The sequence below is a fragment of the Chanodichthys erythropterus genome, chromosome 14 (genome assembly GCF_024489055.1).
Source record: "Chanodichthys erythropterus isolate Z2021 chromosome 14, ASM2448905v1, whole genome shotgun sequence".
NCBI classification, from domain to species: Eukaryota; Metazoa; Chordata; class Actinopteri; order Cypriniformes; family Xenocyprididae; genus Chanodichthys; species Chanodichthys erythropterus.
Window position 1 is genome coordinate 3142270 of NC_090234.1, and position 72089 is coordinate 3214358.

General features: G+C 39.3%; 4 protein-coding genes and 1 pseudogene across 5 annotated transcripts in view; 3 read left to right on the forward strand and 2 right to left on the reverse strand.

Moving 5' to 3' along the window:
• The first annotated feature begins 4492 nt into the window (after positions 1-4492).
• On the forward strand, positions 4493-10686 carry LOC137035620 (THAP domain-containing protein 6-like; annotated as a pseudogene).
• A 547-nt stretch (positions 10687-11233) lies between these two features.
• kif5aa (kinesin family member 5A, a) lies at positions 11234-34898 on the reverse strand. Its single transcript, XM_067408886.1, has 29 exons — positions 34545-34898; positions 33917-34004; positions 33742-33815; positions 32814-32918; positions 32683-32731; positions 32543-32598; positions 32378-32465; positions 32161-32285; positions 28488-28592; positions 28258-28406; positions 26416-26594; positions 23862-24076; positions 23627-23695; positions 22299-22505; positions 22076-22222; positions 21240-21428; positions 20996-21113; positions 17767-17825; positions 17438-17544; positions 17217-17318; positions 16559-16619; positions 15815-15886; positions 15626-15730; positions 14271-14487; positions 14022-14160; positions 13878-13942; positions 11567-11594; positions 11392-11479; positions 11234-11298 (listed from the first exon to the last, which is right to left on the reverse strand). The coding sequence occupies exons 1-28, from the start codon at positions 34671-34673 to the stop codon at positions 11401-11403; spliced, it is 3126 nt and encodes a 1041-aa protein (XP_067264987.1). The 5' UTR covers positions 34674-34898; the 3' UTR covers positions 11234-11298; positions 11392-11400.
• A 3138-nt stretch (positions 34899-38036) lies between these two features.
• LOC137035538 (galactose-specific lectin nattectin-like) lies at positions 38037-40002 on the forward strand. Its single transcript, XM_067408934.1, has 6 exons — positions 38037-38127; positions 38479-38543; positions 38762-38847; positions 39146-39268; positions 39547-39652; positions 39767-40002. Coding segments are annotated over exons 1-6 (453 nt in total). The 5' UTR covers positions 38037-38125; the 3' UTR covers positions 39838-40002.
• Positions 40003-56452: 16450 nt separating this feature from the next.
• Positions 56453-57559, forward strand: LOC137035537 (uncharacterized). The gene is made up of 2 exons (XM_067408933.1): positions 56453-56619; positions 56802-57559. Exons 1-2 carry the CDS (start codon positions 56482-56484, stop codon positions 57276-57278), a joined length of 615 nt encoding a protein of 204 aa, XP_067265034.1. The 5' UTR covers positions 56453-56481; the 3' UTR covers positions 57279-57559.
• A 3354-nt stretch (positions 57560-60913) lies between these two features.
• LOC137035532 (zinc finger protein OZF-like) overlaps positions 60914-72089 on the reverse strand; it is a 14528-nt gene continuing 3352 nt past the window's right edge. For both annotated transcript variants that reach the window (XM_067408920.1, XM_067408921.1), the window contains exon 3: positions 60914-64401. In XM_067408920.1, the coding sequence (XP_067265021.1) occupies positions 63461-64401 (941 nt within the window). In that variant the 3' untranslated portion in view covers positions 60914-63460. The remainder of the gene's footprint in view (positions 64402-72089) is intronic.

Sequence of the window (72089 nt, forward strand, 5' to 3'; positions counted from 1 at the left end):
ATCTTGCAGAACTTTTCAAACAGAGTAGGTCTAGATCATACTCTTTATTATATTATTAACAAAGACCCAACAATACCCACCATGAGCAAGCACTGGGTGACAGAGGCAAGGAAAAACTTCCTTTTAAGAGGCAGAAACCTCAAGCAGAACCATGGCTCAGGGTGGGCGGCCAACCGCCTCGAGCGGATGGGGTGAAGAGACAAAGAGATGCAATGGCCCAGCACTATACAAGAACTCACGTGTAGGCCTGTATTATTCTTTAGTTAACTTATTTTCCTCACTTTGCATAGAGCCAAATGGTCTGCTGAAACACAACCACTGGTTATGTCACATACTTATTTCAAATGAGATCTCCTCAGCAGCTTTCAAAATGGCTTCCAATTGGTTCCTTCCTTAAAAGAAAGGCTTCTTGAAGGTAAGGCTGCTGGGCAGTAAGCGACTGTTATGTTCACCAAAGACTGGTAGAGCCTTCCAGTTCCTCCGGCCTCCTCTGAAAGACACAAGCACACTCATGCATGCACACGCTACACAATGTTACACAGCTGGACAATTGTGACTCTCCCGTCTAGTTGATAGCCAGTGTACAGGCTGCAAATAGTCATTTTGGTAAGGTGTCATAACCTAATGGTTGATGGATAATAATGCCATGGATTCATGAAGGTATATTAGGTTATTAAGATAAGCAGTTTCTTTACATCAGTCTTAAATGTATTTGAACATATGCTTACTATATTTTTGGTTGAACAGATCTTGCACTTTTCCTACAGCACACTGACTTGATCTTTGGTACTGGGTGTAGCGGCTGAGGAGCTGGCTACAGATGTAACAACAGACAACAATTCATTTCATAAAACTGTATTATGTATATTTGAGCTATTACAGGCTTGAGTCCATTTCTGTGGACTTTCACATGTGGACATGTTCACATGTCTTTGCTGTACAGAGGGGGAGGAGAGGGGCAGAAAAAAAGCTATATGAGTGCAATAAAAGTTTAATCGTGCCTGTCATTGTTTTTGCAGTTTAAGGTTAAAGTAAATACCCAATTAAGTATGATTATCTAAAGCATAATATTAGAAAGAACGATAAAATAAATAAATATTCTAATGAAAAACATTTGTACGGAATGTTACTTTGAAAATCTGGATGTTTACCAGCACTTCTTCATGCGCCTTTTCCCAGGGGGTTTAGAGATGGACTTCTGCCGCACAGCGCTGTCATCCATTTCCTGACACTATAAACTCATAAAAACATTAGAGCTGCTTATATGAAGACAGAGACTCCTATCTAAATATAATGCCATAGATCTAAATGTAATGCAACACTTTTCATGATTAGTAAACCTTGAGAGCTGTAATAGTAAAAACGCGCTAAAAGAGAGAGAGTAGTACTTCTGAGCTATTTCAAATGGAAATATGTCAGCCAATCACAGCAGAGGGTGTTTACACTGAAGTCTCACAGCAGACACGCCCCTTAAAACAGAGCGTTCAAACCAGAGGATAAAATCAGGGTAGGAAAAATGCCTTTTATTTATAAATTTTGACAATTTTGGATGTAAAAAGCATACTACCATTATAAGTGCACCCCAGGAAACCTTATAAAACAATGCAGTTCATGACCCCTTTAAATAGGTAGGCTATTTCTATACAAATCACAGATGGCTGCAATGTAACGATGCTGAGATTTTTCACGTCCTTTTCGAGCATATAATGCTTCCCCATATTTACATATCCTCTGATCACTTCGGACTTGAGCAGTGACCCTATCTTGCTGCATCTTATGAATGATATTTTGGACTCCTTGTGATGATTTTTCAATTGGAAGAAGTGTGGAAAATACTGTTTGGAGCCTTTGTCTTTGTGTTCCCACATCAGATTCCTCCTTTTTGTCTCTACAAGTTCTGTTATTCAACCTTACTTTGTAGGCTTCTTTTATAGTGGGAACGGATGTCACCCTGTGCCATTTGCAATGCCTTACAATACATGCCTCATACAACAAAAATAAATAGGAAAATACAATACTGCCCACCTCTGTATCCTGCCTCTCTACAGGCCTCTTTACAGGCGTGGATTCCTGCAACTCATACTGCAATTCAGAATAGAAAGTACTGGAATAAATATTATATTATATTATATTATATTATATTATATTATATTATATTATATTATATTATATTATATTATATTATATTAGATGCACATGCTTCAGCACACACTTGCATGGGAACAAGTAAAAGTGTTGGTGTATTGTGTGAAACTGCAGAATAGGGCAAAAACAATGTCATTATAATGAAGTACACAGTAAAAAAAAAAAAAAATTATGACAACACTTCCACCTGAAACAGGTTTAGCAGTTCATTTGATATTAATGCAGTTCATCACTACTCAACATTTAACATAGTTGAAACAGACCGTTTTTTTGTGTGTGTGTGTGTATTTTTGTGCATTTTTCTTGGTGGCTGTTATAACCTGACAACACATTATTTCAATAGTCTCTTTTTGAAAGAGACCAAAAACAGTAGTAAAGTAGTAAAGATTACATTTTGTAGAATGTTTTTGTATTTTACTTGTTCCCATGTTCTAGTGGGTCCTGTGTTGGCTCCAGAAGTGGGGGACTCGAGTCACATGACTTGACTTGACTCGAGTCTGACTTAAGTCGCACATTTTAGGACTTGAGACTTGCTTGAGAAATATTAACAAAAGACTTGACTTTGACTTGAGATTCATGACTTGAGACTTGACTCGGACTTCAGCTAAATGACTCAAAATAACTTGTCTTTTGTTTAATAAATATCTGTTTTTGAATGCGCGGCAACCTAACCACATGACACAGCAGGCAAGGAGGGAGAGCTATCGTGAGCTCAAATGGACAGACCACACAGGCTGCGTCCGAAACCGCCTACTTACCTACTTTATAATAGGGGTAAAGCAGTAGGCGAGCAATTAAGTATGTCAGAAACCGCAGTAATCATAAATGAGTAGTCGAGAAGTTCCCGGATGGCCTACTGCTTCCGCTCAGATTCTGAAGTGTTCCTCGCTGGATACTTTTCTATTCCAGGAGGCCACGGGAGAGGATACGTCATAATCGAACACGGAGGAGAAAAGCGCCGCGGATGCTGTCAAATGAGGGACATGATGGATGAAGGTGTTCATCAGCTGCTTTATAAGAATAAAGCTGCAGAATTGGCACAGCTGTGTTGAGATGACAGCAGAGCTGTAAATACGTGATTGTTAGAACAATACATTTGAATAAAGCTTTGTGTTGTTGACTTTTATATGCATTTATTTGTCATTATTACTTTTATTAATTATTTTACTTTTTTATTATGCTATTATTATCAGTAAATGTATATAATTTATTAAGCAATAAATTCATGCATGAAATGTAAATGGAGATGTATTCACCTTGGCTGTATTTGTTGTGTATTCATGCACAGCTGTGTCATGACAAAACATTACATTTTGCTTGTTTTACTAAAGAAGTAAAATGAAAAGTAATATAATTCATTTTCAATATTATTGTGTGTAAGTGTTGAGGTGGGCTAGCAAAGCAATTCATTCTGGAGTAATCTTAATTTTAAGTAGTTTATACATTTTTTGAGTATAAAATCAGTCTTTTCCAAAGGCGAGATCTTCGAGCAGCTGCTCATGTCTTCTTTGGCTTCAGACATCGCTAACACTGAGGAAAACTGCTCTAGGTAGGGTTGAGTTACTGGTGCTGTGAGGTGTTAATGCACCTGTCACTCATATCTTTATTTTTATTGCAGGATCTACAATTACATATAAGATCAGTGAAAATACCATAGTTTATCTTTAACAATGAACAATAATAATGACAAAAAACAAACAAATATGGGTTTGTATACATCATAGTTTGAGATTATATACACAGACATAAAGCATGTTGACAAGGTTAAATATTTGTAATACATCATAAATAATGCATAAAAGTATTTATTTGTTTATTATTTATAAGCCTGAGGGATGAAACTAGAGTTAATTCAACAAGAAAAAAGAGGAAAACAAATGAGATTTATGCAACTTTTGTTTGTGGATGGACATTTTGCATATAAAATAAAGAAATTAACAACATATTCACGCGAATTTGGGTTTTCGTAACAAAAAATAAACTCACATGAGTAGTTAAAAATATAAGAAATAAATTAACCCAAATATATATTAGTTGTACTAGAATTACAAAATTACTGGCAGCTGTTTCTTCAACAAGACCACCAAATAAAAAAGTTTGATCAATATCAAGATATTTACAGATAGATGAAATAAACCTGTTGCGCTTGTGATAACGTCGTAGGTCACATGATAACGTCAACATGGCGGATTATTTAACGACATTTGGCTGTTAAGTACATAGACATATATACGTAAACGCCTCATGACGTGCTGGAGCGTGATCCAGCGTCGCCGCCATATTGGTTGGGTCTCTCCACTCAACGCTAGCACCAGAGTCAATCGGAGTCAACGGAGAGCGAGCAATTATGCCCGTATTTTGTGCAGCTTACGGTTGCAATAACCGACGCAGTATTGATACCAGATCGCATGGAATTACATTTCACAAGTAAGATTGAACAATGATTTAGGTTATTTTACCATTTATAAAATTGTCATCTCTTGACGTTTTTTTTCTCTTCACACTTTGAAGGTTTCCCAGTGATACAGGCTTGAGGAGGCAATGGGAAGTTGCTATAAGACAGGAGGGTTTTGTTGTGACTGAGTCGTCAAAGCTCTGTAGTGAGCACTTCAAGCCTGATGATTTTGACAGGACGGGTCAGATTGTCAGGCTTAGAGATGGTGCGACCCCATCTGTCTTCAACTTCCCATGTCATCTCCAAAGAGTATATTTTTTCTCTACATGCTAACAGAGATGTCTATGATTCATATGTAAAACAAAAACAGTAAAACCGTTAGATATTTCTGCATGTATAGGAATTAGTGATGTATTGTGTTCAGGGCCTGAAATAAGACAGCCACTCCCACTAGTCACTTTGGCGGGTTGAATATAATTTCAGTTTACAGCCAAATGATCGTCGAAGATCGTCGTAGCACAAAATTACAATCCAATCACACAATTCGTTATTTATGTGCAGTTAGTGAAGGAGGGATAGGCGGAATTGCGCTGAATGACACACAACAGAAGCGCTCTGTCGCGCGCGATCAGTTCTCCTCGCGCCTGAATAGTCAAATACACATGCACACAGATGTCTAAATTTCTATCGTGTGGAGTATCTCGACTGAATACAGTCGATTATGGCTTAAGTGGACGTAAACAGGTGGGTAATAACTGGATATGCGTCAGTTATGTCCATGCATTCAGCAGCCCAGTTAAATAGGCTTACCTGCTTGTCATTAATGTTAATCAAACAACAAAAGATGTTAAATAAATGTAGGCTATATGTTAAATAAACCTAGTGTATCTGAAAAAAAATATTATTTTTAATTTACTATTGCTTTTGTAATTAACTTCTTTGTTCTTTTATATAGCCTAACACAAATAACTTATAAAATTTCTCATATTAGCCCATGCTCATATTGTCCACTTCTTGCCCACCTGTACATACCAGCTGATATACAATGCAGTCTTGATTTGGGTGGTCAATCTGCATTTAAAAGTTTGAAAGGGATTTAAATTTTCTAAATCAAGTAAAATGACTCGAAATAAAGTAATTTAAGCATAACAAAGTCAACTTTAATCATATAAAATGTAATTTACCAACGTCAAAATTGTGGCCAGTGAAAATGCTCAGTGGCTAGTAACTTTGGAAAACCACTAGCCACAGTGGCTGGTGAGCAAAAAAGTTAATGTCAAGCCCTGATTGTGTATTAAAATACACTGTGGGATACTAAAACCTTTTCAAGTGTTTTTAAAGAAGTTGTTTTTAAGTATTATGTTTATTATATTTTATTATATGTTTATTATATTTATTATATTTTTATTTATATTTTATTAACACAAAAACTTAAAGGAAAGCTGAAGAGAGCCTACCAGTGGACCTTTCTCAGCATTTTCCTGAAAATAAGCCTCAGCCCAATGATGTGAGTATTTGTAGGCTATTTGATATGTCCCATACAGCTGTGAGCATCATGGCTATGGTCATATCAAAATCTCTCCCTTGCTTTCTGCAACTCTTTTCAGAAATACTCATACACTTATATGTATATGTTATAAATAAATACACACCTTCTTTCACTGAAATTCTCTCATACACGCACCCTTTCTCTCTTTCCCATACTCATGGTGCTGGCAGTGATATTACGGGTAAGAAATTAAGAATGTGTGCCTGCACATATGCAGTGCTATGCACCAAACAACTGTGAGTGCTATGATATAAACATCACTGAAAATATTTTCATCCTTCTTTCTACTATGACCACTCCTATGCATTGCCCAATTCTCCTACTCGTCTAAAGGCCAGACTCAGTGAAGCTTTGGCGAGAGTGTAGAGTCTAGAGCGGGAGAAGCAAAATGCAAAGACCCGGGAACGGAGAGCAAAGAAAACCGTAAAGAGTCTTCTGGAAGATCTGAAGGAAAAGAACCTTATAAATGAAGAGTTGAACGAAAGGCTTGGCTTCCACTCTGGTAAAAATAAATTGATAATACAACCTTGAATTGTATGTTGTTTACACTCTTTGTCAGACTTTATAAAGGTATTATTTCAAGGGAACTTTCTAACTAGTTTGTCTAACTAGTTTAACTGAATTTCAGATCTTCAGGTAGACCTCTTTTCAAAGCGGGGCCATGAATACACCAAGGACCAGAGAGAGTTTGCCCTCACATTGCACCTCCATGGTCCGAAAGCCTACAGTTACCTGAGGGATTCTCTGCATCTTCCCCTGCCACATCCACATACATTGCAACGGTGTATAAATATCGATATGAATCGCCGTCGATAATGAACACGATATTGCGTGGCTTGTCAGTGAACTACGGCTCTGTATTAAATGCCGCTTCATTTGAAAGCAGGTGATGGCAATTTAACGGTAATCAGGGAACCGGCTTTACTGACGAAATGCGCGTGACAAAAGCATTCGATATATCGCCCAGCCCTACTGCCTATTCTGCATGAAAGCCATCTCTGTTTATACTTACCTGTAGAGGGAAATCCAAGCAGAGCTGTGTACTAAATAAAAGATTATAATTTGATTTCCATGATGCAATACTACTGTTATGGGTGATATATCAGTTAACAGAGCCTTATGCTTTTTTTTAAGATGATTGACAGGTTGTTTGACCTGAACAGCCGCAATCCCCGTGCCAAGGGATACAAAGCTCCTCTGGGTGCTTTGAATTGGACAGAGAGAGTAGAGCTCTTGTTGAGAGGTAGGGAATACTTGCTCAGTTTGGTGATGAAAGATGGCACACCCCTCCACCAAACAAAGAGTTTTTTTTTTTTAAATATCGAATGGTTTCCACGAAACGTTCACAACATCATAAGTTAATATGATGCTCTGTTCTCTTGTTACGCATCGAGTTCATAAGATGCTCTTTCTCTGGATCGTTTTGCTGTCTGCAGTTTTGTTTCTGTTGACTCTTCTGTTCAGTATTTTTCAGGTCATACAGGACAGGTGTCAAATATGGTATGTATGTTCATATGATGTTGCTGTTTGCAAAACCAGAGGCAGGAGGTGATGTGAGCAAATCTTGTATTGCACTTTTTCTTCTTGTTTATGATGTTTGTCTCTGCATTTTAGAATCTTCTTGTGTTCAGTGTTTTTCAGGTTATAGAGGTGTCAAATGGTATGCATGACATGTTCTTGTTTTTAATCTATCCTTGTTCAGTTTTAATATAGTTCCTAGTTGTTTCTGACACTGACTTATACTCTCAAGAAGCACCCAGTAATTTTGCACCCAGTACATTTGTACTGCACTTAAATCATTTACCATTCAGGGACTTTATTGGAGCAAAACATGTATTGCTGCCGCTATCTCTGTCACCATGTGTTGAGTTACATGTTATGAATATTTGTAGAAAAGTCAATTAATGTCTTTCAATAACTGCAATTACTAGGTGCTCTTGAGGTGTCTTGTTTTGCCATGATCTTATTGATGAAATGTTTTCTTTTGAAGGTATCTGTCAGGTATCTTTGTCATCAACATGGACACATTGTTGATGATGATTCCTGACCTGCTCCAAGTTCAGCGTTATGCCTGCACATACCGCTTCAGTCAGGATCACTTGGAGCTTTTGTTCAATTCTGTCAGGGCATCAGGTATAATTTTCATATTTATAATTCGTTTTTTTAGTCCATGGGCCAGACCGGATATTGGTACCTTCTGGGTGGGCAAATTATAGTATAAGTTTTTATATATATATATATATATATATAATATATACAGTACCTATACATCCCTAGTTTACAGTATGTTTTGATGTGATAGACCTCTCAGACTGGTCACTTATTGGTGGCTATCACTTCATGAAGTAATCCACTCCCTAAAGTAAACGGCACATCAGACACCAGTGTGTATCTTTTTTATTGCATGGTTATACAGTTATTACCTTACTTACCTTTTATAGCCTACCTGTGGGGAAAAAAATGTTATACAGTTTCCTTACTTAACCTCAGAAGATACATATATCTGACTGTCCTCATTAAACATCTCTGTAATCTAAGTGTGTAAAGGTTTTTTTTTTTTTTTTAGGAGGCTGGAATAACAATCCAACTGCAGACACTCACAGACATTAGTTTTTATTATAATATATGGACAGACAGAGCATGACTGAACATGGAAGGCGCTATGCCAAGAATAATTAAGTAAAAACAAAAACATTTTGGACATGTTAAGAGTTGACTTTGAATTGGTTTTGTGTTCATTAAACAGAACACTGGGTTAAAATCAGTGCTGTCAACGTTTTCTAGTTTAACGTCAAAAATATTTAACGCAAACGCAGCATCCGTTTTTTCTGTCATCCTTTGGCTAGCATTACGAATATGATCACGCTCTTATTTATGCTTTTATACCATTTAAGCGCGCCAAAGGAAAAAAAGAGGACGCGCTGTCTGTGAATGTCCTGTCACACACAACGTCAATTTTGCACATACAATTAAGAGTTATACTCCATTTTAATCTGTGAAATATATTATTTTATTTATCTACACTCAGAGTAAAAACAAAAAGTTAGTTCTCTTTATTTTGCTTTTTGCAAAAATACAAACATGTACATGTTCCTCACATATTATTGTAGCCTAGTTTGTGCTGAATACAGTGTACTGACACTTTTTTCATTAATATGTTTATGAACAACTGAAAAAAGCACAAATGTCAGGCCATGTCAAAACTTCTCCAGGCCCCAAAAAATCCTCAGATCCCAGAGGATTTAGGTTAATTTCAGTGATCTCCAACTGACGAAGTCAAAACATCATTTGTGTCGACATGAATAATAATCTTAGAGAATTTACGGTTAGCATTAGCCAGCACTTTTAAATTTGCTTTGATGTCAGGAGCTCTGGCTCCCAGCAAACATGTGACTATGGTGGCTGGTGTCTCTATTTTCACGTTCCGTGTAATAGAATCGCCAATAACTAGGGCACTTTCAGCAGGATTCTCAGTGGGTGTGTCTCTGAGTGGGGAGAACCTGTTTGATGTTCTAATCCGAATGGAAGAGTGGTGTTTAGTTCCTGGATTTGAGACTTCCTGGGAAAACTAGGTAGCTGTTGGAAGAGGTGTTAGTGAGGCCAGCAGGGGGTGCTCACCCTGTGGTCTGTGTGGGTCCTAACGCCCCAGTATAGTGACGGGGACACTGTACTGTAATAAGCACCGTCCTTCAGATGAGACGTTAAACCGAGTTCCTGACTCTCTGTGGTCATTAAAAATACCATTGCACTTCTCGTAAAGAGTAGAGGTATAACCCAGGTGTCCTGGCTAAATTCCCTCCATAGGCCCTTACCACTCATGGCCTCCTAATAATCCCCATCCACTGAATCGGCTCTATCTCTCTCTCTCCTCTCCACCTTCAGCTGGTGTGTGCTGAGCGCACTGGCACTGTTGTACTGTGGCTGCCGTCGCATCATCCAAGTGGATGCTGCACACTGGTGGTGGATGAGGAGAGACCCCTGATATGAGTGTAAAGCGCTTCGGGTGTACAGTTGTACATATGAAAGCGCTATATAAATGCCACATTTATTCACTGTTTTGTGTTGTTGACAAATGCCCTATATAAAGAGACAAGATTTTTCTCACCTCTTCAAGATGGGGGAAAAAAAATGAAGAATCAGATTTCTTTGAATGACATTTATTTCTCGAATCAGCTTCCAGCAAACTAGCACACTGTACATATATATCACATAAAACAACCTTCAATAAGGATATCTCGAGTAAATCAGATGAGCTATTGCACAAACTCTCTTCATCTGTTTTTGAAGTATTTACTCTTCTTAATGGTGACGACAGAGGTTTGACTTGGGGAAGAAGTCAGAGAAGCAAGCATTTCAGTGTCAACTAAATCTGATTAAACCTATATCATAATACAGTTTCTGCGGCCTCAGGCATCCATTGTCTTGCTAATTATACGAGTGAATCAGTCTAAACACATCCTGAAAGAGATTTATAAGAAAAGTGAAAGGAATGTAATCACGCATTCATCTGACAGAGAAACCTTACGAGATCCTGCAGGGAAACATCACACAGATACAGGCCACAGACACTCTTCATTCTGTCATCCTGATTGGCTGATCAGGATTTTGCGAGAGAAATCAGAGCTATGATTGGTCAGAATATCTGGCAGAATAACTGACACATTTGGAGTGTTTCAGAACTGCAGCATCTGTAAATCTCTATGATATGTTCCCTTGACATACAGCAATTTTCATCCCAATCATATCAAATCCAATGCAAATCAAATATTACTGAAAAGGTTTTGTTTTTTTCCCACAATTGGAGGTAGTCAGTACTTGAATATAATATTATCAAAATCTACACAATGAAACACACACACACTGTTATATGTGAATCTTCACAATATTGAACCGTCTGTCTTTAAGGCTCAGCAAGACTAAAGGGAAATATTTCTAGTTCTCTCCTGTATTATAATGCAAGCAATACAGATGTGTGTATTCAAATATCTACTGTGTGTGAGGGTTCATTTACAACCTATGAGCTGTTTTCTTACTAAACAGACAAACATGCAACAGTGAGATACGTGAGACAGGATACATGATGTGACTCTGCATGAACGATAGGGATATTCCATACAATATAAGACAGTGCAGAGCCAAGAAGTCTAGGAATTAAAGTTCTGGAGGAGATGGCGAAGGCTGAACGGCTGCATGCAGACAACTGGAATATCTGGAGAAAGTGGGACCAAAGGAGATTTTACAGAATACACTGATGAAATCATTGGTTTCTTAGCTATTTATGTGCGTGTTTGTGTTTGCTTACATTAAATGATTAACTGGCGGCAGTCTCCTGTTGCATGATGTAGATTCGTGAAGCATCGTCTACCATGCTGCCACAGTGAACATCATTCCTGAAACACAGAAGCAGCCCGTGAAAAGCTCAAACATTTCAACATAACAACATAAACAAGCTAATTGGAACTAATCCAATCACTTACCTGTTATCATTAATGTCTGTGCTATTTCCTGAAAAGCATAAAGGAACAGAATAAAAGGATACAACTGTTATTAGCAAAAACATACAGTGTCTATGAAAAGCTGCTTCTGGCCTTTTAAACCTGCTTGTCTAACATCAGAAGCCTGAGGTGAAGATTTTACAATAACAGGATCTCTGGGTAAACTGACACAAAACAAATCTCCACTCTACAGATACACTATATTTCAATGGTCCACTTTAGATATTCAACTAACTATAAGTAACTACATGTCAACTAGCAGTCATTAGAGTATTAGTAGACTGTCTGCTTCATATCTGTGTAACAAGGTTTGTTGATATGAGGAGGAGGAGGCAGGAACCGGCAAATGTTAATCATAACTTTAATAATAAAATAAACAAAGAACAAAATGAAAGTAAAGCGACAGGCCCTCACGGACGACTGCCACATAAACTAAAACAAAACCACAACATAAAGTCCCAGGCCTGGTTCTCTCTCGTCCTTCACTGTCGTCACTCCTCCTTTTATCCTTCCAGAGCTCTTCCGTGGGGCTCGCTCCGCTCCCACAGCTCTCGGCCCCGCCCTGCTCGCCTGCTTTTGATGCTCCCCAACAGACATAAGACTATAAGTAACTTCGCAACTACATGTTAACTTATTCTACAAACCTGAACCCTAACAGTCTGCTAATGACTACTAGTTGACATGTAGTTGCAAAGTTACTTATAGTCAGTAGAATGTCTAAAGTGGACTATCAAAATAAAGTGTAACCCACTCTTAAAAATAAAGGTTCTTTATTGGCATCGATAGTTCCATGAAGAGCTATTTTGGGGGACATATAATAAAAATCTGGCTTTTTCTATGTTTAAGTGCTATAATCAGGTCCCTGGAACACCTACCAACCCAGAAAACATGAAAAACGACACCCCAGTAACTCAGATGTTTCGCTCCCCTTGTGACGTAGGAAGGGGATTTTATTATAACATTACCGCCCCTGCATATTTAAACCCACTGTGTAGCCATTTTGTTTTTTGCAAATGTACCAGTTCTAACGCCATGGCCAAAGTTGGAGCAAAGCATGCTAACTGTTCTGTCGTTGGCTGCACAGATGAGCACTGAACACTATTTAGAGTCTCATTAGAGCCTGCAAGTTGACCCTGGCAAGCTCGATTGCTAAAAAAGGAGAGTTTCAGTATGAGCAGTATTTTTGGAAAAAAAAAGGACCATTTACAGCATTTGATAGCGATCATAAACGTTAGCCTGGTGTGTATGGCTCTGTTTGGCAAACAGGTACGCTGTGTGTAGTGGGCGTCCATACGGGTTTTGCACAAAAGATTTGAATCAACTCCACAACAACTACATCAATTTATCCACTAACCATTCAGAAACGTCTAAAAGTTGTAACTTCTTCCTGAGTCTCTCCATCAGTGTCGACTCCGGTTTGAACAATGTAAGGCTGAACACTTTCCTCATTTTGGCTGCATGAGATTCTCCAGCTTTGTTGTTGTTGAGCTGTTGAAGCTCCGCCCTCTTCTGGAAAGGGGGCGGGAGCAGCAGCTCATTTGCATTTAAAGGGACACACACAAAAACGGCGTGTTTTCGCTCACGTCCAAATAGGGGCAAATTTGACAAGCTATAATAAATGATCTGTGGGGGATTTTGAGCTGAAACTTCAGACACATTCTGGGGACACCAGAGACTTTTATTACATCTGGTAAAAGGGGCATAATTTCCATTGCATGAAAGATTCTTTATAGTGGAAAAAAGTTCTTTAGACTATTCAAATGTTCTTCACACTAACGAAACAATGGTTCTTTTAGGAACTGTTCACTGAAAGATTCTTAAAACAGTTCTTCTATGGCAGGAAACCACCTTAAGGAACCTTTATTTTCAAGAGTGTAGATCTCTCCCATGATATGGGAACTATGGCACTTTCACATGAGAAATAGAGAGATGGACGTATTTTATTTTGATCAGGGTTCCTCGTTCCTGGAGAGTCGCTTTCCTGCAGAATTCAGCTCCAGTCGTTCTCCAAGAGAAAAGAAGCTGTTGCAATCAATGTTGGAGATTTTCAACTGGAGCAAATTCAAAACGGCACTTCATGACAAAAGGTTGCCGATCCCTGTTCTACATCTACACACGCATTTAGTTGACAGACATCTGTTTCATCTGTAACTTTATTTTCCCAGTTCATCTAGAATAAAATAAGTTTATTTCCAAATATCAAATTGATACTTGTGAATTACAAGTACGAGCACCAACAACATTTCCAGTGGAAAACTGTTGTTTTTGGTGCCGTCAAAGCACTCACACTTACCGTTCTCCACGTCGAGCGGACAGGAGCTCGGTATGTCTGTGGATCTCACAGTGCTGTATCCAACACTGAAATGAACAAAGGGCAGATGAGAGGAGGAGAAGACGAGAGACAGACAGGACCAGGACAGCGAGGACTGACACTCACGTGTTGGTTTTCTGAAGCGCAGTTTTCTCCTCCTGCAGGAAGAGGGCATTGCTGTAGGATGTGGCGGGTTTGCTGGCGCGTGTGGAGAAGCTGGTGGGGGATGTGGCTGCGACATGGTGTCCAGGTCTCACTGGCTTAGCTGTCAGAGGTTAAAACAAACACATCATGAACTAAAACATGAGAAGCACCTTTTTATTTTTTAAAATGTTTTACATGTCAATGCACTGTGCACATCATATTGAGACGTACCGATCTGAGCAGCGTTGGGACGCCGCAAAGGATAGCGCAGGCGCATGGCGTCACGGATGCGTTCCACCTCCTGCTGGTAGCGTCGGCGGTCGTTCATGGCGCCCTGCTTAGCGTCCTTCAGTGCTGTCTCCAGCGCCCGAACCCGCTCAGCCGTAGAACGAAGACGCTTCTCCAGCTTCGGAAGCTCACACCGCAGATCTGCATTATCACGTACCAGCTGCACAAACATTTTCATCAGAAATTAGTATTATCATACATTATACATAAAGGGACACAACATTATGAAATGCAGGAGCTTGTACTCTGTTCCTGGTCAAAGCTGAAAAACAGTGTAAATCTGCGTATGTTGTGAGCAATCATTTCTCTTCAGAAAACTTGGATTAAACCGATCAATTCATACGGATTACTTTTACAACCTCTTTAGGAGTTTTTTGAAACTTGGGACATATAATTTTTGTCCCACCATTGAAACTTCACGCACTCAAAATATTACAATAATCTTCATTCATGTTCTGAATATGAATGAAAGTCTAATGGTTTTGAAAGTCTTATGAGTAAATGATGAAAGTATTTTTAATTTTCGGGTGAACTAACCCTTTTAATTACATGGTTTGTTGGGTATGCACTACTTGTATACATTATTTGTTATATTTAGAGTAGCAAATATATATGTATCTTTTTATTTTAGAATTTAAGCCTAGAAATATCAAACAATACATGAATCACATCTGGAAAGGTGTAGTTGTTAATGTTTTAATACTGTGATTCATACAAATACAACAGTTCTCATTTATGAAACACAAGAAGGAAATAAGGTAAATCGATTCTTATGAAAACTGTCACTTTTAACTGAATGCAACAATTTATGTTAAGGCCATGATATACTTAAAGCGAAATCGTTTAAATAAACATGACGTGACTGGAGAGCGGAATTGACCCTTTGCAGGGAGTTTGATTGACAAGCGATCTAACCAATCAGAACGCCGAATCCGCCATTTTTTTGTCCGACAAAGCAGTCAGGAGTTAGAAGATTAACCTTGGTGGACTTAAACTTGAAAAATGGTGTGTACTGACGTCCGCGGGTCTTTGCGAAGGGTCAATTGCAGAGCGGGTGCAAACATCCACATCACTATGATCAGATGCTTTCTGAACTGCTGTTTTCTACACAACAGATAGATTTACATATTTATGTAAATGTGGGTGGCGTTGAGATGTTTGCTAACAGTATAATCACTGTAGTGGTATTGCAAACTTCTTTTTACCCCTAAGTGAATAACAAAAAAGAATTTGCCGGGAGCATATCGGGGCCTTAAGAATTCATTTACATAAAATATATTCTGAAAGTGCGTCCTGACCTGTTTATGAACCTTTGTAAGCTGATCCAGGTTGTTTTCAAGAAAGGAAATCTTCTGTTTCTGAGTGTTAGACCCCCCACTATCATCAGGTCCAATTTCTGTACTCTGTGTAAGGAAAACATGTCAGAAAGTCACACAACAGTGGATCATTTGTGAAGCAAAATATCCATGTTCACATGTGGAACTGACTTTTTTAACCCGAGTCGTGAGGTCTTGAACGAACAGCTTGCGCAGGTTGTGGAGGGTCTGGAGTTCCCGAGCCTGAGACAGAGAGAGAAGCAGCCACATGAGACCACAAACAACTAGATGAAAGTGAAATATCCGTATTGGTTATTAACACATTCGTTATCAGGACATGGCCCTAAAGATGACTGACTTCTGAAGAAGATGAGATGATTTCTGAGTATCGCCACTCATGTTAATATGCCTAAAGTTTATAAAGTTTTTTTTAAAGTTTTTTTATAAAGTTAAAAATTTCTTTTATTTTCCACTAAATTATGTGATCTGAGGAGGTGTGAGTGTTTCACTGTTACTGTTATCCTTTCAGCCAGAGCAGCAGAGGGAGCTCACGGACAGTTATCATGTCATTTATGACATATGTGGATGTAGTACCAAATATGGAAGTCTGGTATCAACAGGAACACAGTGAAGAGACAGACGTATTGACAGATGAAATATGAAACTAAAAAAATACTTCATTTTGACAATAAGTGATTTGGCTGTTCTCCAAGCACTTCTGTTATTTCAGTAATGTGTATTTATGGTTCCAATGGTTAACGTGTAGGCTCACGTACAAACCTATAAATAATATATTTCTGCCTGTGATAAAGTGATCAGCTTTCAGCAAACACTCTAAAATTACATCATCATGGTGCACAAATTCAGATGAGAATGATGTAAAAAAAAAAAAAGGAGTTTGTATGAGAAACGTACAACAGTCTCCTCAAGGCCCTTGAGATCCTGTTTGGACTGCTCGTGTCTCTCCTGCTGAAACCTGAAGAGAAAACTCAAACTTTAACACGCATTAAGCATTCATTGCACACTGTAGCATCCATTAAAGAGGACCTATTATGCCCTTTTACAAAGTCTTGATGTTGTTTTTGGGCTCTACTAGAACAGGTTTTCCTGCTCGAATGTTCATAGTTTTCCTCATATTCTCCATTGTTGCAGCTCCTCTCTTCCCAGTCTGTCAGTAACGCTCTGTTTAGTTCCGGTCTCTATGAAGCCCCTCCTTCTGAAATCACAATGTGCTCTGAATGGTCGGCTGGAGCAGTGTGTTGTAATTGGTGTTTGGGAAATGTCCCGCCCCTTACCATAACCGCCAGTTTCAACACACTACTAACTAACTCAACCAGGCCCCGCCCCTTTATTATGCATATTAAATATTTAAATGCGGAATGTTGTGAATAAAACTCAAGACTACAATGGAGGCGTTTCAGGGAGTTCAGAAACACTGACACTGATATAGAGAAGAACTCCCGCTGGAGGGACTTTAAAACTTTACACAATAGGTCCTCTTTAACACTCTCAACATGATCAAACAAACAGTTGCTATACAATCAATGTATTTGTGCAATAGTAAAAAACGTACGACAGCTGCTCCAGACAGGCGCTCTTGGTGTCGTCCTGCATTTTCAGGTTACTGAAACTGGACCGCACATGAGCCAGCTCCAGCTCTAGAGCCTGATTCTTACTGTAAGACACATTGTGACCTCATTTACAACATTTAGTGATTATAATGCATTGTGTAATGCTATCAGAAGGCACTCATGCTCATATATACAGGAATAGTGTTATAGAAATGAGACTGACTCGGTAAGGTCGTCAATGAGTCGCTGTTTCTCATTAATCTCATCCCGCAGGTGGCTGAGCTGCTTCTGACGAGACTCTGCATGGAGAACTGGACGACCAGCGGACTTCTACAAAAACACACACAAATAAACACAACTCATGTGACAAAAGTCCAATACTATTTCACACACCTTCCTAGTGTCCATGTGCTTGAATGCTGCTAGTGACTTATTTTGAATAATAACCACATCATGTGCAACATCTCTCTTATCATAACATGTATGTGTTCCGTACACTAGTCACAGGACTGTTCATGTATTAAATACTAGACCCATGTATGTCCGACTTACTTTCCCATCAGCCTCTCTGTCAGCCTTCTCTCCTCCATCCAGATCTGCCACATGGCTCTCTGATATAAACATATATATAGAACCATTAATGTAGCAGTTCAGTGAACAGCAGCAGTACAGAAGTGCGCTGAATCTGAAACGAATGCCTTTGGGCATGATTTATAGCATGCTAAGACAGCACAGATCTTCAGACAGTTCTGAATTTGGTAGATAAAAAAGTTAATCAAAGATTAAAGTTAATTAAAATCAGCCGAAGTCTTAGAAGAGGAATAAAAAAGGTTTGTCAAGAGCCCCTTTCACACAGTGCGTTGATCCAAGAAAATTGCCAGAGTGCCTTCTGTGTGAATTCAAACACATCCCGGGATTGATTCTGGGATCGATCCTGGGATGGGGACCTAGTAATGTCGCCAGGATCAAATCCCGGGACACATTATCCACGTATTTTCTCCATGTGAAAGCAGTCTTAAGGTTTTAAAAGCTTGAATTTTTCTTTCACAGTCAGCCAGAAAATTTGACAGAACGACCATAAGACAAATCATCCTTGTTTTCTTTTTTGGTGGCCCGTCCCTGGCTGGAGTTTCTGGTTTTTACAGCAAAGGGAAATAACACCTAATGTGGGAAATTAAAGCAAGGCCCAATCCTGTGCTTTTTGTTTTGACCAACAGGTAAGTTGTGTTATCATTTATCATCTACTAATAACTTGATTGTGCAAGTTTTTCTCTGAAAACTGACCATAACCAACAATAAACAACCACAAAAGAAACATGTAATCGTTATTATCTTTAGTAGATGCCGTCTATGAAGAGGGCTCCCGGATTCCCTCTTCCAGGCAGGATAGCGGATGTATTGGGTCACACTTTGTCTGGCTTCTCATCTGGGACCAATTTGACTAGGAAAAACTTACCAAGAGTTAAATGTCCAGCAAATCCTCTCCCAGGGTCACTGAGACACTCAAACCCCTCCACTGTGTTAAGGTGATTCGGGTAAAGGCTGATTTATACTTCTGCGTCGAGTGTATGGCGTGATTGGTCTGCTAGAACCTCTCCCTCTGGTCAAAAAAACTGGCGCGGTGCAATAGAAGAAGAGCGAGCGCTTTCAACTTCCATAGGAATGAAAAACGATCTGTTTCAGGCGACACATGAATTCAAACCTCAACAAAAGTCGTTACCTATTTGCCGCTTCTATTTGTAAGATTCTCTGACAACGTACATGACAAGCTGCTTCTTCTTCAGCTTTTGCCTTGATACTCAACATGACCGCGGACAATGCCTACTAGTGGTCTGCATGCACATCGACGCGGACAACGACACAGAAGTATAAATGAAAACAGACACATAGCTTACGGCGCAGAGGCTCCGACTGACGCAGAAGTATAAATCAGCCTTAAGGAGTAAGTTGCTGCCCCATATGGAGGAGTTCAAATATCTTGTGTTTGTTCACGAGTGGGTGCCGGTCGATCATGAGATTGACAGGTTGATCGGTGCTGTGAAGACAGCAATGCAGTTGTTGTACTGGACTGTTGTGGTGAAGCAGGAGCAGTGCCTGTAGGTGAAGCTCTCGATTTACCAGTTGATCTATGTTCTGACCTTCACCTATGGTCTGAAATTATTTTCTTTTCGGGGTGTGTGGGCTGATCCCGAGAGACAGTTGTGATGTCCGGAAGAGACATGGATTAGAGCCGCTGTTCCTCTTCATCGAAAGGTGGCAGTTGAGGTGGTTTGCGCATCTGGTCAGGATGCCTCCCGATGGAGGTGCTCCGGACATGTCCAACTGAGATCTAACATATTGCACCAGAATGCCCATCACACACCAGCTTATTGATGGAGAGGAGACAGATGAAGCCAATCTGTATATTGGGATGATTAGGAGGCCATGATGATGGGCAGAGGCCAGTGGGCAAATTTGGCCAAGATCCCAGGGTTAGACCCCTATACTTTTTCGAAGGACATCCTGGGATTTTTAATGACCACAGAGAGTCAGGACCTTGAGTTTATGTCCCATCCAGAGGATGATGCTTTTTTTGACAGTATAGTGTCCTCATCACTATACTGGGGCGTTAGGACCCACACAGATCACAGGGTGAGGGCCCCCTGCTGGCCTCACTAACACCTCTTCCAGCAGCATCCTAGTTTTCCCAGGGGGTCTCCCATCCAGGTCTCAACCTTGCTTAGCTTCAGTGGGCAACCAGTCTTGGGCTACAGTGTGATAGCTGCCGGCAGGTATGCCTTGGGATCCGCCAGGAGGAGTTGCGGTAAGTTGCAGATGATAAGTATGTACCAAACGACGCTATTTGCTTCACTGAAATAAACAAATCTGATTGCACGGTACGGTTTGGAGTTGACTCGAGGTGCGACGGAGGGCGGACTGACCAGACTGATATATCTTGTAGAAGATATATCATTCTGGACTTGCCAGGCAAGCCCTACTTAGCCTGCTGCCACCAGGACATGGTCCCGGACAAGCACCAGGATAATGAATGGATAAAAGACATGTGGAACACTAATGAATACAGAACTTTTGATTTATTACCAACGACAAGTGTCCTTTGTGCATTATATTGCATTGAACCCCGCTCGGGTGAAATCAAAATGTAATTTAGAGTAGTATGACTATGCTACTGGACTATATATTAGCTGTTTGGCTCCAGCATTCCTGCGACCCTACAGAGGACATGTGATTTGGAGAATGAATGGATGGATGGATATTGGCCACTGGAATACAAAAGACTCCTTGTGTAGTCTTGTCAGCCCTGGTGTTGTAATTCTAAGCATTGCCACTGGTTTGTCTTCTTGTGTCTAAACCTTTTGCCTTCCTATTTGGATTCTTTACTAGCCTGTAGTTGGGTTGTTTATTGCTACTCTGATTCTCTGTGAACCACTCCTGCCTATCTTCTGGACTTCCTCTGGCTTTACATTTAATAAAGAGATCTGCACATGGATCCTGAATCCTGTCTCACACTACACAGGGAGATGTATCTTGACAACTCTTGGAGTTTTTACAGTTAGATGTTTTGAAGTTGGGAAATCTATGAAAATATTGGCCGATTTGGAAATCTGTCATAAGAGTCTGAAGGTCTGTGCAGAGTTTGGAGCTTAGGAAGAGTTAGAGTTCAAAAATGCCTCTCATAATAATAATAATTTTACAGTGTTACAATTGGGGTTTATATCACTTCTGTATATAAAAAAAAACATTGTGTCTACGAGATGTTAATTGTGTGTTTGTGTCTTACCTGAGTTCTGCAACATGTACAGTTCTTCACTGAGAGCATCATAGTTGTCCTCCAGCTGTCTCTTCTTGTGCTCCACGTTCTGCATGTACTCTGTGAGAGAGCGAATCTTGGCCTCATGCTGCTCACAAACATGCACAAAGACACAAAGTTACTGACAAGCACCACACGTTATCTACTAGCATCAGAAAGACTCATGTCATATATTGTTGTGCAAATTGACGGCCTGATGAAAATGAAGCCACACCTGTGAGATGAGCAGCTGGCAGGAAGACAGCTCTCGGCTGGTTTCCTCCATCTTGCGATGGCACTCCAGCTGCATGTTCTCCAGCTGCCTGCAGCGCTTCACCATCGACTTCACCTCAGACTTGATCTTGCTGATGTACAGCCGCGCCACGGTGAACTCCTCCTCGATCGCACCACTGATCTCCACCGGCTACACACACACAGACACAGAGATTACAGAGACACACAACTGCAACTAAAGGAAAGCGAATTACCATAATGCAGTGGTTCCCAAAGTTTTTCTGCCAGACCCCCCTCTTGTATACTACAGAAAAATATTTTCAAGCCATGGAGATCATCAGAAATAAAACAAGGCATCAATTTGCTGTCAGGGATTTGTCGTGTCACATTTAAAAGGTTCTGTTTGCTTTTGTCATATCATGGCTCCCTGTAATACTCAATTCTGGTTCTTCAATCGCGCCATCTAGTGACTCAAGCGGATACTGCTGCAAGTCATCTTCAGGTAATAAAATGTCAAATTAATATTTTGTTTACTCATGTGGCAAGTAGCCGCATTATAAGTGGGATAATTATGCAGTGGGGTCTGAAGAGGTTTCTTTTGAAAAATGAAAATGGAAAACACACAATTTGGGAAAAATAAAACGGATTTTATAAGGCACTAGAACCTTTGATAAATTACTGTTACATTTCATGATTTTAATTAAGCATGGTTTTTGATTACTAAAATTTTATTTAACCATGGAATTTATTTAAAATGGAAATCAGAAACATTTTAACTAAAAGGAATTTTAGAAAATGACCTATAATAATCCCTAAAAGTAATCCGAGAGGACTCACAAGCTTGATTTCTCCATTGCCGACGATGGTGCTGAACTCGCTGAGGTCCTTCATCAGCCCGTTCAACACGTCAGCGATGCGCTTCCTCTGCTGCGAGCTCACTTCCTGCATTTGAGCAAGCTCCGCCTCCAGCTCCATCAGGTTCGCCTAGAAAGCAAAGGAACCAGTGAACACGCGTCATTCATTCACTGCCTCTATGTGAGAATAAGGCAGCGGGCGTCACCATCTTGTGGCTGAGCTGCTCGGCCAGCTGTTTGTTGTGGAGGCTCTTCTCCTCCACCTCCTGACTCTTCTGGTCGTAGTTGACCGCCAGCTCCTCCAGCGCCTGCAGCACCTCCCGCACCTCAGCTTTGGCGCTCTCGCTCTCCGTCTGCAGACGGCCCAGCTCCGTCTGCACCTTATCACTGTCGCCACGCGTGGACGCCAGCAACTGCAACACGCACAATAATATGAGCTAGAAAAAGAGCAAATATCCCTCAAAAATCCTCACATCCCAGACTAAAATCGGATTGGGCAACAAACCATGTTTTGGGTCTTTATAAAATAGCGAATCTGCCATCATGCCACATGATGCTCAATTGTGGCAAAATCAATGTATTTTGTGGCTCATCATAGCATTTAACTACTAAGTGTATGTGAATTCAATTAAATGTTTGCTTATTTGCAAATGAAAATCTTTGAAAATTTGTTGAATTCAAGACACCTGAATGTATAAACTGTGCATTCAAATTTAAGATGAGTAGCATGCCAATTAGCGCCAATTTGAATGAAAACACTTTTGAAAAAATGACAAGCAATATATTAAAATCAGCAAACAATGTTTTTTTAAAGAAGAGAAGTCTGGAAAGAACAGATCCAGATCAAATAATCCAATCATAGTCGGTCGTATTGATCCTCGTGAGCAGACGCTGAACAGTAAGTTATTTTTTCTTAATGCACTGGAGGGCTATTCATTTATCAAGCATGTACACTGAATGGATTTTAATAACATTAACGTACTTGAAATGAGCACCTCGTACTAGGAAAATACAAGTTATGGATCGAGCATCGTTAGATCCTCAATTTTAAATGATTCGGGGACCAAAACATCCAGTGCATTTTGGTTTGGGTTTATTCACCACACCCTCTTTTGATTGCTGCTTTAAAAATCTAGTGTTCACTAGTATTTTTCCTGAAATAATATTTTAATATAATTAGAATTTTGTAAATATTTAAATTAAAATTTCTAGTTCAGTTTTTCGGCCTTGCTGACAGCCCTAATTTACAGCTTATGCAAATTAAATGTGTGCATCTACTAATCTTTCGTTTTATTGTTCTGGTGAAATGTCACAAGGTTCTGTTTTTGGCGAGATCACTAAATTATTTGGGAGCATTACATCAGTGTGCTGACTTATCTTGTATGTTTTCTATATGTTTTTGTTTGTTTAGCACCTGTATTTAAACTCTTTTTGGGATGTACATGCCTTTCACTATTTTTGAGTAATTCATATATTAACACTTATAAATGTATCAGTTGAACTGAACAGCCATTACAGCACGGTCCAAATGTACCTCATCCTGATCCAGAATCTGCTCCTTCAGCTTCTCCACCAGCTGACACTGGAGATTGATCTCATCATCCTAAAAAACACACACACACAGTGAAGGATGTGAGGGCAAATAAAACACTGACAGCGATACAATCCTGTTTGTCTTGTTTTGCACATATATTCTGTAATCTGATAGATGATACAGTGCAGTGAGTCTTTATTTGCTGTTAGTGATAATGTGATTAGTGAGTGTTCACCTTATCGTCCAGCTGTCGGTAGAGTTTGCGGATCTCTTCCTCGTATTTCTGCCGCTCTTCCTCAGAAATCCGCACCACAATAGAGGAGGAGTCAGAGTCTCTCTCCCTCTCCCGCTGGCGCTCCGATGATCTCTCATTATCCAGAGACACCTCATCACTGCCGTCAAGCTTCACCACGTCAGCATCTGCCTGCTCCGTCTCAGGAACCTTCTCTCCTATGGAAAAACACATCAGGATACGATCAGCAAACAACCTTAGGCTGGTTTAGGTTTGTTTTTAGCAGGGACTTTCAATTGATATTTGAGCAAGGAGAGCAGGAAGTCAAATATATAAATCAAATATATATATATAAAAGCATCACCTCAGACCTTACGTAACACCTTACAGACAGTGTATTGACGAATTCAGGAAAGGCCCTGTCCCAAGTGGCACACTTGATGTGAAACTCTTTGGTGTCCCATTTGTCATTTTATCATTAGGATATGTCCCAAAAACATTTAAGTTAGCAGTTAATTTAGCAAGTTATCTTTTAAAGAGTTAATTCACCCACAAATGATAATGCTGTCATTAATTACTCGCCCTCATGTCGTTCCACACCCATAAGACCTTTGTTCATCTTCAGAACACAAATTAAGACATTGTTGATGAAATCCGCAAAATGAGAGCAAAGCCATTGAAAATCTCAAGGTCCATAAAGGTACTAAAAACATATTTAAATCAGTTCATGTGAGTACAGTGCTTCAATATTAATATTATAAAGCGACGAGAATACTGTTTGTGCACTAAAAAAACAAAACAACGACTTTTCAACAATATCTATATGGGTGATTCCAAAACACTGCTTCATGAAGCTTCTGAACCTTATGAATCTTTTGTTTCGAGTTGGTGATTCAGATCTCCTATTGAATGGCTAAACTGCTGAAATCATGTGAATTTGGCTGCTCTGATTCACTGATTCAATTCGTACAGCTCCGAAGCAGTTTTGAAATCGGCTCATAAATATTGTTGAAAAGTCGTTATTTAGTTTTTTTGGCACACAAAAAGTACTCTTGTCACTTTATAATATTAATATTGAACCACTGTACTCACATGAACGGATTTAAATATGTTTTTAGTACATTAATGGATCTTGAGAGAGGAAATGTCATTGCTCCCTATGCAGGCCTCACTAAGCCATTGGATTTCATCAAAAATATCTCAGTTTGTGTTCCGAAGATTAATGAAGGTCTTACGGGTGTGGAACAGCATGAGTGTGAGTAATGAATGACAGAATATTCATTTTGGGGTGAACTAACCCTAAGTTAATCTTTTAAGTAGGACTAAGATAATTTGTCAGAATTTGTCTTTTATATCAAAAATAGTTCTATGTTCACTTCTGCAGAAAAATAAAATGCTATCAGAGAAAACATTCAGGCACAATTTAGAGCATATAACTGCACTGAAACTGCAATCATCAGAGTTAAAAATGACTTGCTCTGTTATTGGCCTTTAGTGCTGCTTTTGACACTATTGTCCATGATTTTCTTGCATAGGCTTGAAAATTATACTGCATCAGTGATCTAGCATTAGCGTGGTTTATATCTTTATATATCTTGATCGTTATCATAAGGTTATCATAAGAAAATAAGGTAATGCCATATCAATCAGAAGTTAGGTATGGAGTGCCACAAGGCTCAGTACTAGGTCCTTTGCTTTTCACCTTGTACATGCTTCCCTTGGGTGACCTAGCTTTCATTGTTACGCCACTTTTTTTCACAGATACTCAGATTTATATGCATGCTTCATAAACAAACTACGGCTGGTCCAAAACACAGCAGCCCACTTCTATTTTAGCCCACTTCTGTCAACACCGCGTTGGCTTCCTGTTAAACATCGTATAGATTTAAAATCTAAAAGCACTAAATGGTTTAGCTCCCCAGTACCTGAGCGAGCTCTTAATGCATTATAGTCCTTCACGTTTATTGCTATCTCAGAATTCAGGCCAGCTGATAATACCTAGAATATCAAAATCAACCGCAGGCGGTAGATCAATTTCATATTTAGCTCTTAAACTTTGGAACAGTCTTCCTAGCATTGTTCAGGAGGCAGACACTCCATCTTACTGTAAATCCCTTTTCAATCCTGGTCCTAGGAAGCAACATTTTGTATGTCTCTCTTATCTGACACACTCAGTTCAGTTCATTCTCTGCTCTAATGAGCTGATGATCTGAATCAGGTGTGTTTATTAAGGTGTATCCCCAGGGCCAGGACTGAAAACCACTGCCTTAGCTGATTGTTATGCTGTATTAGTTAGGTTCACCAGAATCGAAAACACATCACAAAACAATAGAGAATGGTGTTTTCACTGTCTCATCCCCAGGATCATCCCAATGTTAGCAGGGTCAGTCTGATCCGGTCTGTATCCAGCTCTGACCACAACACAAAGACTGTCGCACAAACCCCAACAAGACCCCGGTCAAACTTCCATCAATTTCTGTATATTGACTTGCAGTGAAATTTGGAATCAACTAATACACACAAAATTAGTTTAAAGAGCTGTATAAATCAAACTGACTTGACTCATGCGAGCAGTTCAAAGGCTCACCGCTGCGCCAGCGCCGCAGCTCCAGCTCCAGCCTCTGGATGGTGTCCCTCAAGCTCTTGCTCTTCTCCTTCTCTTTCTCGTACTTCCTCTTCCACTGCTCAGCTGTCAGCTCCAGGTTAATGGAGGCCGTGTTCTTGATGGTCTTAGCACTACAACACACACACACACCGGTCTCAGTCTCATAAATCAGCACTGCATTGCAGCTCCTTTTCTTCCCCACCACAATGTTCTGCAATTAATTCAACTTAAAATCTGCCATTGATTTACACCAACAGAATGTTCAACACTTAAAATGTAACCAAAAACAATAAACGCTTTCACACAGCAGTTCTGGGGTCAGTGGATATTAGGGGCTTTAGCCCAGACTGGATAATTGGATTATTTAAGGGAATTAATTAAAGGGTTAGTTCACCCAAAAATTGAATTTCTGTCATTAATTACTCCCTCTTATGTTCTCCCAAACCCGTAAGACCTTCGTTTGTCCTCAGAACACAAATTAAGATCTTTTTGATGAAATCTGAGGGTATCTGATCCACACATAAGCAGCAATGACACTGCATCTTTTGATGTCCAGAAGGGTATTAAAGACATCGATAAAATGGTCAATGTGACTACAGTGGTTACATCTTAATGTTATGAAGCAACGCGAATACTTTTTGTGCACAAAAGCAAAACAAAATACCGACTTTATCGACAACATCTAGTGATGGACAATTTCAAACCACTGATTCAGGAAGCTTCAAAGCTTTACAAATCTATTATTTCGAGTCAGTTGTTCAGAGCATGTATCAAACTGCCAAAGTCATGTGAACTATTGAAATTTCAAAAGACTTGTGACGTAACGATACCTCATTTACTGAAATCACGTGACTTTGGCGCTCCGATCAACTGAAACAAAAGATTTGTAAAGCTTCGAAGCTTCATGAAGCAGTGTTTTTTTAGAAATCGTCCATCACTAGAGATTGTTGAATAAAGTCGTTGTTTTGTTTTGTTTTTGTTCACAAAAAGTATTCTCGTTGCTTCATAACATTCAGATTTAACCACTGTAGTCACATTGATCATTTCATCAATGTCTTTAATACCTTAAAAGATGCAGTGTCATTGCTGCTTATGTGTGGATCAGATACCCTCAGATTTCATCAAAAGATTTGTGTTCTGAGGACAAACGAAGGTCATGCAGGTTTGGGACAACATAAGGGTGAGTAATTAATGACAGATATTTCATTTTTGGGTGAACTAACCCTTTAGTTAAAGTATTTAAAGTGATTTAAGGCATTAAAGAAAAAGAAATGTCTTCGTAGTTGTAAAGTAATCAATTTAAAACCATTTGCAAATAATATTTAAAATATGCACACATTCAAAAATGCAAAACGTTTCTTGTTTCGTCACATTCAGTTATGAAACATGAAACAGGTAAAAAAAATAGCCTTTTTTCAATTCAAAATGGTGAAATTTGATAAACAGAGAAAAAGTATTTTGCATCACTGGATACCACTGTTGGTCTGAGAACATTTCTACTGTGAAACAGTTGTCAGATAATAAACGTTTAGCTACTTCTTACCATGCACTTTTTCACCGTTAAAACTAAAGTAATGCTTTAATATGTACTTTTTTCACAGTTTTCACAGCGCAGCAACTGTAATTGTATGCACAATTATTTTTCCTGATTGATTGTTCACCTCCATGAGAAAGACAAGGTAACAGATTATTTTGGGGCTTCAGTCCTGTTAGCTCACCCCTGGATACGACTGAAATAATTTGTGGCCACTATACGTTTTTCCCGCATATCATGTGTTTCTGTGCGGGACGTACCGCTGTCCAAACATCAGCGTGGATTTAGTCTCGGCGTCGTTGTAGCTGGAGGGAGAGCAGCAGATAAACATGGTGGTCCGGCAGTTTCCTCCCAGAGAATCCTGCAGGATCCTGGTCATCTTACTGTCGCGGTACGGCACGTGAGTCTTCTGCTCACACACAGGAGGGGCGTCAGTGTAACCAAACACAAATATATATGTGAGTGTGTGTTTTTGCATGAGTGCACTTACAGTTCCTTCAGCGAGAGCAGAGATGACGTTTCCGAGAGAAGACAGAGACTTATTGATGTTTTTAGCTTCATCCAGAACGGCTCCAGCCGCACCCGTCTTGCTGACCTGCATGTGAAAATACGCCACAAACACTCTTAACCCGTCTGCTTGATTCTTCTTCATTTCTTTATTTATGAAAGAGTCATGAATGTCACAACATGGCATGATATCATGCATCAGAGAAGGGTGAATTTAACTCTCTATGACAACTGTTGAGGTCAACACTGGTTTTGAACACACGCTGTATACTCCTCAGCAGCTAGGTAAGGCTTTATTCCTGTTTTTCTGCCTGTATCCACCTTCATTTTGAAATGCGAGCAGGCGCAGGCATTTGTAGCTTGAAAGTGTCAGGCTTCTGGTGTCATTCGCTTCCAGTTATTTTACCTGTTCAAAACCAGTCTGTTATACTGCCTGATACTGCAAACTGGTATTTGTTATATTATTTTATACAGCAGCTCTTTCTGGTTCTCAAATCTGATTGGCTGAGAGCCATGTGATATTTCCCCAGTATCAGCACTGGAACCGTTTCACCATTTGCATAATTTGCATTAGGTGAGAATGTAGTTATTTAGACTTCAGAACGTATTTTGCAATTTGTTTAGATGCTTTCGAGACTGCGAGCTCCAGGCCGTCAGTGGTGCTCGAGTACCCGCTGAGAACAGCTTCGTCTCGGCCAGTTCTTTTCCACTGGCTCATATGTAGATAGTGTTTAAACATTAGATATAATTAATTTGGGGTATATAATCATTTTGGGTTAAGGGGAAAATTAAGTATTATAACTTTATATTTAGGTTATATTTAACTTAAATCCTGTACTAGAGTGCTGCTTTTGTACATTTGACTGAATTGTTTGCTATTTCCTACTGACTTTTATAATGGCTATTTTTGTCATTTAAATATTATTGTTCAATAAATATTATTTTTTATAAATAACATGCTGTATTTGGTATTGAGAAAGGGTTCATTAGTGTTGCACTGCAAAAAATGCTGTTCTTACTTAGAATTTTTGTCTTGTTTCTAGTCAAAATATCTTAAAGTTCTTAAATCTAGAAGCATTTTCTTGACACGTACAAATTATTTTCTTGTTTTCAGGAAAAACAAATCAAAATTAAGTAAGTTTTTCCTTAAAACAAGCAAAATAATCTGCCAATGGAGTAAGCAAAATAATCTTAGTCCAAACTGAAAACAAGATTATATAGCTTATTCTTGGTTTGAAATAAGATTATTTTGCTTACCCCATTGGCAGATTATTTTGCTTGTTTTAAGGAAAAACTTATTTAATTTTGACTTATTTTTCCTGAAAACAAGAAAATAATTTTTACTTGTCAAGAAAATGCTTCTTGATTTAAGAACTTTAAGATATTTTGACTAGAAACAAGACAAAAAACTCTAAGTAAGAACAGCATTTTTTGCAGTGTGGTGATATGGACTTCACTGAAAGTTACATTATTACTATCTTTGTGAGTGGAACGGGACTGGTTGTAAACAAGGAAGTTGTTTTAGCACTGTGGGAAATCCCCTTAACTTTTAAAAGGACAAAGACAAATATATTGCTTTCCTCGTCAGACATTTAAACAGATTCAGGTAATACACTTGTTTAGTCAGTCTGTCTCTCTTAATACCCTACATAACACCATGAGTTTCAATGAAGCGACTCTGAGGTGAACCTTTAGAATTAGTAACAGATCTTGGGCTCAACTGTTAATCTGTCAACCTGAGATTTTAATCTGTGGTGGAAGGAAGTAGTTCCTCACAAAAGAGGGTTTTTAAAGACACTCTGTGGTTTTTATTTATTTACACACTTGTGCTGCTGAACTGTTGTATAAACGCAACATCACACTCGTAACCGTGAAATATGGTTGTATATAAGCACAATATGATTACCTGTGGCCGAATCACGGTTGTACTGATATACAGCCATAATGCATGGCTATGAGTGATATTGATCATTTAATTAATGTCACAATCATAAACACACTGGTTTGTAGCACAAATAGTTTTACAGTTCACTGCACATTGACATTCTAGATGTTTTTCTCTTTTCAAAGAAAATAGCTTCCTTCCGCATCAGAAGTGGATAACCTTCTGTCATCAGTGGAACACAACAGAAAACATGTCTCCTGCAATTCATGGCCATACAATTAAAGTTAACGGATTAGTTCACTTTTAAATGAACTTTTCCTGATAATTTACTCTCCTCCATGTCATCCAAGATGTTCATGTCTTTCTTTTTTCAGTCAAAAAGAAATTAAGGTTTTTGATGAAAACATTCCAGGATTATTCTCCTTATAGTGGACTTCACTGGAGCTCAAACGGTTGAAGGTCAAAATTACAGTTTCAAAGGGCTTTAAACAATACCAGACGAGGAATAAAGAGTCTTATCTAGAGAAACGATCAGCCATTTTCGAAAGAAATGTAAACGTATATGCTTTATATAAACAAATGATCATCTTTTAAAGGTGATAGAGAGGATCTTTTTGCCGACTGAGAATCCAACGACTGTTAGTGAGTTTTTTAAATGAGCACATGCGTAAGAACAACCCCCCTCCTTCACAGCTCATTTCAAGGGAATGCCTCCCAAAACTCATGCACTCCTATTGGAACACGAGTGTTTACCACCGGCATTCGCTGTGTCGTGTTTTTTGGATTAATTATGTCGGACTCACCGCAGGTAACTCATAATCTGCAGTTGTTACTCCTGTCTCCGGACAAAAACACTGCATGTGGCGCCTGTGGAGTGTGGAAAGTTACTGGAGCGTGCAGCCGCACTCGTCTCTCACAAGGAACGTCACGGCAGTGATTGACAAGCCAGAGGGCCAATCGATTACGCGATGATCACACAAACGATTGGCTGATGTTTTTAAGGCCCTACCTCGTGCACAGATGATGTATATTAATATTTTTCCTTTCAGTGCACCTAATAAATAGTCTTTTATCAGTTAGTAAAGACAGTTTCAAGTAATATTGCAAAAATGTATAAAACAAAACATCCTCTTTAACACCTTTAAGTGGTTCCGCCAAAACCTCACTTTCGTATTCTTCAAAAAGCTTACGCTGTATGTCCTACACCTTCCCTATTCTACTTCCAGAAAATTTAAATGACACCGTATTCATTCCGGAAGTAGAATAGGGAAGGCATAGGACATACAGTGTAAACTTTTTGGAGAAAACGAAAGTGGGGTTTTGGCGGAACCACTTAAAAGGTGATCATTTGTGTTTATAAAGCATATACATTTACATTTCTTTAGAAAATGGCTGATAGTTTCTCTAGATGAGACTCTTATTCCTCATCTGGTATCATTTAAAGCTCTTTGAAGCTGCACTGAAACTGACATTTGAACCTTCAACCATCTGGAGTTCAGTGAAGTCCACTATATGGAGAAAAATCCTGGAATGTTTTCATCAAAAACCTTTTCTTTTCGACTGAAGAAAAAAAGACATGAACATCTTGACATGGATGACATGGGGCTGAGTAAATTATCAGGAAAAGTTGAATTGAAAGCGAACTAATCCTCTAATAGGGTCCAATGTTGTGAGTAACCCAACATTAATTACAAATATATTGTGTTCCACAAAAGAAAGAAAGTCATACAGGTGTAAAGCAACATGAGGGTGAAGTATTCGTGCAAAAGACCTTCTCGCTGCCGGCCAGATCCACCAGGTAGAGTTTTCCACAGAGTTTCTGCTCCGTCTCCACATGCTCCTGCTTGATGTTGATCAGGAAGATGCTGTGGCTGCGAGAGCTGTGCTCATTCATATCTGACAACAGAACAACATCACATTAAACGTCACTCTCTAATCCTCGTCATATGAATATATGTGTTTCTAGAGATGATTTTAGAAGCACTCACTGGTGACAGCGACGTGCCGATTGGACTTTCCCTCGTCGATGACGTCCATGACCTCTTCCGGGCTGGAAACGAAGCGTTCGGTACAGCCCTGACAGCACACACGTCATTAGGATTGATAGAAAGCTTAATCAAAGTCTCACTAAACATGGGGTTGTGATAAATCACCTTCACGTAAGGGACGCGGTTCTTGTCCTCATGCACAGCCAGATTGGTCTTTGTGACTAAAGAGGAAAGAAACACAACGAGGAGTATAAACAACACTGCACTGAACTTGTAACACTGCACTATTACTGCTTCCTACAAACCGTCCAGAAGATCCCGGATCTTCTCCATATAGATCTCGAAGTAGGACACCTGAGGAAAGCAAACACTGATTTTGAGAAGGACTCACACTGGTAGAGCAGGAGCGGTCAGGTTTATCAGGAGCTCTGTGTACCTTGATGTGGAACTCCAGGTTTTCATCCATGGAGAAGATGTGGTTGAAGATGTCCTCTGCGATGCGGGGAATGATGCCCATCTGCTGCGGGTCGTGGAGGTTTCCCTGAAGAAAAAAACACAGTTCGTTATTAAAATTCATCCTGGTCTGATCGAGCTTCTAAACAAGTCAAGTCATCTCTATTTAAATAGAGTTTTATACAATACAGATTGTTTCAGAGCAGAAAAATAATGAATCGATGCAAACAGAATTTAGTAAAGAAAACAGTGTCATGGTTCAGCTGAAGTCTTTCAATGTTGATTCAGTTCCAATTAATATACTTTGATGCTCCCCTTTAGACATTCTGTTGACTATCAGTAAAGCTGCATATGCATGTGGATGAACTCTCATTAGAGTATTAGCAGACTGTAGGTCAGGGTTCGGGTCAGTACAATAAGTTGAAGCAAAGATACTTGCAGTCAAAATCAAGTGTAACCCAATTCGCTCTGTAGAAAACAGCTCTGTCATGGTCCAGCTCAGTTCTCGACCAATAGAGTCAGTGCAGTCAGATCAATGGCATTGTGTATTATTAATTAGATACTTTAAGAAAAACATGTTTTATTGTTGTCGATTCATGGTAGAAGGAAGCCAAATTGCTTAGATAGTCGTGTTACACCCATAAACTGATCCAGACGACGACACTGAACAACTGCACACATGACCTCTGCTGACCAATGACATTTACAAAACAAAACTGCCATTTTTAGTAGTAATGTTTAATGGATGTTATTCTAAATACTTTCCATTTTGATAGTAAGGTCATTTTTGTAAATATTGTAAATAATTTTGCTATTTTTATAATGTAAAATCAGGTAAAAACAGTCCAAAATGAACTCTCTGAACCTGTAATAATGTACAAATGTTTATGTTATCTGAAATATGATTGTACCTCCATGGTATGGGTCTTCCCTGAAGAGGTTTGTCCATAGGCAAAGATGGTGCCATTGTAACCTCCCAGCACATCTACACACACACACACACACACACACACACATATTATCTTTAACACTTCACATCAGAGCTGCTACAGTCCGATAGCTTCACCCAGAGCTCCACACACTGACCTTTGACGATCTGCTTCGCACAGGTGTTGTACACCTGCTCCTGAGTGGTGTTGGTGGGAAACACGCGGTCGAAGGCGTACGATTTTCCCTGCGGACCCATAAACAGACACAGAGGAAGAGGAGAGTCAAGCAGGAAACGTCATTGTTTGGACTCAGTTATTGATTATAACACTAATCACGTCACATCCAGACGGCGGCGGAGAGACATACTGTATAACGTCAGCTTTATCCTTTATAATCCTTCACATTCAGCTACTTTCACTATAGATTTACTTTATATTTCAGCTTAGTTCATTTCACCCTTCCCAATAACATTATACACAAATCATCAGCCACTCCCTGCATTCATTCAAACTCTCAAACTCTCTCTCTCATCTATATATGTATATATATATATATATATATATATATATATATATATATATATGAGGTAATAAGATAATAAGACATAGAGAACGATATTTTTGTCATACTTCAGCTACTCTTGGATGAGGCCTTCATCCTCTATATGTGCTGACGTCATACTGACACATCAAGAGCATCATGGGATAATTCATCTCATCATTTAATCTAAAGATCTCTGTGTCTGTGTTGAATCTGCAGTAAAGGAGGTGAATGTTCATCATACCCCGATGATGACGGTGTCGTCCCCTTGAAAGGTTGGCAGGAATTTGTCCCCGCGCAGGATCTCGGCCTGATTGAGAGGCCGGAAGCGGCAGAGCACTTTGATGTTACACTCAGCTGCGGCGTCCGTCATGATTCTGCTCGATAACGCGAGTTTAGATTAAAACGGGATGTGTTATATCTGTATGGGAACAGAAGACGGTAGCGTGACGGCCTGAACTCGAGCAAATGGCGTCTGCGCGTCGAATCAGGCGAAGCTCCAGATGTCTGCTTTAAATGCTGCTGCTGAAGCCCTTTGCTGTGGTGCTGTTAAATGCTGTGTTTGTTGTCCTCGATGCTCGGGAGGTGATGCTGCTGGAGTCGGGCGCAGTGATGTGATGGCGGAGGATGCTGCTGTTGTCATGAGGGATGCGGAGGCAGGGCGTGTCTGCTGGACCACTCGCGCGAATGGGCGGGGCTCCGCGGCCCTACATCATCATTCTCCTATTTTTCTCTTCACTGATTAATTTCACTCATATGTCAGGCTTTTCGATGTCATTATTCATATCATATTTTAATCATAATAAGTATAATATCTGCTCTGCTGAAGCAGAACCCGCTGTCACGTGGTGCCTGAGACTTTCCTCAGCGCTGCTCAGGATGGACCAATCACAGCCGGTTGCTGGATTATTTTGTCATTTCATATGCAGATTTCATCGGATTTAATGACAGAGCAGTTTTTTATTTATATTTTAAACAGCTAAACTTGAAACGATTATAATTTCCAGTGTAAATGTCTCCACTGATATTATATTATATATGTGGAATGGGAAGTGTGTGTGTTGTTTTGGCTATACTTGTGAGGTCCTCATTTTGTGAAATACTTTAACAAGAGACATTGACTGGTCCTCACTAGTTTTGAATCAGCCAAAATATGTTTTTATTTAAATCTAGTGATGTCACATGTTTCTGTGATGGGTAGGTTTAGGAGGAAGGGTTGGATTAGGTGACCTGATATAAATCAATGGAAGTCTATGCAATGTCCTCACCGATGTCCTAACAAAACAAACCTGTGTGTGTGTGTGTGTGTGTCTTGTCAGAGGAGAATGGGCCCCACAGCTTACATATCTGTCAAAAACTCTACAGAAATGAATGCGAGTCCCATACATAATTTTATTGTGGTAAAGATTTATCCAATAAATGATATAGGGGTTTCATTATATATATATATATATATATATATATATATATATATATATATATATATATATATATATATATATATATATATATATATATATATATATATATACATATATTCTATTTACAATTTTAGACCTATGCCATTACATAAACTAACAACAATACAGATACATTTTACATATAAATTAAAATCTGGTGTTAAATATTTCCATTTTTTATTATTTTGCTGTATAAAACTGCTTATCCCTTTTTTTAAATTATAAAATGATTATAAACACACTGGTTTGTATTAGAAACAGTTTTATTTTATGCTGAACTTTGTTATTTTTCTCGTTATTTCTCTCTAGTTAATGAATCAGACGTCTCACACATTCACAGAAAAGATCTTACGTCCGCAGAGGAAAGCAGCAGATAAATCAGCCTTTATGGGTCATTCTACAGAACTGGTTCAGAGTCACAGCTGGAAAATAATAATGTATTTTTACACAATTTTTGTATGTATTCAAATTGCATAATATCCAAGCTACACATTTCTAGTAATTCTTATATTGTATTTTCAGAAAGTTTTGGAATATTTTTCCTCTCCCCAAATTTGTCACTACCGAAACACAATAATAAATAATTTAAAAAGAATTGTAAATGTATTTTTTGCTATTTTAAAGAATATTTTCACAGGTAAATCAATAAGAGTTACAATTTTAACAATATTTCAAGTGTAATTTATGAGATTGGTTGTATTTTGAATCCAATCTTTCTTTGTAAAAGTCATAAAGTTTATCAAACTGATTTCAAAGTGAAACACTATAATAACAACATCATAGTTGATCATTCAATATACTTTATTTTTAAGCAAAACATCCCATGTTTCGGTCAGGACTGCACATGTTCAGTAGTGACGGTAATGTGTTGGTAGTGACCACATCACATGACAAAACTTAACTCACACACTAAAACATATTAAAATTTGATTTCCCCCAAAATAAAGGATTATGTGTTCCCTTTTACCTTTTGTCACTACCAAAACGTATTACTCGCCCTCATGTCGTTCTACACCCCTAAGACCTTCATCTTCAGAACACAAATTAAGACATTTTTGATGAAATCCGATGGCTCAGTGAGGCTTGCATTGCCAGCAAGATAATTAACACTTTCAGATGCACAGAAAGACACTAAAGACGTATTTAAAACAGTTCATGTGGTTCAACCTCAATGTTATGAAGCAACAAGAATACTTTTTGTGCACCAAAAAAACCATCTTTATGACAATATCTAGTGATGTGTGATTTCAAAACACTGCTTCGAATCTTTAAGACTCTTTTGTTTCGATCAGTGATTCGGAGCGTGTATCAAACTGCCAAAGTCACGTGATTTCAGCTTCATTATGTCATAAATGTTTTGAAAATTTCAATGGTTCACCACAGGGGGGCGTGACTTTGGCAGTTTGATTCAAAACAAAAGATTTGTAAAGCTTCGAAGCTTCATGAAGCAGTGTTTTGAAATCGCCCATCACTAGAGATTGTTGAATAAAGTCGTTATTTTTTTTTTTTGGCACACAAAAAGTTAGGGTTGAACCACTGTAGTCACATGAACTGTTTTAAATATGTTTTTAGTACCTTTCTGGGTATTTGAAAGTGTTAATTGTCTTGCTGGCAATGCAGGCCTCGATCAGTAATGGCTGACTGAGTGCAGGTGAGTGAGTCAGGAGGATTGTGGGAAATGTAGTGCTGAGAAGGTGACTGAGTTAGTGACTGACAGTAAATGCTTTTTAAATGTGTTTTTTGGTTGTGGGACAACAGTTTGCACCAATTCTGTACAAAGGCCCATACGGGAAAGGACAAAGGTAAGAACAGCCTTACCTCGACAAGAACCTCTGACATTTGCTGATGGCTCAGATGTCTCTGTAGTGGTTAATCATGAGGTATAATTTGTTTTGGGTATATCTAATGGACAATCTTTGGGCTCATGAATGTATTTTTTGTTCTCAGGCCAAATGAAACAAGGATTTATACAAGAAAATTATTTGAACTGGCTTACCTGTTTGGCTGCGGTTCACTACATGAGCATCTGTCTGCTGTTGGGTCCTCTTTCTCAGAACATGACAAACTGGTCTTTACCAACTGTTTCCTTGGACTGGGCAAACATATCATGCTCACATTAACATGCTGTAGGTGAAAAAACCCTTAAGAAATGTAAGATTCCAAGAAGATTAAAGGTTTCCAATATCTTTGATATCTAGCTATCCAAATCTCCTGATGCTCCACCCAAATTTCAAATTATAAATAGGAAGTCTGTCAGAATAATAATCACAGGTAGCCACACTTTTGACTTGAAAGTAGGAAAAGGTGCTTCATAGAGCATCACTGCAGAACTACTGAAATTTTGACGGCACATTCTGAAATAAACATGTAAGTATTTTTTCCACATTCCTACATTTCAGTACAAACTGTTTTCAGACAGTGTATATGTTGTTTTGTATTTACACTTGTTAGCATAAACCTCCTCTGAAATTAAAGATTAAGTTAAAAGTGAATAAAAATCTGCCAGTGAAACATGTATCATTTACATTTATGTCTTAATATTTAATGCAGCTCGCTTAAACTTTATGTAAGCTATTTTTATTATCATAAAACAAGTCTAAGATACTGATTAAGTGTATTTATTTCAAATAGCGTTGTGCTTGTTTGGTATCTTTAACATTTTCTTATAATGCACAGTCATATATTCATATATTACCTTTGCTGTGTATTCATTCCCAGGTTTACCGTGGAAAAGCTGACACTTCTGCTTCTTTTCACCACATTCTCTCAGGGAGATGCAGCAGGTCACTATCGCAATATTGTTATTACAGTGAAAGCAAAGAATACATTTTATATTCTTGCAAAAAGTTATGTACTTATTTGAATAATTTAAACAGGTCATGACATTTACCCAACAACAACCTTTTTATAGTTCACATGATGTTGTTGGGTTACTAAGCATAGTCGGTGTGATTGTGTATGTAAATATACTCACTGTTTCTATTCTGTTATTATCATACAGATGATGGCTGCCCCCCTGGATGGTCAGCATTTGGACGGAAATGTGCCAAATTCTTCTCACAAAGACTCGACTGGATGGCAGCAGAGGTAATGTACATACAGCACTATTATTGTTATGCAACATATTTTTATTCACCTCTTTAAAAATTTGATTTTCTGAAAAATATTTTTATTTTTGTAAACATCCTTTTTGGGACTCTGTAAATTACTGATCAGTAATCAAGTTAATCAAATAAATAAGTTTTGTTTTTTGCAGTGCAGATCACATTTGGAAAAACACATCTAGAAATGTACCATTATTAATGTTATAAAATACTATTTTTTTTTTTTTTTTACAAAAAAGCAGTTTTGATTGATAATATTAAAAACAATCTGCCCTTTTCAGAAGTACTGTCAAACCTTTGGTGGAAATCTTGCATCGGTGCACAGTAAATCTGAAAACGATCTTCTGCTGAACATGGTGCTTGGTACGACACGAACTTATATTGGTGGTCATGATGCTGTAAAAGTAAGTGGTTATGCAGATAATAGAACATTTGTTTTATTTAAGCAATTCATTTTTTGTGGCAACAACTTAACAGACAGGCAGCTATCACCAGTGCCGCATTAAGCCTTTGCGGGGCCCTGGGCTAACGAATGCAAAGCCCAGGTGTGAATTTAGGCACAAATATTTTATAAATTGGAAAGAAGTTAATCAATTGTAGTTATAAGTGATTGCGTAAAGAATGAACTTCTGAAATGAGTTTCAGAACAGAAGACTTTCTAAACACTTCATTAACTCTTCAGGAAGGACAGTGGATGTGGACTGATGGCTCTGCCTTTGATTACAACAACTGGTGCAGTGGACAACCTGACAACTTAAATGCTGAGAACACTCTGGAAATAAACTTGGGTATGAATATAACACATTTCTTAAAACTATAAATAAATATAAAGTTCATTACATTAATAGAAGTGTCTTTGATTCAGAAAAATAATCATTTATTTATTGTTTGTCTTATCCTAGGTAACCACTGCTGGAATGACAATGAAAAACAAGTCCCACTTGCTTTTATTTGTGCTAGAAGTCTTTATTAAAAGTCTTTCTGCTCACAAATTCATTGATTGAACATGTTTTAAAACATTTTCTGAATTTATATACTACATAAATCTTTTTGTTAAAGGGTTAGTTCACCAAAAAATGAAAATTATGTCATTATTGACTCACCCTCATGTCGTTCCAAACCCGTAAGATCTCCGTTCATCTTCAGGACACAGTTTAAGATGTTTTAGATTTGGTCCGAGAGCTTTCTGTCCCTCCATTGAAAATGTATGTACGGTATACTGTCCATGTCCAGAAAGGTAATAAAAACATCATCAAAGTAGTCCATGTGACATCAGTGGGTTAGTTAGAAGTTTTTAAAGCATCTTATATAGATTTTGGTCCAAAAATAATAAAAAATGCGACTTGACACTGAATCCGAGTCGTGAACCCGGATGAACAACAGACCCGGAAAAGAATACAATGCTGAATAAAGTTGTAGTTTTTGTTATTTTTGGACCAAAATGTATTTTAGATGCTTCAAAACCTTGTAACTAACCCATTGATGTCACATGGACTACTTTGATGATGTTTTTATTACCTTTCTGGACATGGACAGTATACCGTACATTTTCAATGGTGGGACAGAAAGCTCTCGGACTAAATCTAAAATATCTTAATTTGTGTTCAGAAGATGAACGGAGGTCTGACGGTTTTGGATTGGCATGAGGGTGAGTCATTAATGACATAATTTTCATTTTTGGGTGAACTAACCCTTTAAAAGGGAACCTACTTGATTGATGAAAATTGAAGTGTAATAGGAACATACAGCATGTCCATTATTTAAATCTGAATTTCAACCTCTTTTTGTCTTTAATTTCTCCAATCAATAAAAGCATTGAAAATTTATTTAATTTGTAGTATTGGCTCAAACAAATGACAGTCAAGGGTAAAAACAAATATAAAGTAACATTTGTTTCATATGTCTGGTGTACTGCATCAGAATGATGACGCTGGGGCTGGGATGATTCACCTATCACGATACTCGGGTACCGATACGATATGTATTGCGATTTTGTTTTTTTGTTACACTAGAGCATGGGATAAAGTTTAATCATACACTTATACAGACCGTACATGATGTATGAGCCATATTTACGAAAACAAAGATTTTTATTTTTAGAAGCATCATACAGTGCAGTAGTAGGCTATGACAGTCTCTTGAATAAATGATTCAATGACAAACACATTTTTTAACAGTCAACGATACAGTCTTTATTTGAAGCACCATTTTCAAAAGGTGATAGTTATTTTGATCGCTAACGTAGACAGCAGTGTTTATATTTGAACTATAAAATTTTATTCAAGCACTTCTATAATAATTTGAACTATTGCATCACAGATATAACGATACTATGAGGTAGAAATAAAGACAACTGCTCTCGGATCAGCGGCAGCACCAACACATTTAGGAATAAGATTGTGTTTCATGTTTGATTCAATATCATGATCTTTTAAAGATTAATCGTGTAGCTCTACTGTCTTACACTATCTTTCTCAGCATTGATATCTGATGCAAACTGTAGCCTATATGAGTAGTGTGAGGGCTTTCCAGTGCATTCATTACTATGTCAATATTCATGAAGTGAGAAATCTCTTATTCTACACATCCCACCAGAACCGTTTTGGAACACTTTAAATCTATTTGAGGTGGCAAAAAAAAAAAAAAAAAAAAAAAAAAAATCAATGTATGGGAAACAATGCAATTGACTTTGTGATGTATTTTGCTTTCTTTGAAGCACCTGGTAGTCTCACAACACTTTCTCTCGTCCGCTTGAAAGGCATATCACATCACTTGACACACACACATAATGACTCTGTTGGAAAAAAGTAGTTTTTGTCCACCTCAGCTATAAGCAAGGACTAAAAGAAATTTAATTCTAATTATAATTAATATCAATTATGGGGGAAAAAAAAAAAAATCTATTTTTAAATCGTAAAAAAAAATAATTGTGATAGTTAGGTGAATAGATTTTTTTTCTCTCAGCCCTAGTTGACACTATGGGAATAGTTCTGCTTGATTGCATCTGAAGCATGTGTAGAATCACTCCAATCTTACTGGTACAACATTACCCCATGATGCATGGTAGCGTTTCATCGTCAGCTTCTGTGCCTTTAGCAAACATTCTGTTACTCTGTCTCCTTGCCAACGCTCACAGGAGTAATAAAAAACACTGAAGGCAAGTTTAAAGTGAACCAAAGTGCAGTTTAAACCCAGATACAAATACAGATACAAAATAAACAGAAACTTGACTTGACCAAACATGGCTTGGCATAACATAGTAAACTTACCAACCAGCAGTTACACAAACAATACTAGAATATAGCTGCAAGCAGCAATTCGGGGCCAAGCCCCAGAAGGGGCAGTAGCGCAATACGGAGCAGGAAGAGCAAAAACAGCAGAAATTGAATGTACATGCAAAACATCTGGTTCAGAAGGACAGGTGGAAATGAAATGAAAATCAATAGAAGTTCAGAGAATGAACAGGGAATGAACTAAAAACACTTGTATCTCATTGAAGAGGAATAAAGATTAGTACAATGCTTATTTGGATAAAAAAGGTATCAAAATGACTCATTACACACAATTGTATAAAGGCACCCCACACGGGATTCGAACCCACAACCTCCGAGTCCAGTGTCCATTTCTCATCTCATTGCACCACTGTGCAGGTGAATGTTGGCACACCTGCCGAAGTTCATTAGTTCATGTGAAAATGAACTCAAAATGAAGAATTTTTATAAAACTGCACTGAATGTTATATTTAATAACTACTTTAGATCATTCTGCAGCTCATCATGCTGTAGCGCAATACAGAGCAGGAAGAGGAAAAACAGCAGAAAATGAACAAACATGAAACAGCTGGTTCAGAATTATGGGCGAAAATGAACTCAGAATGTACATAAGCTTAGATGAAAATGAACACAGCATGAAACAAAAAGCATTTATTTCTAATCCAAGAGGCAGTAAAGGAATCAAAACACACTATTTCATAAAACCGCTCCACCTGGGATTCGAACCCACTATCTTGGGGTGCAGAGCTCATCAGGTAACTGGCTTTACACATTGAGCTACTTGAGGATGCACATTCAACAATCTGTGGAAGAGAACTTTTAGTTGAAGAAAGAATTTACAAAAAAGCATTACTTAACATGCTAACCATATTAGCATGCTAAGCTAACTTAATCATCAGTATGAAGAGAGGAATCAGTTGTATTGACATTCATTTTTCTGGAACAAAGGGTTCAAAAGTTATAACCTTTACAAAAGTGAATATTTGAACTGGTGGTGGCGCTATAGACTTAGATAATTTTCCTTCTTATGGTTCATTGATTACCATACAGGGGGAAGAAGAATAACTACGAATTTGGACATAAAGGAATTGCATGTGATAGCTTCAGATTAGACCAGTTTTAGGCAGAATGCCTAGAACAGACACAAGTTCTGCATCTTTTCCTGCCACAGTACCTCATGCGGTCTGGGCATGTGTCACACTGAGTTTCGAACCCACGATGCAGAGCATTCGGGATCCGTGGCGTAACACATTGAGCTAATCAGCCATGCAAGTTCATCAGTATGCTAAGCAGAGGTTTCAGTGTGAGAAAGAGTTCACAAAAAAAAAAAGCTTCATAGCATGTTAACCATATTAGTATGCAAAGTTATTTAATGCCAACTAAGTTTTGGTTAACCTGTTGACTGAAGACCACATTAGAAAGAATAGCAATAGTTTAGCATGCTAAGCAATTACTGTGCTAAGCTAACTAGCATAAGACAACAAACACAAGCAAGGTCACATTCAGAGATGAATATCTCGGAAATGGTAGTGAATATCAAAAATCTGTTCAGTCATTTCTGTGCAGCTCGGTCCAAAGATCATCTGAGCTGATTTTGGACAAAATTGACCAAAATTTGTAGGAGGAGTAGCGAAAAAACTGTTTTTCATTTACTTCAATATGGCAGACAGGTACATTTAAGGAAAATGGCAAATGATACATTGTCGGAATCGGCATAAGCCAGGGAATAAAATGACATGAAGCATACACATTTTGGAAAGTGTTTTCAAAAGTTATAAGCGTTTTTGAAATAATCATTACATCTGTGGAACAGTAGGTGGCGCTGTGCTGAAACTTCTCAGGTACCTTCACGACCTTCTAAAGGTCATACATACCAATTTTTGTGAAGATATGTCAAATTGTTTAAAAGATATCGCAATTTATGACAAAATTCAAAATGGCGGACACGTGATACATCCAATATTGACAGAATCGGTATCGTCGGATTCGGCATGATCCAAGGAATCCATAGACAAACTGTTCAAAAGTTATTGGCCAAAATAGCCATTTTTCATATCTCATGACCTGTAGGTGGCGCTGTTCCCAAGTTTGGCATAGACCCTCAGACCATGGTTCTGATGAAGCGTACCAATTTTTGTTTCGATTGCTCAAAGTTTGGCCGAGATACAGCCTCTATACTAATTTCGGGTCGACCTCGTTAACTTCGTGACATCATAACCTTTGAACAAAGATGAATAAAAAAAATCTGTTCAGTCATTTCTGTGCGGCTCAGTCCAAAGATAATCTGATCAAAGATTGGACAAAATTGGACAAATTTTGAAGGAGGAGAAGCGAAAAAACCAAATACTGTACTTTTCAAAATGGCCGCTACTGTAATGGGTGGAGACTTAATGTAAGAAGTTGAATAGCATCAGCATGAAGAGACGAATCAGATGAACTAAATTTAATTTTTCTATGACAAACAGTTCAAATGTTAAAACCGTTAGAATGTTGAAATTTTGAACTGGTGGTGGCGCTATAGAGTTGGTTCTAGAGACTCCAAATTTGGTCCAATCACTATTCATGAGCATCTCTACAACTGTGCCAAATTTCATCATTTTCTCATGTTCCGTTGATAGGGCTGCCATAGACTCCCATTCGGGAGGAAGAATAATAATAATAAAAGGGAAAACGTACAATTACAATAGGGGCTACAGCCCCTTCGGGGCTTGGCCCCTAATGAAATAAAAACAGGAAAAGAATTTAAAGAATAAAAAGATAATACGTATAAAATAAAGTGCAAACAGTTCGGACATAGCACAGTGCTCAATCTGCAAATAGATAAAAAGATGAGTTTTGAGTCTGGATTTGAATGTGGCTACTGTTGGAGCACACCTGATCTCTTCTGTAAGCTGGTTCCAGCAGCGGCTGGCATAACAGCTAAAAGCAGACTCTCCCTGCTTTGAGTGAGCCCTTGGTATTTTTAAGTGAGTTGATCCTGATGATCTGAGTGATCTGTTAGGTTTATATTCTATGAGCATATCTGCAATGTATTGAGGTCCTAGGCCATTGAGTGATTTATAAACAAGCAACAGTACTTTAAAATCAATTCTAAATGCAACTGGAAGCTTTGAGATTGGCCTGTAGTTGCTCAATATGGTGTTATCCAGATTGCTCTTTTTCAGGAGGGGCTTAACAACTGCAGTTTTCAGGGATTTTGGAAAAGTCCCAGAGAGAAGTGAGGCATTTACCACTTCTAGGAGATCTGCTTCTAAACAGTTTAACACTCTTTTGAAAAAAGATGTGGGAAGTGTGTCAAGGGCGCAGGTTGATGTTTTAAGGTGCTGTACTGTTTCTTCCAAAGTTTTACCATCAATTGCTTCGAAATCAGACATAATAGCTACTTTCTGAGGTTGTGATCTGATCTGTTTTACCCCAGTGCAGCTAAAGGATGTGCTGATCGCCTTTCTGATATTATTAATTTTCTCAGAGAAGAAGGAAGCAAACTCACAGCATTTGCTGTCTGAGAGCATTTCACTGGGAATCTGACTTGGGAGGTTTGTTAGTCTTTCTACTGTAGCAAAAAGAGTGCGGGTGTTGTTTAAGTTTCTGTTTATAATATTAGAGAAGAAGGTCTGTCTAGCTTTGCCTAATTCCACATTGAAAGCATGAAGAATATCTTTATAGATGTTATAATGGATTTCAAGTTTTGTCTTTCGCCACATGCGCTCAGCTTTTCTGCATTGTCTTTTGATATTTTGCACTGCTGTTGAGTTTCTCCATGGTGCTTTTGTCTGCCACTTTTCTTCCTGACTTTCACAGGAGCAATGTTATCAATGACATTCTGTACTTTTGAGTTAAAAGAATCAAGGAGAAATCAACAGAGTCTGCAGATATGCTTGGTGTTAAAGATATAGCCTTCATAAACAGTGCACTAGTGTTCTCATTTAAGCATCACTTTTTGACAGAGACAGATCTAGCTTCAACAGTCGGACAGATCAATATTTCAAAGAAAATACAGAAATGATCAGATAGCGCTACATCCTTAATGACAATGGATGAAATGTTTAGACCCTTACTGATAATTAAATCTAGAGTGTGTCCACGATTGTGTGTGGGTCCATGTACATGCTGAGATCACAAGTATTCAAAACAGTTAGGATTTCTTTTGCCATATTGGATTCTGCATTTTCTATAAATTTCGGTAAGAAATTTTGTCAGACTTGAGACAGCGCTGACGTCATGTGACTGTGACGTATGGCTTCAAAGTACAGCGAGACGATTCGAGATCAGCCGCCTGAGTTAGCCAGTGCAATTTCTCAAGAGGAGCTGCACGAGCGCTGATGACGACACAGCTGTTTCGTGATTGGCCGGATTCACCGCATGACAACGATCACGTGTGTTTTGTGTTTATTGTCACGCCTTCAGCTCCACTAATGCTCAAAAATCTGTGTTTTTATAACCATTAAAGCTCTTTTCATGTAGTTGCAATGCTATATTGTGTCATGTTTATCAAAATAAAACTGATAAAAAAACATAGACCCCACTACATTGGAATTTAAATATATATACTTTATATGCTTATGTGGAACTTTATTCTTGTAAAAACAGATGCTGTAAGCAGTACATAAAGCATTGAATGAAAATGTCTCTGAAACATCAATGTATTAGTAAAATATTGCATTTAGTATTAAGTATGCAAACGCAGCACAAGCGTCACTATGAGAAGCAGAAAGTGTCCGACTTCACGTCTCCGTTTTCAGCTCCTCCCCGCCTGCACGCGGCTACTCTCGCCGATCGGTTACATCTAGCCGCAGTCGATGTAGAACACACCTCATGTCTTGTGCTTCCCTTCTCTTATGTGTCATGTTCTCATTGGTTTGTCATGTGATACTCTGTTTTCACTGTTAATTGTTTGATTGTGCACAGGTGTCCCTTGTTTGCTCATTAGTTTTGTGTATGAATAGCCTTCAAGTTTCATTGTTCTCTTGTTAGGGGCCAAGCCCCGAAGGGGCTGTAGCCCCTATTGTAATTGTACGTTTTGCCTTTTATTATTATTATTCTTCCTCCCGAATGGGAGTCTATGGCAGCCCTATCAACGGAACATGAGAAAATGATGAAATTTGGCACAGTTGTAGAGATGCTCATGAATAGTGATTGGACCAAATTTGGAGTCTCTAGAACCAACTCTATAGCGCCACCACCAGTTCAAAATGTCAACATTCTAACGGTTTTAACATTTGAACTGTTTGTCATAGAAAAATTAAATTTAGTTCATCTGATTCGTCTCTTCATGCTGATGCTATTCAACTTCTTACATTAAATCTCCACCCATTACAGTAGCGGCCATTTTGAAAAGTACAGTATTTGTTTTTTTCGCTTCTCCTCCTTCAAAATTTGTCCAATTTTGTCCAATCTTTGATCAGATTATCTTTGGACTGAGCCGCACAGAAATGACTGAACAGATTTTTTTTATTCATCTTTGTTCAAAGGTTATGATGTCACGAAGTTAACGAGGTCGACCCGAAATTAGTATAGAGGCTGTATCTCGGCCAAACTTTGAGCAATCGAAACAAAAATTGGTACGCTTCATCAGAACCATGGTCTGAGGGTCTATGCCAAACTTGGGAGCAGCGCCACCTACAGGTCATGAGATATGAAAAATGGCTATTTTGGCCAATAACTTTTGAACAGTTTGTCAGAAAATCAAGATCTTGGTGTCTATGGATTCCTTGGATCATGCCGAATCCGACGATACCGATTATGTCAATATTGGATGAATCACGTGTCCGCCATTTTGAATTTTGTCATAAATTGCGAAACTCAGTGTGACACATGCCCAGACCGCATGAGGTACTGTGGCAGGAAAAGATGCAGAACTTGTGTCTGTTCTAGGCATTCTGCCTAAAACTGGTCTAATCTGAAGCTATCACATGCAATTCCTTTATGTCCAAATTCGTAGTTATTCTTCTTCCCCCTGTATGGTAATCAATGAACCATAAGAAGGAAAATTATCAAATTTGGCATGCTTGTAGTGATAGTAATTAAAAGTAATTTGACCAACTTTGGAGTATCTAGGACTAAGTCTATAGCGCCACCACCAGTTCAAATATTCACTTTTGTAAAGGTTATAACTTTTGAACCCTTTGTTCCAGAAAAATGAATGTCAATACAACTCCAATTTTGTCCAAACTTTGATCAGGTGATCTTTGGTCTGAGCCGCACAGAAATGACTGAACAGATTTTTTTTATTCATCTTTGTTCAAAAGTTATGATGTCACGAAGTTAACGAGGTTGACCCAAAATTGCTATAGAGGCTGTATCTCGGCCAAACTTTGAGCAATCAAAACTAAAATTGGTACACTTGATCAAGACCATGATCTGAGGTTCCATGCCAAATTTGGGAACAGCGCCACCTACAGGTCATGAGATCTGAAAAATGGCTATTTTGGCCAATAACTTTTGAACATTTTATTAGAAAATCACGATCTTGGTGTCTATGGATTCCCTGTGCCATGCCGAATCCGAGGATATCGAATTCGTCAACATCGGATGAACCACGTGTACGCCATTTTGAATTTTGTCATAAATTGCAATAACTTTTAAACAATTTGACATATCATCACAAAATTTGGTACATATGACCATCAGAGTGTCCTGAAGGTACATGAGAAGTTTCAGCACAGCGCCACCTAGCGTTCCACAGATATAATGATTTTTGCAAAATTGCTTATAACTTTTGAAAAAATTATCCAAAATTTGTCTGCTTTATGTCATTTTATTCCCTGGCTTATGCCGATTCCGACAATGTGTCATTTGTCATTTTCCTTAAATGTACCTGTCTGCCATATTGAATTAAATCAAAAACAGTTTTTTCGCTACTCCTCCCACAAATTTTGGTCAATTTTGTCCAAAATCAGCTCAGATGATCTTTGGACCGAGCCGCACAGAAATGACTGAACTGATTTTTGATATTCGCTACCATTCCCGAGATATTCATCTCTGAATGTGACCTTGCTTGTGTTTGTTGTCTTATGCTAGTTAGCTTAGCACAGTAATTGCTTAGCATGCTAAACTATTGCTATTCTTTCTAATGTGGTCTTCAGTCAACAGGTTAACCAAAACTTAGTTGGCATTAAATAACTTTGCATACTAATATGGTTAACATGCTACGAAGCTTTTTTTTTTGTGAACTCTTTCTCACACTGAAACCTCTGCTTAGCATACTGATGAACTTGCATGGCTGATTAGCTCAATGTGTTACGCCACGGATCCCGAATGCTCTGCATCGTGGGTTCGAAACTCCGTGTGACACATGCCCAGACCGCATGAGGTACTGTGGCAGGAAAAGATGCAGAACTTGTGTCTGTTCTAGGCATTCTGCCTAAAACTGGTCTAATCTGAAGCTATCACATGCAATTCCTTTATGTCCAAATTCGTAGTTATTCTTCTTCCCCCTGTATGGTAATCAATGAACCATAAGAAGGAAAATTATCAAATTTGGCATGCTTGTAGTGATAGTAATTAAAAGTAATTTGACCAACTTTGGAGTATCTAGGACTAAGTCTATAGCGCCACCACCAGTTCAAATATTCACTTTTGTAAAGGTTATAACTTTTGAACCCTTTGTTCCAGAAAAATGAATGTCAATACAACTGATTCCTCTCTTCATACTGATCACATTCAATATCTTACATTAAGACTCCACCCAGTACAGTAGTGGCCATTTTGAAAAGTACAGTATTCCATTTTTTCACTACTCCTCCTACAATTTTTGTCCAATTTTGTCCAAAATCAGCTCAGGTGATCTTTGGACCGAGCCGCACAGAAATGACTGAACGGATTTTTGATATTCGCTACCATTCCCAAGATATTCATCTCTGAATGTGACCTTGCTTGTGTTTGTTGTCTTATGCTAGTTAGCTTAGCATGCTAATTGCTTAGCATGCTAACCAGTTGTCATTCTCTTTAATGTGGCTCTTCAGCTATCAAGTTAACCATGAGCTTCATTAGCATTAAGTTAGCTTAGCATGCTAATATGGTTAGCATGCTAAGTAATGCTTTTTTGTAAATTCTTTCTTACACTAAAAGTTCTCTTCCACAGACTGTTGAATGTGCATCCTCAAGTAGCTCAATGTGTAAAGCCAGTTACCTGATGAGCTCTGCACCCCAAGATAGTGGGTTCGAATCCCAGGTGGAGCGGTTTTATGACATAGTGTGTTTTGATTCCTTTACTGCCTCTTGGATTAGAAATAAATGCTTTTTGTTTCATGCTGTGTTCATTTTCATCTAAGCTTATGTACATAAGTTCTGAGTTCATTTTCGCCCGTAATTCTGAACCAGCTGTTTCATGTTTGTTCATTTTCTGCTGTTTTTCCTCTTCCTGCTCTGTATTGCGCTACAGCATGATGAGCTGCAGAATGATCTAAAGTAGTTATTAAATATAACATTCAGTGCAGTTTTATAAAAATTCTTCATTTTGAGTTCATTTTCACATGAACTAATGAACTTCGGCAGGTGTGCCAACATTCACCTGCACAGTGGCGCAATGAGTTGAGAAATGGACATTGGACCCGGAGGTTGTGGGTTCGAATCCCGTGTGGGGTGCCTTTATACAATTGTGTGTAATGAGTCATTTTGATACCTTTTTTATCCAAATAAGCATTGTACTAATCTTTATTCCTCTTGAATGAGATACAAGTGTTTTTAGTTCATTCCGTGTTCATTCTCTGAACTTCTATTAATTTTCATTTCATTTCCACCTGTCCTTCTGAACCAGATGTTTTGCATGTACATTCAATTTCTGCTGTTTTTGCTCTTCCTGCTCCGTATTGCGCTACTGCCCCTTCTGGGGCTTGGCCCCGAATTGCTGCTTGCAGCTATATTTTTTAATGTATTTTTATATCTTTTATGTATCATCATGATTCTGACTTTTAATGCATTTTAAATCCAAATAGCAAAATTATCTGTTTTTACTGTTATTTCTATTCCTTATGTTCTATTTTTATTCTTCTTCTTTATGTAAAGCACTTTGAATTACCATTGTGTATGAAATGTGCTATACAAATAAAATTGCCTTGCCTTACCGGCCAGCACTGCTTCAAGTCAGCCGCCGATCGGTCTGTGCAGCGCTGCATCAAGTCGAACAAGCCTATGATCACATGAGGGCAAGGGAGTCACATGACAGGAACATGAAAAATTAGTGATGACGAGATGAAGCCTCATGAAGCATTGAAGCTTTTCAGCCAAGTGGTTCACAAAAGGGTTCATTTCTCGAGGCTTCATTTGCTCACAATACCACCTGGTGGTCAAAGAGTGTAAAACAAGTAGATACATTACAGATGACCTGATGTGATCTGTGATGCACTTTATTTTGCAGCAATTATGGCTTAGAAATAACGGTGAAGAAAAAATCAATTTCTACAAATACTTATATATTTATTTGAATGTACTGTTTATTTTCTGGTTGTATACAATGATTGTAATAAACTGTGTAATAAACATATTGGCTTCAAATGAATGGGGCTATCAAATGTGTATAATAAATTATTTGATCATAACAGGCAGGAGGGGCGATATTATTATTTTAAAACCACAAATTCTGAGGGGATCCCATGGTTTATATGTCTGTCTGGACTGTGCAGTAGTAGCAGACTTGGACCGTGGAGCAGTGGTGGACCTGGGCCATTGGGCAGAGGAGGGCCTGGAGCGTGGTGCAGTGGCAGACCTGGGCCGTGGAGCAGAGGGTCATGGTGCAAAGGGCACCATGGAGCAGTGGACCATGGAGCGTTGGTGGACCTAAAAGTCTCAGCCAAGCATTACTTTTTTGGATTCATTACATTTCACTGTGGATTCTTTGGTAAATCAGTCGCAATCAGTGCATGGCTTTTACTGCAAGATATGACAGCCATGACATGTAAGTAACAGTGTTCATTCTAATGCCTGAACTGTGATCAGTGATTTCTGATATGTAATGATTCAATTCAGATGTTTTTTGTCTCAAAATAATGGACCCTTTGCTAAGCCCCGCCCTCCTTAGTTACTCCTAAGCTTTTGTGCCTGGCAAGTCTATTACAGTATGTATACACCAGTGTCAAACATTTTCAAGGAGCTAATTAGTCATTTTTGGTGAACCAGGGAAATATCTGAGAGAGCAAAACAAAACGGACTGTAGTATGCATTCGAGGGATATATCCACGACACAATATGCAAAAAATAATTTGATCAAAATTTAAGCTAAAGCCTGTAGGTCCCAGCATGAGCAGCAGCCGCCTCAAATGCTAACCATATGGGAAACACACAAATTGAGGAACAGCTTTGCTCATCCACAGCAGGTTAAGTGAAATTTGTGAAAATAACCTAATAATTATAAATCAAACAGCTTGTCCATAAGTCTTGTGGAATAAACACAAGACATTAGCCTGACAACTTTGCAATGATAACATTCTCCCGCTTATATTTTTAGCACGCCAGGCTACTCCGTCTTGCCTTTAATAATCTTATTTTACATTCAAATATATGCATATGAACAAAGAACCGTCATTATTTCTAAGCAATGATGTGCTGAGTTAGCTAGTGCGCACATCAATATTACATCATTGTTGTCATGATAAATAACACAAAATTACTGTATTTGCATTATTGTAAGGGTAGGTTTAGGGTTGGGGTAGGTGTAGACATTAATAAAGCCATAAACCACGTTAATATCGTGCTGGAAGCACAATCTGATAGCATTTTTCGCTGTCAGATTTTGCTACCTACTGTTTCAATGGGAGGCAGCAAAAATCTGACAGGGTAGCACAAATTGTCTGAACACCGGCATTTCTCCCCTTGGGTTTTAGGTTTCGGGAAGGGAAAAAATTCCACCACCCCGTCCAAATTTAAAGCCACTTATGTAACAGTAAATCAAGCCAGTGACTAAACAATCTTCTTTAGATTGTTTCTTTTAGTAGCATGAAAATAATCTGTTATTTAAAATGTGATTTAATCACATACAGAAATCAATCAAAGAACGCTCCCTTTACAGTCGTTAAAGCTGTCAATCAAACAGTGCAGCAGCACTGGTTCCACATGAAAGACTTATTTCATATGCAAACATGTCAGCCAATCACAGCAGTGGGTGTTTACACTGAAGTCTTACAGCAGACACATCTTTTCAAACTTTAAGTGTAGAAAGGGTAGAATTTCTCAATTTTTATTTCTCAATTATGGAAATTTTTGATGTAAAAAATCAGTTATATAAGTTCACCTCTGGAAACACTATTAAAAAAAAACAGTTGAGGACCCTTTTGAGCTACAGTAGCACCCATGACCCTTAAGCCGAGTTCAGACTGCACGATTTTCAAAGTAGTCGGGTCACTGTTCTTTTCACACTGCATGACTATCTTGGCCAGCATTCAGTCGCTGCTGTGTTCAAACTGCACGATGGATCGGCGACAGAAGGTTTCACACTGCATGACTTTACAATAGGAAGAATCGCAGACAACACTGTCTGGCACGCAAACTACGTTTCACAACCAAACACACGCGAGATGTGACAAGGAAACAACGCAATATCACGCGTGCAGGACCGGAGTTGTTATTATTAAATAAAAAACGGTAGCTCGCAAGAAGCTTGCATTTGAGTTGCCTGTGCGCTGATTTGCAGCGAATATAAGAAAAAGAAAAGAAAAATGTGGATAGTGTGATCTGCAACAAGAGTTGAAGGTAAATACATAACTTTTCAATGTGCTGCTGTTGCGGATGGTCAAGCAAATGTTTGTGTTTTGTTTCCGTTTGATAGAATTGTAATGTTTATGTGTAGGAAGCCCTGCTTGCTGATATTGTGGTCTATAACTCCTCCCCGAACTCCCCGCTGCTCCGTATCTTGCTCTCTCATTGGCTGTCGTCATCGCCGATGTAGTTTTCAGTCAGAACACTTTTCACACAGAAGGATTATAAATCGCCGACAGGTCCAGATATTTAGCATTCCAAATATCTCATGGGTGTCGGCGACTCGTCGGTGATTCTATCAGATCGCATCTTTGCTCATTCACACTGCGTGATTGTCACTCGCGTGAACGAGCATCGATTTGCCTGTGATTTCGGGCATTTGTCGGCGATTTCTCAAAACCTGTCGGCGAGCAAAAATCGGGGCTAAAATCATGCAGTCTGAACTCGGCTTTACGCTGGTTAAGTAGTTGTCCTTTCCTGCACCTTTTTTTGGTGGGTACTAATCACTGTATTCCAGAAACACCCAACAAGACTTGCTGCTTTGGAGTTGTCAGCCACTCAAATCTTTTAATTTTTCCATTTTTCCAGGTTTCAACACATGAAATTCAAGAACTGACCTCACTTGCTGCCTAATATATCCCACCCCTTGACAGGTAGCATTGTAACAATATAATCAATGTTATTCACTTCACCTGACAGTGGTTTCAATGTTGTGGCTGATCAGTGTATATAATGTTGCTTCTTAAAGATCCCGAATGCCAGTGTCAAGACCTTAAATTCTGCTTGCCAATGGGAGGCAGTAGAGTGAGATCTTTTCTTTCCTTCTTGACTGTCATAATGCTTAAGTTCATGATTGGTTGGCTAGCACATCAATCATCATTATTCAATGGGTTGACACCTCCCCCTAAGGAACCAATCCGAACTCGCCTGCTTCGTATAAAAACCCAGAAGTGACAAGAGAGTTAGTTTGTTTTTTTCTTATTTTACTTCTCTAAACTTGTGTTGTTGTTTTTGAATGTGACTCAGTTAATTCAAAAGATCTTCCCGGACTCAGAGAGGAGGGATAGTTAGTATGTCACGTGACTTACACAATGCAACATGATTGATTTTGTTTATACACACCCGGTAAGGAGCGGATGCTACCCCTCGCATTTATTTTTGTTAGTTAGTGTAGTTTAGTTGGCGATTTGTTGTGCCAAAATTTGTTTTATTTTGTGCTTTATTTCTTTGTTAATTTAGTATTTCAAATGGTGTAAGTTAGCATATGTTTTGTTTTGTTGATTTCTTTGATTTAGCACCACATTTTGTCCCTCACTCCTCACTCTTGGTTCCGTGTTTGTTTATTATTTGTACATAATTCTGTAAATATTTATTTCTGGATTCACTGTCTTGTATAAACCATCGGGTGTATTTTCCTCAAGATGAGATACTAAAAGCTTTAATTCCAATCTGTCTCTGCCTGATTCATCTCATCACACAAGTTATCAGTAACTGAATTATTTAACTTTAACACTAATATGTTACATACCCTTTTACATATTTTAAACAACATTAATAGAGGGTCGTAAAAGACATGCTGGCTGGAAAGTGCACCAGTGGAGCATTTCAGCAGTCCAGTCTTGAAATTATAAGAGTTTAGACTAGGAGCTACGCCACAAATTCTGACAGAAAGGGTCTGATTTTCCTGATGTTGTAAATTGTAAACCTACATGATGGGGCCATTAATGTGGGTGGTAAAGCACAATTGGATATTGCATACCAACCCCCATGTTCTTTGCTGTTCTGGTTGGTGTTAGTGATATTGTGCTCAACTGGAAGGTTTAACTGGAGGACATTACAAGAAACTCAAGGCCGGAACACACCAAGCCGACGGTCGGCCGTCGGGCAGTTTTTCTTCGTCGGCCGACTAAGTTTCCTCGGTGTGTTCTGCACCGTCGGCTGAAGTTGGTCCTCGTCGGCTTTGTTTCGGCCGATTCGAAATGTTGAATCGGCGTTGGACCTCGTCGGGCCGTCGGGCCATATGATCATTCTGATTGGCTGTTCAGCTAGCGAACCAGTGCATGAGAAAAGAAAAACGGAATTGACGAAGCAAATGTAAGCGACGAAGTCAAGAGGGAACACACATTGTTTACCTTAGGTACGTGAAAGACATGGCTATCTGGAACGAGGCAAGTGAAGACGAATTGATCAACATGATCCAGGAAAGGCCGGGTTTGTATGACATTACGGAAAAATGTTATGTCAACCGTGTGCTGAAAGCTGAACTGTGGCGTGAGATCGAAAATAAACTCGTCATATCAGGTAAGATTTCCTTTTGGCAATTGAGAAAGCTTGTTTGTAATTGTTCAATAGTCCATAGTAAAACTAATATAACCATTTTAGTGTTTTGTGTGTACCAAACTAAGTTTGTTTATGGAAACAGACAGTAATTAATATGTGCTGTGCTAGCATCTCATATTTCATAATAATATTAAAGTTAATCAAATTGTTAATAATATAATTAACAATACAGCAAAAAGTAACATTTGTTGGCATAACAAATACTCATTAAAGTGACAAAATAAGCAGCCATAACACTTAATGCTTACAAAATTTTACTTTGTCCCTCAGAAAAAGAGCTCAAGAAGCGGTGGGATTCATTGCGAACCCAATACATGCGTTATAAGAAACAAGGACCCTCAGGAAGTTCTGGAGCTCAGAAGACTGGCAGGCAGCAATGGATCCTGAACCGCCTGCAGTTTCTAGAGCCTCACACAAAAAGGAAGGAGAGCACTTCAAATCTAATGATCATGGTAAATAAACAAATATATTTATATTTATTTATTTATTTATTGTTTAATTTCAGAATAAAATAAACATTTTGCTTTTTGTAAGATGGCAAGTGCTTCTTTAAAGAGTCTATTCACAAGTAACTCCGCATATTAAGTCAAGCCATTACATTAACTTGTCACATTTGTATCTTATGTTTTTTAAGGAACCTGCGGCTGATAGTGATTCCTGTTCACCCTCAGATGGTACCAACAGTGACACCTGGACTGGCACCCATGAAGACCCCAGCTTCAGTGATGCTGACCTACGGTCAAGTACACCCTTGGCTGAATCCACCATCTGTGGAACTGAGTCCACAGCCATGAGAAAGGACCATTTGCAAAGCTCCAACATAAAACCAAAGCCTCCAGGGAAGCGCAGGAAGATGCAAGACGAATCCTCCAGCGAGGAATCCACAAACTTGATGCGCACCATCGGCAAAACTCTGGAAAAGTTGGCATCACAGGAAAACACCAATGATGCCATCTCAGCTTACTGCAAAAATCTTGAACACAGAATGCGGAATTTGCCACCACATCTACTGCCACATTTCCAGCATGAGGTTGATAATTGCATTTTCAAATATTCAGTGGGCCACAACCATGCACTGGATGCATCTTCCAATCAGTATACACACTTGTAATTTTTTATGTAGCAAAATTGTAAACAGATATTGTAGCATTTAGTAAATATGTCACGCTTAGTTGTACGTTATATTAGAGTACTTATGCAAAGTTTATATTTCTGTACATTTTATTTATTTTAAATACCAACTGTTGATATTTTTCTGTAAATTACCTTAATGCTATTTTTGCACATTTGAAAATAAAACACTGACTTTGTGTAAAAGGTACTTCACTGTTCTTTATGTAAAAAAAAAATCACAAAACACAATGATGTAAAAATATAAACTTTATTTTGCAAATTCACACCATTGTTATAAAACATAAACCATGGTCAAGGGGGAAAGAAACAAGTTTGCTACATGCTTATATTTTGCCCCACTGAAAGGGCACTGCACCGGTGTCCGAATTAAAGTACTGGCACAGTTTATCCCTGAGCTGTTTGGCGTGTGTTGTACTGTTGGTTGTGCGTGGCAGAGAGGCCTGCTGTAGGCCAGGGTCTTCTCTCCATCTTCCAGGGACAGTGTCATGATCTTGTTCTTCCTGGTCGATTCCTGCCATGTACACTTCACAGCACTCTTTGCGCAGAAAGTTGTGCAGAGCACAGCAAGACAAAACAATGTCCTCCACTTTGGCAGTGCTTTGAATATTAATGGTGGTTAGTAGGACGCGAAAACGATTTGCCAGGATGCCAAATGCATTTTCAACCACCCTTCGAGCTCGCGAAAGTCTGTAATTGAATATGCGTTGCTCTACAGACAGCTTGCGGTTCGGGTATGGCTTCATGAGGTATTCCTTTAAGGGGAATGCCTCATCAGCCACAATGCAGTAAGGGGCCAGCTGGTCTGATTCAGGAAGTGGTGCAGGTGCAGGAATGTTGGATGTTCTTTTCTCCAAGGCATCCTGCAATGAGCATCCCCCAAACACTCCACCATCTGAAATGCGCCCGTTGCAGCCCACATCAACATACAGAAATCTGTAGTTGCTGCCATAAGCACTATTGAGAATGTATGCTTGTAGTTGAAGAATTTAGATCCAGATCCTGGAGGGGGACGAATGTTAATGTGCTTTCCATCCAGAGCACCCAGGCAATTTGGGAAATGCCACTGATTCTGGAATCCAACGGCTACTTGCTGCCACTCTTCCACTGTGTCTGGGCACTAAAAAACAATATAATTAAAAGAAATTAGTTTAACTCGTCAGACCATTAATAACTCAGTGATTTTGACATTCTTGAATTAACCCTGCAAAGCCCACTTCTGCAGAATTACAACATCACTTTCAAAAATTTAAAAAAAAATGCCTGCAAATGTTTTTTTCTCTCAAGATCACATTTACATAGTTAATGGGTTCTATTGTTCGTCCTCACAATGCTATTGGGTTGAAGAAGTGTTTATAGGTCAGCATTAGGCTCTTTATGTTTTGGATTTTGGGGGGAGATGCCTGTTGCATTGTTCAGGGACAGGTATGAATGGTCTTGAATATGAACCTGTAAGTGCTCTGGGGGGATGAATGTGTTCTTTTAGTATGATAAGTAGAGAGCATAATAGGCCAGCCAGACTGTATTGTTTGAATGTAGTAGTGGAATTTTATTTGCATTGAAATTATAATTTGATGGATAATACTTAGATCTCTGCCCTCGACACATGGTCTACCATCCTGTCTATTCTTTCAGTTTATCTACTACAATATAAGACCCTAAAATTACCCTTATTAAAATGTAAAAAAACTGAAAAATCTTTAATTTCTACATCAGAGGCCTCCTAAAACAATATCTGAGAGATCAAAAAAATTGCTCATTTTTGGGCTAAAACAAAAAACATTAAACAGATACATGTATACCTTTAGGTATTTCTCTTTTAAGACTTGGTAGATTGCTGCACAGGTTTCAGGAACAAATTGCTGAATTGTGGACATTCCCACCCGGAATTGGTAAGAAAGGCTCTTGAAGCTTTCTCCTGCAAAGATTACAAACACATAACTCCACTATTAATTTTCCACACCTTTTACAGAGTCAAATCTAACACTTTTAATGCATTTGTACTACACTACATTAAAGCAAATATTTTTTATCAGTTATTAAAGACATTGTGCTACAAACAACCATAATAATGTTTTATACATTGTGTCTTTTTAAAGTAGGCTACAACTGGATACAAAATAATAAAATTCTTTTCACTTTTATAATGCTTCATAATACACCAAAATAAACACAACTGAAAAGGTGTTTTAATGAAATGTTCAAACAACGAATAACCTTACCTGTTGCCAAGAACCGTAGTGTAATCATCAGACGTTCCCCCACGGAGATACAATCCCGGTAGTTCGTGTTTGTTCTCTGTATGATTGGACTAATAAGTTCTTTTAACATGTGAAATTGAGTGGGAAAAAGCCGAGCGAAATTTTTAAAACCACAAGTTTCCTGTAACTCGAGCTCTCGACACAGGTTCGGGAAAGCACCTTGGGCCTGTCTCTGGAGTATCCATGGTTTCACCCATTTAGTGCGCTTTCTCCGTATTTTTCTCATCCGCTTCTTCTTTTCCTCTTCCACAAGCAAAAGACCAAGGGCTGACAAAGCCAGTGCCATTTGCAACGTGTCGGACATTTTTGAAATAACACGAATCCGTATGTGATGAGCGAGAACTGGTTTTTCATGCACCTTTGTTTATGTTTTGTATCCCTGTAGCTCTTCCGGTCTCCCTAGCAACGAACCATAGCAACGAACACAAACTACTGCCACCTGCTGGCATGGAAAGGCATTTCATCTCACGCAGGCGCAGAACGGACGTGCTATTTGGCCGTCGGCTGTCGAACGTCGGCTTGGTGTGTCAGGGCAACTTTGGACCCAGACGCTGCCGACGCCAGCCGACGCCAGCCGACCCCGCAGTCTGCTTTCGTCGCCACTAGTTCGTCGCCGTCGGCTTGGTGTGTTCCGGCCTTCAGTCTTCGCAAGTTGAAGTTGGAGATGATGCTACTTAATCTAAACAGAAATTTCTGAGAGCTAGGCAGATAAGTGCTGAGATAGTGGGATCATCATGTTGGAATGATAAATAGAACTATGTATCATCTGCATAGCAGTGGTAGAAGAAGTCATGTGCCTTTATGATCATTCCCAGTGAAGCCCTGAAGCACTGAACCTTAAGGCACCTTAGTGATTAGCTGATGTGATGGTCCTCCTCTCCATGAAACTTTGGCGGCTTACCTCACAAGTAGATTGTTCAAAGTATCTGCAATTCTCTAGTCAGAAAGGGTGGACGGGAGCATCCTGTGGGTTTACAGTTTCAAAGGCAACTGACATGTCCAGCAGAATAAGAACAGATGATTTGGAGTTCTCTTCCCCCAGCTAATGAGTTTCAGCAACAGTCAGCAGGGTGGGCTCTCTGGAGTGTCCACTTTTATAAGCATGACTGGTTGTTGTCAAGAAGCTCATTCAGTGGGATAAGCAGAGACATGATTTGACTCTAAGAGTTTTTAAAAGAAATTGAAGAAGAGTTTTCAACAGCTGAAGGATTAAGTGTTGTTTTTTGGAGCAGTGGGGTTAGCCTGCTTATATGTGATGGGAAAGTTTCCAGTAGTGAGGGGTGTGTTGATGGTGTGAGTCAGACTGGGTAGCAGTGTTGTTGGATAGGGAGATTTCCTGTAGTAGTTGGGAGGGGATTGTTAATGCTGCACATACACTATAAGGACAAAAGTACTGGGACAGACACTGATGTTGGACGAGAAAACCTGGCTTGCAATCTCCATTCACGTACAAGTTTATTTATGAAGCACATTTAAAACAATACATGTTGTACCAAAGTACTGTACAATTTGAAAAATACCATAAAAGAAAAAAAAAAAAAAAAAAAAATTCATCCCAAAGGTGTTCAATCTGGTTGAGTTCAGGGCTCTGTGTGGGCCAATCATGTTCTTTCACACCAAACTCATCCAACCATGTCTTTATGACTGCCCATCAGACTGCCAAACAGAGAATTGTGATTCGTCACTCACAAAACACAGTTTATGCTTTACACCACTCCATCCAACACATGGCATATCACTTGGTGATGTGAGGTTTGCATGCAACTGCTTGGCCATGAAAACCCATTCCACGAAGCTCCTGCCACACAGGCTTTGTGCTGATATTAATATCAGTGGAAGTTTGGAATTCTTCAGGTATAGAATCAGCATAGGGTTGAAGATTTTTATGCACATAGCACATCAGCCATTGGTGACCCCGCTGTGACTTTACATGGTCTTCTGCTTTGTGGCTGAGTAGCTGCTGTTCCTAAACGGTTCCACTTTACAATAATAACACTTATAGTTGACCGTGGAATCTGTAGCAGGGATGAAATTTCACAAACTGACTTGTTGCAAAGGTGGCATCCTATCACAGTACCACACTTGAATTCAATAATAACAGCAGAGTGTGTAGCAGATGTAGACTGTCAAAAACCAAATACATAACACTGTCATGTCCATTAATATGTTAAAACTACCCAGAGAGATGTCATTGAAATGTCACAGAGAGAATAACTAGACAAAGGGATGAACTTAACAGGTTTTTCTTAAAACAAAACTCAACAGGTACTGGTGGAATACAACAGAAAGTGTAGATGATACTTAACTGGAAGTAACTCCACTGTGATCTTGCAGAGAGTAAGAGAGTCTGGGCAGATGATGAAGAATTCGAGGAAGAGGCTCAGACAGAGAGATGAGGAAACTTGAAGGAGATTAACGCATGCAGGTAAACAATCCACTAGAATAATGTAGGAGTCTGGAGAGTCTTTGCAAGGAAATACAATGAAGAGACTAGATGTTGACTGTGCTGACTGGGGTTTCTGCACTACATGTAGGACTGGTGGAGGCCACTGACTAAGATGAATAGGGTGATATAGGCTGCATCCAAAAACTTAGGCAGCTGACTTGTTACCTTGCTGCCTTATAGGCAATGACTCTGCAGGCAGCGTTTGTGCATGAAGGCACCTCACAGAACTGATTTCGGACAGACTTCTGAGGCAACTTAAGAGTTTAATGATCTACAGCAAAACAGAGCAAGCTTTTGGTGAGAACTAAACAAATATGTAATTACTACAGTAGTAATGTCTCGCTAGAAATGGCATCAGAAGTGGAAAACGTCTGTCAAAAACTTAAGTATTTGCATACAAACTGACCAGAAACTGCAACTTTCAGATGCCATCTTTCTTTTTCTAGCCCTCTTGTCATGGATGAAATGCATAGGAATGTAGGATGTCAAAGGCTGCAAAAGATACATCTATCCTGCCTTCAAAAATTGATCAGATGAAGGCATCTCATGAGACAGAAAGTGGAAGTAACATTGTATTCAGATCAGCCTTGATGCCTTCCTACCTTTTAAATTTTTGGATGCATCCATAAGCCACTTTTCCCCCCAAACCTGTTGCTGTTTGCATTTCCATTGTGGTTTAAAGTACCATGAAGATTAAGTCCGGTGACGAAGGACTGCATGCGACTTTCCAGTTCCAGCTGGATTTCATCCTCTGCATACAAGCTTAATAAAGGCTGAACCTCATTGTCGATCCCTCAGTCAATTTTTTTAAACTCTCTTGTTGAATCGAATAGCAAACAACTCTTACTATATGCACCGCAACAGACTTTGAAAAAATGTGGTTGAAATAAAATGCTGCATGGAGTCAACCAATCAAAATGCTCTGTGAACTCAACCAATCAGCATGTTCAGCGCCCAAGTCCCACCCCCGAAAGTTTCGGAACTTTGAAAAAGTGCTACCCCGCGAGCAAGGACTTTCTGAGAGAGGAAATTTTTACCCAGAACTTCATTTAGACCCTGGTCCCTGTGGTCGAAACTGGACAGGACAGAAAATCTTTCTTCTTCCTCAGCCTTCTCCTTTGGCCAAGGTTAAAGTGCTGCTTTGTTTTTGACTTGCATTCTGTCACGGGTAGGTCATTACAATGAACTAGGAGAAATGACAACCTCATAGACATCGACGATCAACAATGCAAAATAAGGAACAAACTGAAACAGAGGGCTTAGCAGAACAAACAAGGGGAAAAACTAACTAGACTGACCTAAATTGAGGAATCTCTTCTCACACTGAAGACACATGAAAGGCTTCTCTCTAGTGTGAAGTCTCATGTGAGTCTTAAGGTTTCCTTTTTGTGAATCTCTTTCCACACTAAAGATATATAACACTGCTCTCTCCTGAGTGAATCCTCATGTGGAAATTTATGTGTGAAACTCTTTCCACACTTGATCACATGTGAATATCCCTCCAGTGTGAATGTTCATATGATATCCAAGGCCCATTTCTGTTGAGAAACGCTTTCCACACAGATCACATACAAACACTTTTCTCCAGTGTGAAATTTTAATGTGTGTATTAAGTGATTTTTTGTGTGTAAAACTCTGCCCACAATGAGAGCAAGTATAAGGCTTTTCTCCAGTGTGAAGTCTCATGTGGACATTAAGGTTTCCTTTATTTGTAAAACTCTTTCCACACTGATCACATGTGACTGGTTTCTCTCCATTGTGAATCTTTATATGAACTCTAAGGCTTTTTTCTGTTTTGAAGTGCTTTCCACACTGATCACATACAAACAGCTTTCCTCCAGAGTGAATTGTCATGTGGGAACTAAGGGTGTTTTTATGAGTAAAACTCTGTCCACAATGAGAGCAAGTATAAGGCTTTTCTCCAGTGTGAATTCTCATGTGGACATTAAGGTTTCCTTTTTGACTGAAACTGCTTCCACACTGTTGGCAGGTGAATGGGCTCTCTCCATTGTGAATCCTCATGTGGACATTAAGGTTTCCTTTTCGATTGAAACTTTTTCCACATTGTTTGCAGGTGAAATGTCTCTCTCCAGCGTGAATGCTCATATGGACTTTAAGGCTTTGTGTTTGAGTGAAACTCTTTCCACACTGTTGGCATGTGAAAGGCTTTTCTCCAGTGTGAACTCTCATGTGCACATTGAGTTTTTGTTTTTGACTGAAACTTTTTCCACACTGACTGCAGGTGAAATAACTGTTAGAACTGTTCTGATCTCTTTTTTGTGAGGAAGTCATTTCAGTCTGTGTGGATGTTTTTTCTCTGATCATGAAATCATGTTTCTCATCTTTTTCTTCCATGTTTTTCAGTTTTTGATTCTCCTCTTTTAGCACCATCAGGTCTAAAGTGAAAAAAGACAAATACACCAGTTTAATGGCACAAAACAACAAACATAAAAACCAACTAGACTTGTGCCGATATTCGGTAATGCGATATATCACGATAATGAATATGCACGATATTGTTATCGTGGGCACTTAAAAATACCGTAAATAATAATTACCAATTATTAAAATTTTTATAATGCATTTAAGAATACTTTCCCCATCAACCGTATAAAATGCACAACAGTGCTGTATTCTGCGTCAAAGGGACAGGCGCTCAGATGTAAACAAGCCCAACGTGCATGAGAAGTACATGGCTGAACAAGTGAAGGAGACGCTGAATGAAAGTACACGTTCACTCTCTGACAGCAGAGGGCGCTGATGGAACAGCAGAAATGCCGCGTTTATCCCGGAAACCCCGCCAACAAAGCAATTGCACTAGTGAATTTTTTTAAATGCTTCAAACAGCCATTCAGTTAATTTGTAATCTCAATGTTGTTCATCACAGCAACAAATATTTAAGTATTAAGACTTAAGTTATTTAGTTCCAAACTTAAACATTTTTACATTTTAATCTGGACTACAACATGTCCTAATGATTAGAAATGTTCTGATTATTTGTTATTGTTCAGTAAAACTTTGAGACAAACGGCTTCATTAGTTATTTATTTACGGCTTCATTATTGTATTTAAAGGGGATATATGTAATATTTTTACTTTAATAAAGCATAAAAAACCCTATATGTTTGCAAATATTTAGGAAACATGCTAATTTGACCTACTTGTTTCTCACAAAAACAATGCTACAGCCAGATATTCAACTTTGTAATGTGCGTTCTGTGTCGGAATGTCTGTCTTTGTTTTGGTCTGTGCGAATCCGTGTGCTGCCAGTTTATCCAATAGTATTTCGACATCACAGGTTGCCAGTTGGTGGAAAATATCATGTATTGCAGCCATGGAAACCAGCAAACAAACTGGGTCGGAAAATCACAGATTCTACTTGACCTAAAAAGCCCCTGCATCCATCTAAAAAAAACTCTGAACGACGGCATATTAAAGGTGCCATCGAATTGAAAATTGAATTTACCTCGGCATAGTTGAATAACAAGAGTTCAGTACATGGAAATGACATACAGTGAGTCTCAAACTCCATTGTTTCCTCCTTCTTATATAAATCTCATTTGTTTAAAATACCTCAGAAGAACAGGCGAATCTCAACATAACACCGACTGTTACGTAACAGACGCCCCCAATATTTGATGCCAGCGCATGTTCCCAACATTATGAAAGGCATTACATAAGGGCAGCCAGTATTAATGTCTAGATGTGCACAGCCGAATCATCAGACTAGGTAAGCAAGCAAGGACAATAGCGAAAAATGGCAGATGGAGCAATAATAACTGACATGATCCATGATAACATGACATTTTTAGTGATATTTGTAAATTGTCTTTCTAAATGTTTCGTTAGCATGTTGCTAATGTACTGTTAAATGTGGTTAAAGTTACCATCGTTTCTTACTGTATTCACAGCAGAGTCCTGCACGGGTTCGGGTACCCGACGGGTGACCCGCAAATTTGGCTGAAACGGGTGAAAAATATCTAACTGTGTCGGATACGGGTGCGGGTCGGTTCGGACACGGGGGAAACACGGGTCTAAACACGGGTTCAAAACAGTCGCGTGCAAACGTAAAAATAAATGCACATTTTTAGGAACACTTCTACAAAACTATGCCTGTATTTCAAGTTGGTAAAATATATATTTTTTTTGTTTATTTGAGCCCGCGCCTTCCCAGGAGTCTCTAGGCCACTTTCCACTTTTAAAAAATCACAACCGCGCGAACTGCTGCATGAGTCGTCGAGATGGATCCTGAGGAGTTGAAAAAAAAAATAGCTAGAGGAGATTGTAAAGTTGTCGACAATACTTCAATACATCAAAACTCAAGTCCAGTGTGTGGGAGAAATTTGGAGTCATCTCAGATGAAGAAAGCAATATTGTGAAAGGCTTTGCTGCATGCAAAACCTGCCTTAAAGTTTTCGTTTTCGATAGCCGCAAATGTGGAACTTTTTAGAGGCATCGAAAACCCCGACCCTCCATCTAACCATTGTTTGGTATGAGCGCATCAGACGCCACTTGCGAGCTTCTTCAAATGATAGCATGATCATTTCCTCACTGAAGGAGAAATGCCTCAGTATTCTCCAGGACAAGTTCGACATTCATCGTTTACACAGACTTGCAATGTTCCTGCATCCTAAACTGAAAAGTATGAAGCTACTCCTTGACAGTAATGAAGTGGCAAGCGTGCACAGTGAGATGCGGCGCCTTGTGAAAGGTCAGTATTAATGCAAACACAGCCACAGGGGGGTTGGATGAGAGAAAATAAAAGTGAGATTTTGAGGGGAAAAATGTATTTTTATTAAATAACATTTGAAAAACCTGTATAAACTGAACACCAAAGAACAATATTAACTATGAGCGATTGTGACGCGTTCATGAAAAATGTCACAAAGAACCGGCAAAAGTAGCCTAATGATTATGAATATGTCAAATATTGCCAGGACACATTTCAATTGTTTATTAATAAACAAGTGTTTTCTGTGTCGGCTGCAAAGATGAAGTTGACGATGCAGTAGTGAACACGCCAGAGAGAAATGCACATTTCATACAGATTACATAAGCAGAGAGCAGTCGGTTTTATTTCGTTTTGAATTGTTTTGTTTAAAAGTACACATTTCAAGCTTTGTATATATTTCTCAGGTCTGTGAGGCATGTAGCTTATACACTGAGTTTCGGTTAATTTATGAGACTAGCTCCAGTTCACGCACCGGCGCCTCCGCTCCGTGTCCTGATTATATTGCCTGCTATATTTACTTCTTATTTATTAAATCCAGGCAATTGGTTGATAAAACATTGATTAAAATTATGATACAATTAATACAAAACGAAATTCACTTTAAAGAAAGGCTTTATACAATAAAAAACTTAATGAAGTGGTCAAAATAATGTCTGCCCACTGTCTCCCGACATATTGCGCAACTTATGATCTTCTTTTCACTTCTCATATAATCAACATAGATGAAATTATTATATAATATATATATATATATATATTTTAACATAATTGTGAAAATCGTTTTCTTTAATGACTAGGCTACCACACGTAGAGGCCTAATAAACTACAGTACAGAGAAGTATATAATGTCGGAGCGGGATTTGAGCGTTTTAGGTGGCAAATGTTTTGCCACCTAAAAGTTACAGATTTTTTGTGTCACGTAGGCATGTTAAGGCCAAAGGCCTTGTTATAACTCCTTTATTACCTGGCAATAAAAATTTGAAAAAAGTGTGTATAATGTGATTGGCTAAACTGATTTGATTTCGGGTGCGGGTCGGGTGTCGGTTCTATTTTAAGCGGGTCGGGTCGGGTGCGGATTTTAATTAGTGCTGCTGTCGGAAAACGGGTCGGATGCGGTTTTAAGCACTGCGGGTACGGGCGGGTGCGGATTTACAAAATCGGACCCGTGCAGCTCTCTGATTCACAGAGACAAGAGCCGTTGCTATTTTCTTTTTAAAACACTTGCAGTCTGTATAATTCATAAACACAACTTCATTCTTTATAAATCTCTCCAACAGTGTAGCATTAGCCATTAGCCACAAAGCATAGCCTCAAACTCATTCAGAATCAAATGTAAACATCATAAAATACCATACTTACACGATTAGACATGCTGCATGACAAACACTTTGTAAAGATTCATTTTGAGGGTTATATTAGCTGTGTGAACTTTGTTTATGCTGTTCAAGGCAAGCGCGAGCTCCGTGGGTGGGGAGCACGAGATTTAAAGGGGCCGCGCAGCCTGAATCGGCGCATTTATAATGATGCCCCAAAATAGGCAGTTAAAAAAATTTATAAAAAAAAAAAAAAAAGTATGGGGTATTTTGAGCTGAAACTTCACAGACACATTCAGGGGACACCTTAGACTTATATTACATCTTGTAAAAAATGCACCTTTAAAACACAGATAAATCAACTCATCCGCTTACAGTGCATAAGTCTCTTCATTTACATGTTCTCAGGAGCTGGCCATCTTTAGTGCCATCTCAAATCAGATACTCATTCCGAATTAACTATGATGTAGTCAAGTACACCAGATGGCCGCAAGAAATTCTAACACAGATCCACAAATCATGGTTCCCTTTCGAGGGAACTCGCACTGCGTCGGTAACGACACTTTGGGGAACCCCAAGCGTAGCGCGTCTGAAGAATGAATGAAACTAGTCCAATCCTGATTGGCGTTGCATCATGACGTAACGTGACGGCATAAACGGAAGCTACAAAGGGATGCTGGCACACAACAGAGTTAGCGTTCACTCTTCAGTAAGTGCTCTCTGTCATGGTCTTATTTGGTGTTGGTTGTCACAAAAAATGTATTCATGGCGAGTGAACAGTTTAAGAAGTGTGTGCATCCCTGCTCGAGGTTTATAATGAGTGGGGACACACATCAGATGTGTGTGCTTTGTTTGGGAGTGCAGCACGCCCGGGCAGCTCTCGAGGGAGCTGCTTGTGCAGACTGTGAAACTCTGCCGATCAGAGTGCTGCGCTCCCGCTTGGCCGTGTTTGATGAGGCTGGCCAGGCTCGTGAGCCTGGGTGGCACGCCGGCTTAGATCGTGGAGCTCGCAGATGGAACTGACAGGAGGGCGTGAGACTGCTGCGGCACATTCTCAGTCCTCGTCTGACAGTTCCGATGTTCCCGCTCGCCGTGCGGAAGAAGCCGCCAGAACCCGATGTTTGAGCTGTCTGATTCTGAGGAATTAGACGTGCTCGGCATCGAGGTAGGTGAAATGGTAGAGAACTTGCCACTGCATTCACCTGCATATGAGGAGCTTATTGATGTATTAACACGTGCTGTGGCCAAACTTAATGTTGACTGGCCACAAGAAAGCCAGGAAGTGCAAGTCAGGAATAAATTAGATGAGCGCTTCCTGCAACACAGATCTCAGCCACAACACCGGGGTTTACCATTTTTTCCTGACTTACACAATGAGCTGTTTAAGTCATGGAATAAACCTTATTCAGCACATTTGTCTAACCCTCCTGTTTTTGACTATAGTAACATTATAGGAGGGCGTCAGAGTGGTTATGGGACGATGCTTTGGGTGGAAGAGGCTTTAGCCAGCTACCTCTCCCCTGACGCTGCATCGTCCCTTAAAGCCCCGGTGCTGCCCACCAAACCCTGTCATGATACATCATTATTGGTGGGCAGGGCTTATATGGCGGCTGGGCGCGCTGGTGCATGCCTGCATACTATGGCGTTTATGCAAGCATACCAGGCTGATATATTGAAAGATTTAGATGAAGGTGAGGGATCAACTCCAAAACAAGTAGTGGAGTTGCATAAAGCCGCAGATTTGTCTCTCCGTGTTACCAAGGAGACGGCCTGTGCCATCGGCCACTCCATGGCAGCTATGGTAGCCACGGAGAGGCATCTGTGGCTAAACCTATTGGGTATGAAGGAGAAGGACAGGGCCTTTCTTCTAGATGCCCCGATATCGCCTTCTGGCCTGTTCGGCGACACAGTTAATACCGACACAGTTAATACCGTCGTCGACTGGTTTCAGGAGGCAAAAAAGCAGTCTGCGATTTTCAAACAATCTCCCTCGCCGTTCTAAATCTGCTAAGTCTGCTATGAGTGTGCAGCCCCAGCCGTCCTCAAGCTCCTCGTACCGGCAGGTACAAAAAGTGAATTTGCCAGTTAACTGCCCGATGGCTTCAGTACTGGAGTTCCTCCAAGATCGCTTCTCTGCTGGTCTTACCCCATCCACACTAAAGGTGTACGTGGCTGCCATTGCGGCTTTCCACGCTCCTTTAGGTGATGGGCCTCGGGGGAGGCACCAGTTGGTCGTACGTTTCCTCCGTGGTACATTGAGGATGAGGCCTGCGACTCGTTCCAGAGTCCCAACTTGGGATCTGCCGGTGGTTCTTGAAGGGCTGTCTCTTGCCAGCTACGGCGAAGAACCTGACTCTGAAGATGGTTTTTCTTCTAGCGATTACTTCGCTAAAGAGAGTGGGGGATCTCCAGGCCTTGGCTATCTCGCCGACTTAGCTGGAGTTTGCCCCTGGAAGAGTTAAGGCCATTTTACACCCCTAGGCCTGGCTATGTGCCCAAGGTGCCATCTCATGTGGCACGGGCAGTGGTTCTTCAGGCCTTTCATCCTCCACCTCATGTGTCAGCGGAAGAGGAGAGGCTTCATCTGCTCTGCCCTGTCAGAGCGTTGATCGTTTCTTATTCAAAAGTCCTCTATATGGAGGAGGTCAGAACAGTTGCTGGTGTGCTTTGGATCACTGAAAAAGGGACTTCCAGCTTCCAAGCAGACGATTAGTAATCAGATTATTCAGGCTATTGCCACGGCTTATCAGGTGCGTGGTTTGCCTTCAACTGTGGCCTTGAGGGCTCATTCTACTAGAGGCATGGTGTCCTCTAGGGCCCTCCTGTCAGGGGTTCCATTGCAGGAGATCTGCGATGCGGCTGGGTGGTCCACCCTGCATACTTTCTTCAGGTTTTATAGTCTGCACCTTCCTTCCAAGCCAGGTGCACAAGTGCTCTCGTCCTAATTGTGACTGGTTCAGCTTCACACTAGGACAGGCATGTTCGGTATGGCATAGTAGGTATCCGTTCCCCAAAGTGTCGTAACTGACGCAGTGAGAGCTCCCTCGAAATGGAACGTCTCGGGTTAGAACTGTAACCATTGTTCCCTGAGAAAGGGAACAAGACACTGTGTCTCTTTGCCACACCTCCTTATGCCTGGGAGTGGCTTGCTTCATTGCAAAAGCTAACTCTGTTGTGTGTCGGCGTCCCTTTGTACCTTCCATTTATGCCGTCACGTTACGTCATGAAGCAACACCAATCAGGATTGGAATAGTTTCATTCAAATAGTTCCCCAAAGTGTCGTTAATGACACAGTGTCTCGTTCCCTTTCTCAGGGAACAAGGATTACAGTCGTAACCCAAGACGTTTCCCAAAAGAGAGGATAAAATGGCCGTCCACGGATTCTGATTTCTGAGGACTCTGTATCCCAGCTGCTTACAATAGGATTGCCTGTGACATGCATTGCAAGGATGCTAAGGGTGTCCAAGTTCACCATTCATAGACGCATGGTGGAATGGGGATTGTCTGTGAAGGCAACATTGCAGATGCAGAGCTAGACGCACTCATGGCAACAATACACACAAGCAATCTGAATGCAGGTTACAGAATGATGATGGGGCTGCTGAGAGCACAAGGTCATTGGGTACAATGGGTTAGAGTCCATTCTTCAATGCATCGAGTTGACACTGCAAGCATTGTTTCTGGGTTGTCACAATTAGGATGTGTGGTTGGTTAGGAGGACATACTCTGTCCCCAGCCCAAAGTCCCTGATGCACATTGTCACAAACCACAAGCTGATATGATAAGTTAAAGGATTACTCCACTTATATAAACTTTTCCTGATAATTTACTCACCCCCATGTCATCCGAGATGTCCATGTCTTTCTTTCTTCAGTCAAAAAGAAATGCAAGTTTTTGATGAAAACATTCCAGGATTTTTCTCCTTATAGTGGACTTCAATGGGCACCAAACAGTTGAAGGTCAAAGTTAGTTTCACTGCAGAAATAAGGGTCTTATCTAGTGAAACCATCACTCATTTTCTGAAAATTATATAAGTTTT

What these genes read in the sequence shown, in the direction of transcription:
- kif5aa (XM_067408886.1), bottom strand. Translation starts at nt 34,673, where the DNA reads ATGACGGACGCCGCAGCTGAGTGTAACATCAAAGTGCTCTGCCGCTTC. An exon ending in GATCCGGGATCTTCTGGACG is followed by an intron (nt 32,599 to 32,682) that starts GTTTGTAGGAAG and finishes TTTCCTCTTTAG; the next exon opens with TCACAAAGACCAATCTGGCT. An exon ending in TCCGCTCGACGTGGAGAACG is followed by an intron (nt 11,595 to 13,877) that starts GTAAGTGTGAGT and finishes TATGCTTTTCAG; the next exon opens with GAAATAGCACAGACATTAAT.
- LOC137035538 (XM_067408934.1), top strand. An exon ending in CTCTCAGGGAGATGCAGCAG is followed by an intron (nt 38,544 to 38,761) that starts GTCACTATCGCA and finishes ATTATCATACAG; the next exon opens with ATGATGGCTGCCCCCCTGGA. An exon ending in GTGGTCATGATGCTGTAAAA is followed by an intron (nt 39,269 to 39,546) that starts GTAAGTGGTTAT and finishes TTAACTCTTCAG; the next exon opens with GAAGGACAGTGGATGTGGAC.
- LOC137035537 (XM_067408933.1), top strand. Translation starts at nt 56,482, where the DNA reads ATGCGTTATAAGAAACAAGGACCCTCAGGAAGTTCTGGAGCTCAGAAG. An exon ending in CTTCAAATCTAATGATCATG is followed by an intron (nt 56,620 to 56,801) that starts GTAAATAAACAA and finishes ATGTTTTTTAAG; the next exon opens with GAACCTGCGGCTGATAGTGA.